The sequence below is a fragment of the Mangifera indica genome, chromosome 8, assembly GCF_011075055.1.
Source record: "Mangifera indica cultivar Alphonso chromosome 8, CATAS_Mindica_2.1, whole genome shotgun sequence".
Taxonomy (NCBI): Eukaryota; Viridiplantae; Streptophyta; class Magnoliopsida; order Sapindales; family Anacardiaceae; genus Mangifera; species Mangifera indica.
In genome coordinates this window covers 16,850,748-16,922,836 of record NC_058144.1, presented here as the reverse complement: position 1 = coordinate 16,922,836, position 72,089 = coordinate 16,850,748, and the positions used below count along the sequence as shown (strand labels likewise).

The 72,089-nt window shown below is 32.0% G+C and overlaps 3 protein-coding genes and 1 long non-coding RNA gene across 6 annotated transcripts; 1 reads left to right on the top strand and 3 right to left on the bottom strand.

The window, feature by feature from the left end:
- The first annotated feature begins 13,595 nt into the window (after positions 1–13,595).
- LOC123223128 (cytochrome b561 and DOMON domain-containing protein At3g07570) lies at positions 13,596–24,923 on the top strand. 3 transcript variants are annotated; one of them, XM_044646218.1, is made up of 5 exons: positions 13,597–13,943; positions 14,206–14,608; positions 16,050–16,333; positions 24,612–24,670; positions 24,742–24,923. In XM_044646218.1, exons 1-5 carry the CDS (start codon positions 13,764–13,766, stop codon positions 24,743–24,745), a joined length of 930 nt encoding a protein of 309 aa, XP_044502153.1. In that variant the 5' UTR covers positions 13,597–13,763; the 3' UTR covers positions 24,746–24,923. The 3 variants fall into 3 exon arrangements, with proteins under 3 accessions (XP_044502152.1, XP_044502153.1, XP_044502154.1); XM_044646217.1 differs by having other exon boundaries at positions 13,596–13,943; positions 24,612–24,923; XM_044646219.1 differs by lacking the exons at positions 24,612–24,670; positions 24,742–24,923 and adding an exon at positions 16,803–16,953.
- Positions 24,924–45,365: 20,442 nt separating this feature from the next.
- On the bottom strand, positions 45,366–49,377 carry LOC123223238. Its single transcript, XM_044646369.1, has 2 exons — positions 48,188–49,377; positions 45,366–45,622 (listed from the first exon to the last, which is right to left on the bottom strand). The coding sequence occupies exons 1-2, from the start codon at positions 49,299–49,301 to the stop codon at positions 45,618–45,620; spliced, it is 1,119 nt and encodes a 372-aa protein (XP_044502304.1). The 5' UTR covers positions 49,302–49,377; the 3' UTR covers positions 45,366–45,617.
- Positions 49,378–51,979: 2,602 nt separating this feature from the next.
- Positions 51,980–53,052, bottom strand: LOC123223239 (protein PAF1 homolog). Its single transcript, XM_044646370.1, has 5 exons — positions 52,941–53,052; positions 52,543–52,629; positions 52,393–52,440; positions 52,206–52,277; positions 51,980–52,117 (listed from the first exon to the last, which is right to left on the bottom strand). The coding sequence occupies exons 2-5, from the start codon at positions 52,621–52,623 to the stop codon at positions 52,019–52,021; spliced, it is 300 nt and encodes a 99-aa protein (XP_044502305.1). The 5' UTR covers positions 52,624–52,629; positions 52,941–53,052; the 3' UTR covers positions 51,980–52,018.
- A 150-nt stretch (positions 53,053–53,202) lies between these two features.
- LOC123223240 lies at positions 53,203–53,486 on the bottom strand. Its single transcript, XR_006503775.1, has 2 exons — positions 53,328–53,486; positions 53,203–53,240 (listed from the first exon to the last, which is right to left on the bottom strand). It is a non-coding gene; the product is annotated as an uncharacterized LOC123223240 (long non-coding RNA).
- Positions 53,487–72,089: the final 18,603 nt, after the last annotated feature.

The window sequence follows — 72,089 nt, the reverse complement described above, 5'->3', positions numbered from 1 at the left end:
GAAATTGGTTCTACACTAAAACAACAAAAACAAAATACGATTCTTCTCCAAAATAAACAAACCAATTTCAAAATCATCACAAGCCATAAACGAAATCCACAATAGCAAGCCTACAACACAAAATAAAACCCCCAATTCAGAAACCCTAATTCCAAAGTTAGGGCTCAACAAATTTAAGCTAAAAATTAACAAAATCAAAGTTCAAAAATGGAAAACACGAAGCGTTCCACCGAGGAATCCTTGTCGACGGAGAACTGAGGCTAGAACATAAGATTCAAGGCTGTAGTTTGGAGCTTTTTTTAAGTTGTAATGAAGGACTAGGAGACAGACGCGAATCAAAGTGAAGAAAGCCACCAATTTTCATTTCTTTTAATCCAACCAAAATCGACGCGGTTTGTGTGAAGAATACATGGCTCGCGAGCCAAGTCGAGCTGCTCGGCTTAAAGCTCGAGCTCGGGCTCGGGCTCGAATTTGCTGTCATATGAAGCTCGGGCTCGGGCTCGGCTCGTGAATCCTTAGCTCGATTCGGGCTCGAACGAGCCGAGCTCGATATCGAGCTCGAACAAGTTCGGTTCGAATCCACCCCTAATATTACGGCCTTGATTGATGTTTATCTCTTTATGGATATTAATATATATTAGAAACTTAAGTTCCAACTTTTGCATTAGCGTTTTAGAGTTAAGCCAACCAATTGTACACAATTACGTCTCCTATTTTTGTGTACCTTTTTAGTTATTTTCGTAAATAAGTGACCGTTTTTTTATTTTCTCCTCTTGATGTAATTTTAAGAGGGGAAATTAAATTAAATGCCTAAAACTAAGGGAGGCTAAGTGAAATTGTCCAAAACTATCAGGATTAAGTGAAAATGTCCTATTTTTGTGAAATAACCAAACTACCCCTATATATAAATTAAGAATTTTACATAATTCCCTCGACATTTTCCACGGATTCACTATTGAAATTAAAAGAAAAAATGTGTCTCCCATTAGTCTCCCATGGGTGTTCCACGGGTAGAAAAAATTTTGGTTTTTTCCGTTGACTTTTCGTGTTTTTCAACGACCAAAAATGGCAAAGAAGATTAGTATATCATCTCTACTCTTGTTTAAATCAATTTATTGTTAGGATTACTGAAATTTGAGGGACATTTTGATTCTTGGTTGTTTTGCTTGAAATTCTTGAGGGGTTTTATGTTATAAGATGTGTTGATTTGGTTTGTGTAGAAATTGGAGATTGAAATGATGGATTTTGGCCAGAAAATGGGTTAGATATATCGGCGCTCTAGTCCAAGGGACACGTGGATCCCCCAAATCAAATTAAATCTCCCATGGGCAGGAAAGATCATCTGTGGGGTGGTAGGAAAATTTAGCCTTTTCAAAATATTTAGGGCCAGAGGGAATAGGAGAAAATATTTAGGGCCAGAGGGAATAGAATTGGAATTTCAGTTTCATTTTTCAATTTTTTGTCATTTTAAGATATATCAACTCGTACTTTTCAAATTTTCGAACGATTTTTTTATTGTTGACATTCTTGGGTATTTCAATATATAGAATTGAAATTTTAGTTCCGTTTTTTTTTTAATTTTTGTCATTTTAGGATATATCGACTTATACTTTTTAGATTTTTAAGTGATTTTTTGGTTTTTGCCATTCTAAGGTATTTTAACGTATATATTTCAAATTTCAGTTTTGTTTTTTCATTTTTTCAGTTTTATCTTCTATGTTATTCCAATATGGAGTTTTCGTATTTTAGCTCTGTTTTTTATTTGTCATTTCCATATCTGTTTATATATCTATTTTTTATGAAATTCTTACAAACTTTCAAAATTTTTTGCAAGATACTTCTCATAAAAGAAAACGTATCAAAGGCGAGTTACGAATCCCTGATGAGTTTGGACACTTTCGAGCAAAGGTGATATGTCTTGTCCAATGCACTACCATGTCCAAGATTAGGTCAACATTTGTCCTACGACAGCTACATTAGCCCTCAATCAGAGATAAGTTATGGTTCATAGTTAATAGGGTTAACATGAGATTTAGCCCATTTGAGTTTTCCTTGATGATGGGCCTATCATTCAGCCAGCTCACTGCACTTTCATCGTACATTTTCTGTGCATCCAGACACAGGATTTGAGATACCTACTTTTAGTGTTGTTAGAAAGTGCAGTATCACGATATTAAGCGTGTTTTTTTAGCTAGACCATAGAGGGATGACGATATTGATGCCGTTAAAATGTTTTGTTTTCTTTTTAGGATAAGCTGTTGTGATTACTTACTGATATCCCCAACCCCAGCTAAAAGGTCATGGATATTAATTCACAGGGGGAGGACTTACAGGAAGATGTTTTTGATGAAAACCAAGATGAGGTATATCTATTATAATTAGTATATATTCATATATACTGATCACTAACAATATAAAATTAATTTTGTAGTCCATACAAGGGGTATGGACATTTGACTTGACTACGATAGAGGATCCCCCGCCTAACCTCCTCTGGCATACATTGATAAAGTAACATTAATTGATTAAATCGTAATTCTTACTTAAGATTACATATTGAATTAATAGTTATATGTTTTTTCAGATGATTCATACTGCGCATGGTCAGGTCATCCGAAAGGTTTGCTCATTTACACCTCGTATACAAATCTAATCAAACCGAGGGTAAAATGACAACTATGGACCATTCCATCCTCTGTTGCAGAGCATAAGGAATCTTTCCTCATGTGGTACACCGAAGCTATAGCATCCAATGAGCATGAAGTTTATTTCATCAGAGCCAAACCCAAAGACAGTTTCTGCAAGATTGTTATGGAGCTGCGCGAATGGCTAACAGATGATGTAAGTTGCACTTACTATATAATTTGATTAAAATTTGTACATATTCGTCAAGAACTAACATAATTCAAGTTTTTTATATCCATTTCAGCATGTCGATTCTTTTTTGGTCGTATTACATTGACCCTAGGATGACCAAAAGGCCATCGTTCCATAGAGTTGGACGATAGCCCACACCTTCTTCATGGGGCATATCAGGATGACATTCAATAACTGGCTTACCATACTGCCAGAGGAGTATCAGTTTCTCGAACTCTTCAGGAAAATGGTTGAAGCAGATTATACCCCCGGTTTGTTTTACAAACCATGGTGGAAGGTCGATATGGTATAGTATAATAGTATTTCCATTATAATTTACTTTGAATTAAATTATATACTACACATGTATCCATTCTAATTTTTCAATGTTTATAAGTTTTCATCCCTATAAACTTTGACTGTGTACATTGGGTAGCCAGAGTTACAGATTTTCATGATTGATCAATTACGGTCTACGACTCCAAGGTATCACACTGAGGGAGTTTAGATTGTCTCACGCAAGGATGCGATTGTACATGACATTCATACCAGCGTTATTAGAGGCAACTAATTTTTGGATAGTTTCTAGGCATACACCATGAGGTGATCAGCTAACGTTATGTCTAACGGAGGTTGTGCCCTAGTAGGACGAGGGTTCTGGTGACTGTGGCATTTATATGTTACACTTCATAAAGTGTTTGGAATTGTCACAGAGCGTGGATTTTCCCCAAGAGTCATCCAACTCTATACACTAGCGTTTAGCCTCACAATTGTATTTTCACTATATCGAATAGATCACGAATGTATACTTATTTTGATCATTGTTTTTTTTATTGATACGGGAGTTGTTATGTATATATTTATTGTACATGTTTTATGTATGTTATACATTATCTATCATTATATATGGATATGCATTTGATTTCACTTTTTAAATAATTTTGTTACGAAAAAAATTATATGAGACCAATGTGATGTTGTCAACTTTAAATTATAGTATTAGTGAAATACTAAAACATTTTCAGCATTAATATTATTATTACATATGAAAATTATTGATATAACATTATTCCATTTAAATTTTCAAGCGGATTGATAAATTATATAAAATAAAAAATCAACATATCATTTTGGAATGATACTTGTAATTAACTGTATGGACTTGATCGTATTATTAGTTTATAAATAATATTGAATCAATAAATTGCATCAATTTTATATGTTAATATATGATGCTACAAGTCATCATTCGAATATGGTATAGGTTCAATAACATAATTAATTGATTCTTATAAGTGAAGCTTCATACACAAATAAATCACAGTAAATTTATTACATCACATATGAACACAATTACTTAACTAAAATAATAATCAAATACATCAATTACACATCATTTGAAGAAAGACATAAATCATATAATTAAGAAAACTAACAAGAAGGTTGTCAAGATCTCAATTCTTTACCCTTTTTAGATAAACCCTATAGGACGGAGCTTGGAACCGGTGCTAGGCTTTTACATTAGGTTCGGACATGCCCTGGTTGCTTACAACGACTACATATCTTTGGTGTAACATTTTCCCCCTGTGAAGGATGTTGATTTATGTTGGAGGGATGACCTGGTTGATGACAATCAAGCACGGGGCGGGAGAAGGAGGGGCAGGATAACTTTTTCTTCTAGACCATGCAACCATTTTGATTGGTTTTTGAAAGGGTTGATAGGTTCCGTATACATTGCACGGTAAAACTCAATCCTGAAGAATGGATGTACCCATGCATTGACATTTGTAAGCCTCATGTGTTTTGCAATAGCAACGACATGCTTGTATGGAATACGTGAAAGTTGAAACTTTCTACACGTACAAGACATTTCATTAACGTCCACAATGTCATGTATCCACCAAAACCAATAACCTGAAACTAAAGAGTTGTAATTGGCCGAACTTCCAAGCTGGTAAACTTTAACATATGACGATTGATTTTCTCTTCCGTCCATAGGGTAACAAAGTTAGGGCATTCATCTACAATTTGAAAAAAGCAACAACACATCTATTAATAACAAACATAAGGGAAGAAAGACATGCTCAAATAGATAATAATAATTAGGTACGTACTTGCATGGTTTCTCCTCTCGTAAAACTATCGCTATAATATGCCTCGAATGAACTCGGCGAGCATCATGATAAACAGACCTCGTGCATGTCTGATAAGGGCATTAAATAACTGTAATATTAGTTGTCATTATATTATACCGATGCCATGAAAAATGTGCCCTGCTCCATCACTGAAATCTAACCTCACATAGGTAAAACCCAGTCTAAAGATTTATCGCATCATAGCCTCAAAATTTGCTTCTGTATATGATTTTGCCACTTTCCAATATGCAAATTGCAACCTGCAAGGTATTAAATAATATGAGAACTTCATTATCAAAATTTATATATTGTTAAATAGAATAAAAATGTTCTACATGTTTAAACACGTTACCTTTGAGTCGCATTTGCACTTTAATCGCATGTTACATAGAAGATGATGGCAACAACAACCATGGTGGACATTTGGAAAGACTTTAACTATTATAGAGTATATAGCATGATGTCGATCCCATATTATTGTCAACTCGGGGATTGCATCGATGCATTCTTTAACCTTCCTGAGAAACCAACATCATGTGTCATGATCTTTTTTTTTACCGATACCGAAAGCAATTAGGTATATCTAGTTATTACCATCGAGGCCCACTGCAAGGAATAAATGACTAAGATATTGACCTTTAAGAAAAGCAACGTCAATACAAATAATAGCTCGAAGATATAGTCTAAATGCATGGACAGAACATTCCAATGCCATAAAAAAAATACTTAAATCGATATTCATTGTCCGTTTCAATAGTAGTAACAATTGTAAGATTAGTACACTCTAAATTATAGCAATAATCTGGTAAGAGCATAAATGATTCTTCCAATGGCCCCTTCAGTAAATTTAAAGCCCAATTTCTTGCCTGTCAAACCTATAAATATGAAATGTCAATATTAAACCAATTGGCGATGTTGACAATTATCTCTTTAAGCCGATAAATTTGATCAATCAACACAAACTTTGACCCTATTAATTAAAACTCGGGCCCAACTTGTTGGTGATGTAGTATTATTTGATCAATTGAACATGTATAAGTTGGATCCGTTTTAATGATTTGGAAGATTTCACTGACTTTGGCTTTGGTTGTAGATAGAAACCAGTGGCATTTTTCATCATTACACTTAATCTTCTGTTGCCCTATGTCAAACTTATGTACCCTGTATTGAAATCTTTTCTCTAGGGCAAATTGATCCACAACATCGTTCAAGTGTTGTTTGTTATGAAAAATATCACAAAGCTTTACAACATTCCTTTCTCGAATTGATCCTATACCACTTGATGATATTGATGGTTGTGGATGAAAATCAGAAAGCCACTTAAATGGATCAGTTGAAACATTGTCAAAAAATGGCCTAAAATAATTTCCGTCACCCAAGATAGGATCTTCAAGTTGCAAACTATTTATACCCCCTATAACTAATGTTATATGCTCGGACTTTACCTTATCAAAAGGAATATCAGTCATATTGTTCCTTTCAAAGTCACCCTAGTTGGGAACCCTATCATTCTCTTTATGAGCCCATTCATTTGCAATATACAATACATCGTTACTGAAATTAATCAAGTTTTCCAAATCATATTTTTTTTTAACTTCACTAATTTGTTCTTCTTCTTTTTCTTCCTCTCCCTTGATCGGGGTATAGGTAACAAAAACAAGAATACATTCCTGAAAGTATTGAGACAATCAATAAGACCTTGGACATCTTCATCATTCTAGATTTGTACAAGGTAATCAAGCTTAATTTTTCTTGACTTCATAGATAGTTGAAAGTAGTTTCTAATTGAATCAAGACTGCAATACTCACTCAAAAGTTGAATAAATCCTTCAAATGTTGCTTCGAAGGAAATTTTAATCAATTGTTTGCATTCTCCAACATATTTCATTGCATTGTCATCATGTTGAATCCATTCTCCTTGGAAACGAATTGACTTATAACCACCCATTTAATTATCAATCCTGCAATAACAAATTTTTGGGAAAAATTAAACATTTATAAGAAAAATCCCTTATAATTTCTTTAACAATTCATTTAACCCCCTAAAATTATGTAATATTTTGTTTAACACCCTTAAATATTGTGTTCTTTCGAAATGCATCTATCTACTCCTGACTTGTCATTTAAAACCGTCTAAAAAAGTTTAATATCAAAATACCCTTACATTTCACTAAAATTTCAGTTAACCCCTAAAATTATCTAACATTTTTATAACACCTCCACATGTTGTCTTATATCAAAATGCATTTATCTATTCCTAACATTTAATTTAAAGCATTCTTACATTTTTATAACACCACCCATATTTCTTTAACATTTCATGTAACCCCTATAATAATGTAACATTTCATTTAACACCCTTAAATGTTGTATTTTTTGAAGATGCATCTACCTACTCCTGATATGTCATTTAAAACCGTCTAAACAAGTTAATATCAAAATACCCCCATATTTTTTAAAATTTTAATTAACCCTTTATAATTATATAACAGTTCATATAACGCCCTCACATGTTGTCTTCTATCAAAATGCATATGTGTATTCTTAACATATCATTTAAAATCGTCTTACAATGTTTACTATCAAAATACCTTCATATTTTTTTAACATTTCATTTAACCCCCTATAATGATCTAATATTTTATTCAACACCCTTGTATGTTGTCTTGTATCAAAATGCATATATCTATTCCTAACATTTCATTTAAAATGTTCTTACAATGTTGAATATCAAAATAACCTCCATATTTTTATAACATTTCATTTACCCCCCATAATTATCTAATATTTCATTTAATACTAGTGTATGTTGTCTTTTATCGGAATATATCAATCTATTCTTAATATGTTATTTAAATAAATCCTTCATATATTGTATAATATCAAAATACCCCTCATATTTTTCTAACAATTTTTAACCCCTAATTTATTATCAAATATCCAAATGCCCCCTTTCTATAACGTATGACTAGATTTAACAAATAAAATTAAATTTTGAGTTAAAATTCATATAAATAATTTTTTTCTCATGAATTGACTTTTTTTTACTTAAATTCAAAAATACGAACTTCTTCTCTCCGAACGAAATCACAGTAATTGATATTGAATAAAAATAAGAGAGAGAGTGAGTGTTTGAGTGATATGAGAAGTGTATATAATGAAAGTGAGAGTGAAAGTTTATAAAAATGTGGTAAAGGATAATTTTAGTATTTTAAAAAATATTTAGGATATTTTTGCTTAAAAATAAGAAAAATAAAAATTTTTGTTTAATAAAAAGGTAAAATGGGTACGCAATTTAATTTCTCTTTTAAGAATATATTTTCTTATGAATAAAAAACGATATGATTCTTTTGTAATGCCACAGATAAAACAATATATATATGATTTAACGGTTCTTTTTTATCCATCAATGCGCTTCCTAATATTATTCATAGTTCACAATATAGTGTAATTCTAATATACTAATTAATCATATTTATATGAATGTCAGAATAAACGAAGTCCATTTTATTTCTCCCTGAATGAAAGGAAAGTTTACTGAATAATAACAGATCGACAATAATTTATATATAAATAGTAGGTTACTAACACATATACACACCAAAGTATTATTATATTAATAAGTAATTTTAAATTAATAATAATAAAAATAATAAAATTATCATATTTATAATAAGTACTAATTTAGATATTAATGATAATATATGGTAATTAAATAGTTTTAAATAAACAATAAAATAATAAATAATTTCATATACTATCATTGATATGTAAATTGATATTTATTATAAATATCATAGTTTTATTGTTTAAAAAAACAGTTATAGAATTTAAATAATTGATGTCATTAAAGAATAACTATTATAATTTATACCGATATTTGCAATAGTTGTTAAAGAGTAACTATCATAATTTATAATAGACCTGACAGGTTGTGTCATCAGATCGTGTTCATATTGCGTCAATTTAGATTTCATATCAAAGACCGTAAACCCTAACTCAATTCGAAATAAAATCGTGTCAAAATTTTTAACCCTAAATCGAACCAAAATTTTTTGAGTTAATCTGATCCGATCTAAATTAACTCAAACTATGTAATAGATAAAGTTATGTTAAAACACAATATATAACAATATGATTTGTTACATGACTCCTAAAATAAGTTATGTATATTCTATAAATATTTTTGAAATAATAAACTATGATACTTATAATAAATAAAAAATATTTATTAATGGAGTAGTGTTTTATATATAAATAATATATGTAACTTTATGCACAAATAATGACATATCATTATATGATTAAATAGTTTTATATCAGAAATAAAATAAAACTCAACCATATGGGGATATAACATTATTCATATACGAAATTATGTAAACTGTTTTCACATAGTTTTATTGTTATTTATGAGAGCTTCCATCATAAGTTTTTCTTAGCTTATTTGAAAATTTGAAACAGACAACTTTTTTCATAAAATAAAAAACAATACTTATATAAGCTCTGTTTCAATAAGTGTCTTTTTTTTCCCCTCTTTTTAACAAAATTTACTCAAATAAGTTGCATCAAATGGAACCTTATGTTTATTTATAAAGGTTCCAATATTAAGCAACTCGATATGCAGGAATAAATAAGAATATGATTAACATGTATATTAACTATACTTATTTTAATCCGGCCCTTTGATTCTAAAATGTTAATGGAATTATCAACATTCATATAAATTCCAGTAGGATTTGGTCAAATTTTGCACAACTTGCAACATGCAATTTTAAGGTCAACATTTTGATTATTGGATAATTAAAAAATGGGTCTGTTAATTCTTATTGGATCCGATTTTACCATTCTATTGGGATTTAGGGGCTGTTCACAAGTTACTCGTAATTCAGCTCAATTATTGTCGAGCCAATTCAAGTAAACTGTTAATTGATTTGGTGAAGACGATTGTTCTTCCATATTCTGGCAAGGTCAAGAAGATAAGCATCCGAGTCTCAAATGGATGTTTTCAGCTACAGATTTCTCTCCAGAGGCAATTACTCTCCGACTTTAGCAACCCCAGCTCGCTGATTTACAAAACGCTCTAGTCGGATCAAATCTGTATTTACTCTCCAAGAGCTAGAAGTGATGAACAATAATTTTTCCAGAGAAAAGTGTATAAAGGGTTCATTGATGACAGACTTAAGCCTGTCTTGAAGGCTCAACCTGCATGTGGCTGTTAAGGTGTCGGATTTCGATGGCTGGTAAGTTCATACATAAACATATGCATCCTCTATAAAAATTGTCTGATCAGGTGCACAATACTCAGTTAAATTTGGCTTTAATTTATATTTTTACAGGCTGAAGTGATCTTCCTGGGACGATTGAAACTTCCCCATCTTGTGAAGTTGACAGGATGTTACTGTGCAGATGAGCACAGCCTTCTGGTTTATGAATACATGCCTCTTGAAAACTCAATGGTCATTCACAAGCCTGCAATCAGTGGCGGAATCAGGATTTCAGTTAAGGGGGGCATTAGGGGGGCATTTGCAGTTTCATCATTATTTACAAAACACTTAACAAAAGTTTAGTTACAGTACATGTAAATCTTACTTTTTATTGAACTTATATTTAATTTTACAATAAAATTATATATATCCAAATAGGTACCTATTTGATATGTGTTATTATGGGATTTAAAGATTTTAAATTAAATGATAACCCATATTGGTATGTGTATTGCTTATGATCAAAATATCAACTAAAAGAATTGAACATAATCCCAAAGAACAACTTGAATGATAAATGTGATAAGTGTCCAATAGAGCATGAATTTAAAATCTACCAACAACTTATAAAGATCCAATGCTTAACATATTAAGATATTTTAATCATATAACTCACTAAATAACCTATACCAAGAAAATAAAATTCACAATAAAATTCTAGAGTTAAGGATTTCACCTTACTGTAGATCATCATCCACAGGTAAAAAAATTGAATTGAATGAACAGGTTTACCAAATAGCTAAAGAAATGGAATTGAAATAAGGCGAGCCTGACCAATTTTTATTAAAAAATGCTAGTTTGGCTGGCTGCTAGTAAGCCACACATCAGAATTTTAGAAGTAGTGCACAACTATGCGGTGCATCTTTGACACATAGTTCTATAGGGCATAGAGTGTTTTGGGTTTTGGTCCAGTTTACAGTATTTCTAAGAAATTTGGAAAGAAACGGGCTAATGAAAAAAGTTCAAAGAAAGAGATTTAACTAAGGGCGGGTCTGACCCAATTTTATTAAATTTATTTTAGCTTTATGGGTAGGCCTGGGCCTACCTTTTAATGGGCTGGTTCCGCCCCTGCCTGTAACTCCCCAACTTGTTTGAATCTGATCTCGAACCTATCAATATTAGGCTCTATTGCGTCCCTGTTTGGACTATCTGATAATAGTCATATGGCTTCATTTGTCACCAAATTATAATAATTTTTTTCTTTATAATTTCATATAAATAGCTGGGCTAGCCTGGAACTTTCCTAATATTTTATATACCAATTAGTTTGACAAGAAATCGTTATTGCCCAAGGATTTACATGTTCATTCAAACTATTTCTTTCTAAAATATTATATCAATCATTTTCTCTCTTTTGTTAGGGTAATACAAGTGTTTTATACCCTATATTGAAGTGACTGGTTCAATTAAGAATAAATGACAAGTGTGGCCCAAATCAATTTTTAATTATTAAAGCAAATTAATGGGAGATTAAATTGAATAAATCAAATTAGATTATAGTTCAATCATTAAATTAGACTTATTCAATCGTTATGTTAATTTCAATTTGGATAAAATTTATTTAAAAGTTTTAATTATATTATATTAATATATATTTATTTAGTCAAATTATCTTTTAATAGGATTAATATCTGGTTCAAATCTAAAAACATTGGTAAATATATCATCAATTAACTACCTTTTAAAGTTTTCAAATTTATTGATATAAAATTTATTTCACATTTTTATCAAATAAATTCTGAAATTTTAAAAATATATTATGTTTACCCATTTATGTTAAGTTGTTTGGGTTATTATTTGGAGTGCATAGATAAAACGGTAGCTTTATAATATTATAACAAAATTTAAGAACAGATGATAAGGTTCATATTTAAAATGTCTTGTAAAATAATCTGTTGATAAAAATACGTATTATTTATATTTAATTTGTGTATTAAAAACATTGAAAATAATTTTTGAACCTAAAATATAGTAAACTCATATTTTACATTCTTCTTGTATTAAACACAAATTATTCAACTGTATTTTCGAATTTTTAGCTAAACTTAAAATATAAAATTGTGCTTTCTATTTTCAATTATTTACGATAATCTCATAGTCATTTAAAAAAAAAAACCTTATTTTATTTCTTTTTAATCCCTAATTTCCCATTCTCCATCCCCTATACGAATATTCATGTTCCATGAAAACGCTCAAACACCTAAACCATCTTCTTAACCCCTAATTTCTCATTTTCCCTCTTCTGTACGAAGGTCCTGCAATTAATAATCAGACTAATATGCCAACTTTGTTATACATATATATACTACTCATAATTTTCCTTTGGGTCTATATATAATTTTTAAAAAAGGGAGTTGGTATTGCTTCCTATTATTTAGTATTTCTTTTGTTGTTATCTTTCTTTGTTTCATTCTGAATGTTGTACATGTGGAGGATTTTGATTTTAGCATAATGTTATCTTTTAGTATAGTGAATAAGAGTCATCACTAATTTCACTATATGATCATATTTATTTCTCAAAACTAATAAATTTGTTTGTCTTTGTGAAAGTTGTGAATTTTTTTATTAATTATTATTTTTTTGTTCTATTTCTAACATGAGAAAGTATTTTTTATGTCAAAATAGATTTTGCTTAAGTATCTTCAATTAAATGTGTGCACTAACAACTTGTGCTTGGATTTTTACTAATCTCAATGTTATTCTTGATTGTTTATGTGTTTAGTTAAGAACTCCAATCTATATACTTTGATGATAAACCTTTTAAAATGTATAACACTGTACTTTTTAGACTATTTAATCTATCATATATGTTTGTTTGACATAAATTTAAAATTCCTTTATATTAGTTTTGTATTAATTTTAATATTATGGGCATATATCTTGTGTGTGAGTTTCAACGGAGTCTTTATAAAGACTCTTGAGACAATAATTTAAATTTTGATTATTTATTATATTATATTATATTAGATTTAATAGTTAATTAAATATTTTACATTTGAATTATTATATTAATTTTTATTAGAAGATTCTTGAAAAATATTAAAATTTTTAATGATATTATCATATTTTTAGAAATATACTATTAACGATATGATATATTAAACCCATATATACAAATTTTATAAGCTTTTTTTTTTTAAATATATGTTTTTCTATTTATTATATCATATTTATATAATTCCCATATTTTTTTTTTTTTTTGTATTTACTATCTAGGTAAAATAGACCGACAGCCTAGAAGAGTTAGACATCTATGATGGAGTTTTTAGACTTAAAATCTATTAATAAGGGAACCAATAATATATAATCACAGGAAATGAGAAAGTTGTCAAGGGATACATTTGAAGTTTTGGCGTGGTCTAAGCATTCTCCATTTGATTATATTTAATAACTTGCCCTCAAAGTAAAATGTCTTTCAGCTTCACCGCTTCTATCATTCAACTAATCTGAGGGAGACAATTCAGAAGAGCTTAGCTTGCTTCAGAGATTCTTCTTCATCATCATCATGAAGCCTTCTAAATCAATATCTTTTATCTGCTTCTTCTTCTTCTTCTTCATCGCTCTTGGGACCTCACAAACTCAAGATTCATGCTCCTCTAACCTCAACCTCAACGGTCAGGTCCCCTTTGACACAACAACTCTCCACTGCGCTCCAGTCTGGCCTTCCCATAACTTCATCCTCAGAGTAAGCTTCTCATTTCTTAATTATACGTTTTTCTTTCTAAATTGAGAATTTAAAAATCCTTGGCACTTATTTTGCAAGTTCAGCTTCGAAGATAGTGCCCTAGTCAAACGTTGCAATCTATTGTACCATCTTCGAAAAAGGGGAAACAATGACCGGGAGCAAATCACAAACCCAACCATCCGACTAAGCCCAAACGAGTCATATATTAATTATACTGCACCGCAGACGAGATTTATTGATTGTATTTGCTTTTCTTGTACAGTATGCGCGGACATCTCCAAATTTATGGAGTTTCGTCGTATCAGCCCCAGATAGAAACGCGTACATAGCTATGGGATTTTCACCCAACGGTCTAATGGTGGGGTCGAGTGCCATCGTGGGGTGGATGTCAACCACCGGAACAGGGACGATAAAACAGTATCAACTGAGTGGACGAAGTTCAGATCAAGTGTTTCCTGACCAAGGAAACCTTCAACTCAATTCATCAATCATCATTTCTCAATCTCAATTCCAACGTCTCTACTTAATTTTCCAGCTCAACACCCAGCAGCCGTTGACAAGGGTGATATACGCCGTTGGCCCCTCCTCTGTCTTCCCGACTTCACCTAACTTTGCCTTGTCAGAGCACAGTGACAAGGCCTCCACCGCCTTGAATTATGTTACAGGTAAGAATTGGTGTTTTTTTCAATTATATTGTTTAATTTATTTTTTTATTCATAATGCCTCATTACAATCTGCTCACCACTACCAAACCATGTACATACTCAACGCGGTGTTATTGTATAATAGGATGCGCTGTGCTTTCAATTGTTTATTATTTAGGGTGTAGAATATAACTGATGCGTTGACAATACACGTGATTTGCCTTTATTGCACTCTTAATCTGTAATAAGTTAATAATGATTCTAGTCAACCATCGTTTAATTACTATACATATCGTAGCAAATATTAAATACATTATTATTATTTCTTTCGTCTTTAGTCTTACCTAAATCGATTAAATTATTTCGTTTCTAAAACTTCTTTTTTGGAGTTCTTTTTTTTTTTTCCCATGTAATTAAGTTTATTCTATTTTGGGAAATTATATTTAATGAGTCAATTGAAACATAATTGATTTTTGAAAGGGTTTGAAATATCTTTATTACAAGGCTTGATTCAATTCAAGTTTAGTCGAGTTTGGAGTCAACTTAAACTCCAATTAAAGTTACAATATTTATTTTGAGTTTGAGCTTAAATTCATTTGAATTAATATATAATATCATCAAAAAATTATTGATAAGATAAATATTATTATTGACAAAATAAATAATATTACCGAATATATAAATAAGCGAATCTTAAGTTGAACTAAACCTTAAACTTGAGATTGACTTGTTCGACTCAAGCCATGCATTCAATCCAAGTTAACTCAAATCAAATCCTCAAAAAATTTGGTATTTTGGTCTAATGGTTATTGAAAATTTGGAACACAAATCTTTTTTTTATAGAAAAAAAAATTTTAGACAAAGAAAAGAAGAACACTCATAAAGTTTTACTTTTTGGGGGCATTTGGTTGGGACAATGTTTTATTACCAAAATAGAAATATTACTTTAAAGATAGATTACTTAGAAGATTACTTAGAAGATTACTATGTATAAATGATTACTATGTTTGATAAAATTTGGTAGGTATAAATAATTATTGTGTTTAATTAAAAGTAATAAAAGAATACTAGTAAATTATTTTACTTAAATACCCTTGAATATAATTATTTTTAAATATTTTTTATATTATTTGTTATATTAATTAAAAATAAATTTATTTTTGTCTTAAAAAATTAATAAATAATAATATAACTATAATAAAATTAAGATTACCTTAGTAATATTTTAATACTTAAGGTAAATGTGGTAATCAGATTATCACTTGTATTACCTGTTATGTCAGCATTTGTAATAGAAGATTACTGTAATTTTTTATTATTAATAAACCAAACATAGTAATAAAAGATAGATTATCAAGGTAATCTTTAAATACTGAAATCAAACGGTTTCTTTTAGTTTCTTATATATAATAATAAAAAATAATGGGTTCTCAAATTGTTGGATATTTACATGTGAAAACAGGTCAAACCAAATCAGAAAGCCCGCATGCAAAGCTGAGAAAGAGCCACGGAATATTAAACATGTTAGGTTGGGGAATTCTAATGATAATTGGAGCAATAGTTGGTCGCTACTCCAAGCAATGGGATCCACTTTGGTTCTATGCCCATACTTTGATTCAATCATTCGGATTTATACTTGGATTGGCCGGTGTCATTTGTGGAGTTGTCTTAAATAATAAGCTCGACACCAATGTTTCTTCGCACAAAGCTCTCGGAATCATCATCCTTGTCCTTGGCTGCCTCCAGGTAATTTCTAATACTAATACCTTCAAAATTCTTAGATGCGGACCCACCAATAGGCCAAAATAGCCTAGCCTAGCCTAACCTAACCTATGGGAACAGTTTGCAAAAAAATTAAAAATTATTAAAAAATTAAAAAGACGTAAAAAAATAATTTTTGGAAAAACATGCCTTCCATCCTTTAAAAGAAAGAAACTAATAGGAGGTTTTGTTGAAAGAGACTAAATATTATAATTTATTTTTTATTATTTATATTATTTTGTTTAGTTTATAAGTAATAAAATATTTTAATATATTGGATCCGGGTCCACCCATGACGGGCCGACCCGACCCGATTTGATTAACTGCCAAAGGGCAGTTATTAGCGGTTATTGGCGGTTATTATTGGCAGTTGGACTTTTATATAAAGTCCTAACTGCCTCCTAAAGCAAAGTGATGAGAAGATGAGAAATGAGAGAGAACACCTTTTTTACAGAGAACTCTTCTCTCTTGTCGAAACCAATACGCATAGTAAATTAGTCTCCCAAATGGAAATCAGTACGTTGGCAAATGACGTCGTGGAAACAGACTAACGTCAACACCTCGCGTAGAATTCGAAAATGCTTCATCGAACACATAAACGGGTACGTAAATTCTATTTACAGATTTCACAGAATTCGGATCCTGGCATGTTTAATTGTTTCTAACATTGGTATCAAAGCCTAGGATACATATTTGTTATGTTTTCTGTGAATGGTATTGCGTATACTATGCCAATTAGAATCTGTATATGGAAGTTTGTTTAAAATTTCGTTTTTGGGGACGAATTTAATTCGGGCAAAATTGCATGAAATTGGTGTTGGGAAACATGTTGGATGTATGCTAGGAATAATATTACATGTTTTAAATTAAAAATCGACTCGAATTAACATCGGAATCAATCAAAATAGACCCAAATCCAAGACCCAAGGCGTGTCTTTCTTGCTCGCCTTTTCGATGGATTCCGACGCCAACTTAGAACGATTGGACTCTACGTTGACTGGGCTACAAAAGCCCCATATCTTGTCGCCGAAAAATTGTCAGAAAATGGCCAATTAGACGGACAGCAAGATTAGGGTTCATCGTGCGATTCGAGTCAAAATCGGGTTGGGATAACCCGATTATCCGAATCGGAGGTCAACGGGTTGGTCAAGACCCGAACCGATCAACGGGTTAACCCGTTTAGTCAACCGGGTCTCACAACCCTGATCCAAACCCATGGATAATTCGGTCAATGGTTAAATAGTTGACCAGTCAACGGTCAACATTTGACCGCCCGTGGTGACAATTTCCGGTGCATGGAGGCACGTGACGGCACGTGACAGCGTGTCTAAGTCATCTCTGGCGCGTGAAGACACTTATACGGCTCGTGGAGGCGTGTGCGGTGTCTACGTGGCGTGTGAAGGAGCTTATGAGCTTATTTTCGTGCATAAACACCCACTTTCAGCGTGTATTGGCACATGAAACTTGTTTTCTAGTCCTTGGAAGTTGTGTAGTACTTGGATCAGTATATGAAATGTGTTCCATGGGTCTTACGATGTATAATAACATGTAATATCTTATTCCGACTCCCAAAAACACATAATGGTGTTTTGGGATACATGTTTCTATTTCATGTAAGTTTGTTGATTAGGGACCATCACGTTGCATGTAGAAACTATCAATATCCTATTGAATTCTCTTAATTGAGAAAGAGAAAATATTCATGCGTGAATTTGATCCCCATAATCAATGATCTTATTCGGGACATAAATTTGAAACTTTTTTGGGACTGAATGGATTCATTACAGCTTACTATAAAGCGATGCTTAGTAAGGTACGATAGAATATTCATTATTTTATCGCTATTCCCAAAACTAACGTAATGCGAGGTATTTGACCTAACGCAAATGTAATAGAGACTTTATCATGGATAAAGTGACTCAAAGATCGATACGGGTTGATGAAATGGTCATAGTCAAAATAAATGATGCATTCGTTGTATCATATATATTTGTTAAGTGTGGGAATTCTGAGATTGGTAGAATTTAATGAAATTCTCATCCAGAATTAATATTGGCGCAATTAGATTAAAGTTTAAAATGTCAAGCATTTATGTCATGGGCGATGATTGGGAACATAGTGAACTTTCGATTCTGTGCCTTATGTGAGATATTTTAAAATTTTAATGCGTAATTACGACAATTGATGTGTATTTGATTGCATTGATAACGTTGTGTCTGATAGATGTCTCTGTGATCTAGTTAACCATAACATCTTAGAAAATGATGGCTGATTTGAATGAGAATGATACTGAATAGAGAGAATTAAACCATGTAGCATTTGAAATGCATAATATCCTAGATGAGCAAAAGGCTTTAGAGGCTGTGAATCAGGTTAAGATTTAGTTGTGGCTGACTAAGAGATAGAAACCTAATTAGTGCCTTACACAAACGTGATGTGGACGCACATCACGCATGTAAGAAGCAAGATCCACTTCGTGTGATATCTTGATTAGTTTCATGATTATCAGTCTGGTATATAAGTACCATGAAAGTTCAACTGCATATGCCATAAGTCTGGTTTTAGTTGAAAAGTTTGAAGGAACTACAGTCCTCAACTGATGACAGTTGATTTTTGAATTTGATTGAATGTCAAATCTAATTATGAAACTAAAGTCAGCTACAAGTAGCCTGATACATGAACAGGAGGTTCATTTAGAAAAATGATTTCTTCTTGAAAGTGGGAGTGTATCAAGGTACATATGACCCACAATGAGAAAAGAAGGACTTTTGTCAATTATTCTAGCCACATAAAATTGGAGGATAAGCGCCCATGAGGTAGCTGAATTTAATGCTCATGCATACGTTACAGAATCAATTTTCAAAAGTGAGTGGCTCAAGTCCTAATATAAGAAAGAGATCGTTTAATGCTCAAAGAATAAGAACAAGGAATTGAAATGAGAAGAGTGGCAAAAGTACTAGAAGAAGAGATGAAAACAAGATGAGTAGTTGCAATAGAAGCAATAAGAATTATATCGCATGTGAATGAACAGAGATGAAAATGATAGTCTTGTTTAAAATCAAGTGATGAAACTTTGATTTTCTGGTACTATGATATAACTGAGTATTATCCTACGTGGATTATGGACTCTGAAGCCACCGACCAAGTAGTTCATGATAGATGATCTTTAGTAGATTTCTATCGAATTCTGAATAAAATGAATTGGATATATGTAGGCAAAGTATGCTCCAAATATTTAGTAAATCTTGGTCAAAGTACTTGTTCTTCTTAAACTAGGATATAATTTGAATTTCTCTGGGTGTTTTATTGAAATGTGATAAAATTGATTTCTACATATTTGGTTTGTTGGTTGAATGGTTATATGGTGTTTGTCACCTTACATTTTTGATAATGTTAAGTTTTTCATTATTTGCTTCTCTTATATGTATGGAAATGAATGCAAATAAATGGCATGTTACATTAGGGCATGTAAGCCCAGATGGATTGAATAAATTGACTTATGAAAGTTTATTAGGAACTTTCACATAAATAGAATTGTCCATATGTAAGGATTGCCTAGTTAGAAAAACTTCTAAAAACCATTTGACAAAACTATATGAGTTTGACTTTCTTTACAATCTATATACTTAGGTATATATATTTTCCTATGAATGTAAAATTTGAAAATGTATCTCATTTTTCATTACTAATGATGATAACAATGCGCGATTTGGTCTTGTCTACTTGATCTCCCATAAGTCAGAAGCAGTAGACTGCTTTAGACACTATATATAATTGAGGTTGAGAATCAATTAGACAAAATAGATAAGAGTTTTATGAACTCACCGAGATCTTGAGCATTTGTTCCAACAGTTCAAGAAACTGAGTAATGAAATAAATAGTATGGTAAATAGTAATTCCAAAACTTTGCAACAACCGGTGTAGCAAAGAAGAGTAATTGAACTCTATTGGAAATGGTTAAGTTAGTGAAAGCGCAAGCAAAACGTCAAGTCACTTTGTGATGATATGATATTTATTATTGTTTGAGAACTTAACCGATTGCCTACTAATCCAGTTGCTTCCACTCCCTATGAGTTATGGTCAGATAGAAAATCTAAGATAATTGATTACAACCTTAGTGGTTAGTAATATCAATCCATAACTTTTCCCATAAATTTGAATAATTGGGACTGAGAAGAAATGAATGTATCTTTATCAGATACATTGAACACTTTAAAGGGTATATGTTCATTAGGGAGGATTTTGTTGGAAGATTAATTGAACTTGTATTAGAGATATTACATTCATAGAGGATATTTTTCTTAATAGGGATGATATTGATAAAAGGTTTCATCTAAATGAGATGAGAAAAGAATGAAAATGGGTATATCTTAACGACCATTGGTTGAGTCCTAAGATATAAGACCTATACTTATTCTAGTTAGTGGGAGCAAATACAATTGAGTTCCAGCCTATTTCGGATAGTGGGAGTAATGATCTTTAATTGTTTGCTTCATTCATCTCACTCTAGTGGGAGCATTGAGATTAAGCTTTAATCTATTTCGGATAGTGAGAGCATTAATTCTCAATTGCATTGGAGTGGACGTCCAAAAGTATTCAAGTGACGTTTTTAAAGTGAAAACAAGGTTTTCATAACCACTCCCTAAGATGATAAAGAACCTGAAATAAATGTCTCATCCTTTGATAAGAAAAATTTGAAATGCATTGGAAGAAGAGATAGAATACTAAGAAAACAAACCAATTCTAAGTTTTGAGTGACTTATCGCCAGATCAAAAATTCATTGGGAATAAATGAGTTTCCTGAATTACTCATAAGGTGAATGACTCAATAAATATATATAATTTCGCTTAATAGAGAAAAACTATACCCAATGAGAAGGTATAGATTATGTAGAAAGATATTTTCGTTATTTATAATATTTACTTCAATGTATTTGGTTTTAGCTATAATAACACATTTGAATGTAGAATTACACCAGATGAATGTCAAGACAATTTTTCTTAATGAAAAACTTGACAAAGAAATCTGCATGAAATGAGATATAGATCTTATTGTTATAGGTCTGAAGCGCAGAGTGTGCGAGCTTCAAAGACATTGAATGACCTAAAACTGTCATCTAGATACTAGTACTTAAACTTTGAAATGATTAATCAAGACCATCATGTCTATGTGACAAAGTCTGATGACAAATTTGTAATTCTATCAATGTGTGTGATGATGTATAGATAGCTAGAAATGATTTGAAGTAAGTGATAATCATCAAAGGATGGTTGTCCATATCTTTGACTTGCAGGATATGGGAAAACAAAATATATATTGTGAATTTACATTTAGAGGAATTGTTCAAAGAAACTTTTGACTCTGTCATAAAAGCGTAATATTCAAAAGATTCTAGAACAATCCAATATGGTATATTGTGAACCCGTTGATATTTCTGTGACAAATGACGAATTATTGAGCCAAAAGAGATATATCCCAAAACTTAAGATAGAAGCAGAGAAATGTCAAAGGTTACCTATTCAAATGTCATCAGATGTATTATGTATGTTATGATGCATACATGCCCATATATTTATTTTGTTATTGGGCTGGTTAGTCGATATAAGTAAATGTTGAAAAGAGCACTGAAAGGCTGTATGTAGAATTGTTGATATTTTTAAGGCTCTGTGGATGATTGATTATGTGATTAAGGATCGAACTTGCGTTTGATTGGCTATTGAGATGCCAATTGGGGAAGTGTTTTTAAACCAACGCAAATTAGATAACGGCTAAGTTTTTTTTACTCCAAAAGGACTCATATCTTAGAGCAATAAGAAACAGAGATGCGTAGCCGTATCCACATCGGAAGCCTAGTATATAGCCTATTCAATAAATGTACAAGAAACTGTTTGGTTAAGAAGATTCTTTGTGAATCTGAGTAAACAGGACAATATTGTCAGAGTAATGATTGTTTGTTGAAATGAAAGATCTTATATTTTTATAAGATAACCAAACATATCGACACTAGACACAACGTAATAAGAGACTCAATTTTCAAGAGGGAAATGAACGTACAATACAATTCTACGCATTGTATAGTCACTGATCCTTTGACTGAGATTCTTCCAAGAAAAGTATATCTTGCACATGTTAAATTTCTTGGATTGCATAGATAATGATTGATGAGTGTTGAGCTTATATATTGTACTGATGACACAACATCGAAAACCATGAATTTAAGTTCATTTTATGTTTTTGAACTTATGTCCCGAAATTCTTGGGTTTTCACTACATACACATCGTTTTTAGCTCAACAAGAATGTAATGTCACACAAGTTAGAGATTGACTCACTTATACGAGCAATCGCCTTTGGCGCTAAGAGAGCGAGCAAAGATGAGACATTATTCTTGAGAATTGTGATGCTGAGAGAGCATACCAATGGGAGACAAATTTCTCAAGAAAAGATTTATTAAAATAAAAATGTCGCCTTGATGATTGATCAAGATGAGATCATGAATAGATATATTTGAAAATGACCGATTTGGATTCCCCACGTCCAAATAACTTGTGAATGCCAGATGTGAGTTCTTAATATAAATAAATACCTGCAAGTGTGAAGATGATTAAGAACTCAAGTTAGGCGCTCAGGGTAGCGACTGAACTAAGATCTATACAGTGTTGTGAATGACATTTGAGAAAAATGCACACTGTAGCACATGATTCATACCATGTGTGCATAAGTAAGACGACCAGTTAAAGTAGTGAAAGGATGAATCCCTGCTCCACTGTGTGAGACTTTATGAGGATTAACTCATGTTGGTACCCTTTGACTCTTTATTGTTGTTTGATATTTACTCTTAGTGTTGCTATCTTAGCTTGGAACCTATGGTCACGCATGATTCGGTCTATGGAACATGACTAGAAAAACAGCTAAGTTTAAATTGAGAATTTCGAGTAGAAGAGGAAGACTTATATATATTACGTGTGTCCATTGGCTAGCCGATCATGTTACTCATATGAAGATTGGACTTGATTACGGATACATAGGAAAATAACACAATGAAAAATGAGGGATTAAAGGGAGCTGGTGTTATCGAGTAAGTCTAGGGTGCTACAAGCCTAACGCTTTATTTTTGTTTTATTCGGGTAGAAGCGGCTATGTTATTCCTAACAGATGCATAGTGTTAAGCTCCCAAGTGCAGGTTGCTCGCGAGGTCGCACGACATATTTGCAAGTATGAAACGTACTGTTATATGAGATTTTTGTGGCTAAGCATTTGGTTCGGGTCTTCCATCATATGTGAGTGGGAGATATTGGATCCGGGTCCACCCATGACGGGCCGACCTGACCCGATTTGATTAACTGCCAAAGGGCAGTTATTAGCGGTTATTGGCGGTTATTATTGGCAGTTGGACTTTTATATAAAGTCCTAACTGCCTCCCAAAGCAAAGTGATGAGAAGATGAGAAATGAGAGAGAACACCTTTTTTACATAGAACTCTTCTCTCCTGCCAAAACCAATACGCATAGTAAATTAGTCTCCCAAATGGAAATTAGTACGTTGGCAAATGACGTAGTGGAAACAGACTAACGTCAACATCTCGCATAGAATTCGAAAACGCTTCATCGAACACATAAACAATTACGTAAATTCTATTTACAGATTTCACAGAATTCGAATCCTGACATGTTTAATTGTTTCTAACATAATAATATTTTATTATTAATGATGATGTAATAGATAATAAAAAAGATAATTTAATTATTATCTCTACCTTAAATATTAAAAAATTATCAAAGTAATATTGATTTTATTATAATTATATTTTTATTCGTTAATTTTTTAAGATAAAAATAATCTTTTTTTTAATTAACATAATAAATAACATAAAAAATATTTTAGAATAATTAAATTTAAAAGTATTTAAGTTAAATAATATACTAATATTTTTTTATTATTTCTAATTAAATACAATTATTATTTATACCTATCAATTTTTATCAAATGTAATAATAAGTTATACCTCATAATCCTCAAGGTAATACATCTTTAAGGGAATTTTTCAATTTTAATAATAAAACATTTTTCAAATAAAAAATTCCCATACCATATCCCGGGCTTTGGTTTTATAGTAGACTAACATTATGGTAAGCCCGTCTTTTGATAGATCTTGATGCACACTCCATGGAACAATGGACTGCAGCATGACCTGGCTGGTCAACAGGTTAAGATTTGGAGGTCTTAAATTTTAATGTATATTTATTGTATTAATTATGTTGCAGGTAATGGCATTTTTGGTCCGACCTGACAAGACTTCAAAGGGGAGAAAATATTGGAATTGGTACCATCACAATGTTGGGAGGATTATGATAATATTTGCAATAGCAAATATATTCTATGGGATACATTTAGGTGAAGAAGAGAATTCATGGAAGGCTGGTTATGGGGTCGTTCTCGCAATCTTATTATTTATTGCTGTTGTTTTAGAGATAAGGATGAGGAAGAGAAATTAGGTTAAATCTTTGTTTTATCTATCATGTAACTTCAAATTTGTTTCATTAATTAAATATTTGCAGCTACTTGATTGATTACTTTTATGCATATTCTTTGATTTATAATTCACCTGCTTAGCATGTGTAGGATTTTGGCAAGAAAATTAAAATTTATAGATCATGTTCATATCATATGTAACAATGGTAATATAAAATTTACATGTTGTTTCAAAAAATAAAACATAGAAACATGTAAACTATCTGTACCTTGTAATTTGACTTGAAGTTTGGAAGCTTAAATCACTAAAATAAGTGATCTCTTGACTTGCACCCTTCAAGGAAGAAAAATGGATGCTTTCCCGGCAAAAGAAGAAGAAGAAGAGAAAATGTAATATGTTTCTACATTTGTCTCTCTTTTATTAAACTAAAACTTGATATTTATCAAGTTAAAGCATGTGTTCAATTCTTATTAGTTGATAATTAAGAGTAAATTATAATTTGACACATGTTGAATAATTTGTGCCCAAAATTATTCATTCTAACTTTCTAAACAATTTAAAAGTGCAAAATGACAATTTGCCCCTTTTTCGAATTTTACTCGAAAAACACTATTTTTATCCACAGAAAGTGCTAGCCAACCATGAATAAATATTTTCGGCTTCATAACAACATTTTCTTCCTTGAAATATGGGTGTGACCTTCAAGGTTCATAGTAACGTAGCCGTAGGTCCTATATCAGATGATACGTTTCATTATATCACTGTATAACTCAAAACTGTCGTTAACTGATATATTTTGTTTTCCGCTACAAAACGAAGCTCTCACTGATCATGTGGTGTCATCTAGCAATGTCCCATAACCCCTACGTCACAATGAAGTACAAGCTTCACATAATGTCAAATGAATATTTTTTACTCACACTTACCATGTAGTCCAATCCCTCCGTCATTACATCCCGATTAAACTTCGATTCATGGAATGTCAAAATCCAATATTTAATCTTTTCGAATATCAAGTCATACCTCAGAATGTGCCACATCGAAACTCTTTTCATGTGGACTTTTATCTACACTGGTCAATATCTTAGATTTTCAATTTCTCGATATTCGAATGAGAACTCAGGAGCAATCAAGCTGACAGATCCCAGTATGATCATCACTTGTCCCCTCGCTTAAGCAATATATGATCAAAGTGGTTTTTGAACGAGACATGATTAGCCTTGTGGTATACACCATATGAACCATACGTTTCAGAACGAAACACAACTGTAATATTTCAAGTTAAATGATCTATACACTAGTATGATTTACGATGTATCATTGACTACATATTAACGCCCATGTGACTATCGTTCATCAGTTATGTTCGATAAACAATATAATATAATAACCTTTGATCAGTTCTCTAACCATCAAATGGTTCCATTGTTTACCCATGTGTATATTCACCATGTCTAATATCATCCATTGATATACTGTGGTAATATAGCACACACCCACTATGCAATACTATTGCCCAAACAGATTGCCTAAGCAAGGAACGATTTGATGACGTTTATTAAAACTCATCGGGACCTTTTCCATATCGCATGCATGTAGCTAATATGGATATAATATACAACTACAACATAGATATAAAAATGATATAGAAAACATGTGAAGTATTATTAATAATGTATATACAAGATATACAACCCTTGAAACTAACAAAACGATTAGTTTTTAGGGCATATTCTAACAAGAACTCCCACTTGCACTAAAGCCAATCGCTGTAGTACCTAATACCCATCCTCTCTAGATGTTGGTCCAATAGTCTTTGCGTTAGTACTTTAGTTAGTGGGTCTGTAAGATTGTCCGCCGAAGCAATCTTTTAAATGACAATATTTCTAGCTCCAACGAATTCTCTCAAGATGTGATATTTTCGCTGAACATGCTTTGACCTTTGATGCACTCTTAGTTTCTTTGCTTGTGCAATGGCACCAGTATTGTCACATAATATAATTATTGGTTGACTCATCTGAGGAACCACACCCAACTCAATGGCAAATTTACATATCCAAATGGCCTCTTTCGTAGCTTCTGAAGTGGTAATATACTCAGCGTTTGTAATAGAGTCTGTAGTAGTCGACTGTTTGACATATTTCCAACTAACTGCGCCTCCATTATAGACAAAAACAAATGCAAACTTAGACTTTCTATTGTCTACATTTGACTAAAAATCAGAATCTCAGTATCTTTTGAGCGTTAATTCTGAACCTCTATAACCTAGTATCAACTCTTTAGTCCTCCTTAAATATTTCAGGATAGCTTTTACTACTGTCTAGTGTCTTTCTCCAGGATTTGACTGATATTTGCTTACCGCACTAACTGTAAAAGCAATTTCTGGTCGTTTACATAACATGGCGTACACATATCTTTTGATAGATGCGTTCCATGAGGAAATGGTAGAAGACCTCTCTTAGAGTCTTACATGTGAAATCATTTTAACACTTTCTCTATGTACAAGTTTTGAGATAAACCTATTAATCCTTTCGCTCTATCTCTATAGATGCGAATACCTAGAATATAAGTTGCTTCTCTTAGATCCTTCATGAAGAAAGATTTCGCTACCCATAGCTTAACCTCAGTTATAGTGCCAATGTCATTTCCAATTAATAATATGTCATCTATATACAAGACTAGGAAAACGATAATTTTATCCTTATCCAATTTCTAGACACACAACTCATTCGAATTTTTAATGAAACTGAATACTTGAATTGTTTCATCAAACCGGATATTCCAGCTTCTTGAAGCTTGTTTCAATCCATATATAGATCAATGTAGTTTACACACTTTATGCCTCTCAATAGCAGATACAAAACCAATTGACTACTCCATATAGATATTTTCCTCAATATACCCATTGAGAAAAGTAGTTTTAACATTCATCTACCATATCTCATAATAATAGTGTGTTGCGATGGCTAGTAGGATTCTGATGGATTTAAGCATCGCGACTGGTGAAAAGGTCTTCTCATAATCCAACCCTTGTTTTTTAGTATAACCTTTAGCTACCAATCGAGTTTTATAAGTTTCAACTTTTCCATCCTTGACAATTTTCCTCTTCAAGATCCATTTACATCCGATCAGAACTATTCCATTAGGTAGATTAACAAGTGTCCATACTTGATTGACATTCATAGATTCAATTTCTGAATTCATTGTCTCTAACCATCTGTCGGAGTCAAATCCAATATTGCCTCTTGGTAAGTTTTTGGATCTTTTAGATACTCAGTTTCTCCTATTAGAAGTAATTCAAAATCTCCTTCTATCAGAAATCCATATCTTTCGGGAGGTCGAGACACTCGAGTAGACTTTCTTATTTGAGCCGTTGTAGTTGGTATAGGTGATTGTATACTTGGAGGATTTACCTAAATAGGCTCGGTTACTGGCTCTCTAGACTTTTCTTTGAGCACAATTTTCCTTCTTGCACCACTTTCCTCTAAGAACTCTTTCTCAAGAAAATGTGCATTTCTACTGACCATAATTTTTTTATCAGAGTAAAAGTAGAAATAATATCCTAAACTTTCTTTTGGATACCCGATGAACTGACCCTTTTCTTCTCGGGACTCTAATTTATCAATTCTAACCACTTTGACAAATGTTGGACATCCCCAGATTTTCAGGTAGTTTACACTTGAAAGTCTGCCATACCATAATTCGTATGGTGTCTTTCGAATGGACTTTGATGGTCTTTATTCAGCACATGTAATGCTGTCTGAAGAGCATATCCCCATAAATAAACTAGCAAGTCAGTAAAACTTATCATAGATCGTACCATATCTAATAAAGTATGATTTTTCCGTTTAGACACACCATTATGTTGTGGTGTGAATGGCAGAGTCAATTGAGATAGTATTCCTTTGTCTCTTAAGAAATTCTGAAATTCTATACTCAAGTATTCACCTTCATGATCTGAAAGCAAAGCTTTAATATTCTTTCTAGTCTGATTTTCTACTTCATTTTGGAACTCTCTGAACTTTTCAAAAGCTTCAGATTTGTATTTCATTAAGTACAAATACCCATATCGAGAATAATCATCGATAAAGGTAATGAAGTATGAAAAACCTCCTCGGGCCATTTCATTAACGGGGCCACACACATCAATGTGTATTAATTCTAATATATTTTTGGCTCGCTCCCATTTATTTTTAAACGGAAGCTTGATCATTTTTCCTTGAACACAAGATTCACAAGTAGGATAGAGTTCTGAACCCAATGAACCTAAAAGCCTATTTTCTCTTAATTATCGAATCCAATCCTCTCCAATATGACCAAATATGTGATGTCATAGAACTATTAGATTTCTGTGTTATCTAGTTCTTTTAGATGATTTGGAATACATGGCACTATGTAAGTCAAGTTCTACCACATACAAACCATTTGTATTGATAACATTTCCTACTAATCTATTCCCAAAATAAATTAGACATTCATTTCCATTAAATGTAAACAGATAACCATTTTTACACAAAACTGGAATAGAGATGATATTCCTGGTGACATTAGCAAAATATAAAGTTATTACATGCCTAATAGGTAACTGTACACTACATACACCTACAGCCTCTGCGGAAACTCGTGTCTTATCGACCAGTCTCAATGTGATCTCACCACGTCTCAAGGCAGAACTATTCTGTAGATACTGTAAACAAGCACAAACATGTGAAGTTGCAGCAGAATCCAATATCCAGGAATCAATGTTTGAATTAACATTTAATTTAAATTCAATGACATAACATTGATATGTACCTGCTTTGCTTTTTCTCAGATCATCAAGGTATAGAGGGTAGTTCCTCTTTTAATGCCCCTCTTCATTGCAATAAAAGCAATTGCTCTTCTCCTGCTTCTTTTCTTTCTGTGGAACAGATGGTCGTGGAGGCTGAGAACATGATACCCCGATGCCAGAACCCTTCATCCTAGAAGGCCTGGTAGTGGTTTTCTTAAAACCCTTTCTTTGTACTTTTGCTCCACCAGATCCTATTTATGAACCTCTCCTCCAAGGCTTTTGAGCTTGCCTCTCGTGGCAAAGGTAGCTAGCAACTCAGCTGGTGTTTTCCCTTTCTTCTTATTATTATAAAATTCTTGAATATCATTGAGAAGCTCAGAGAGAGTGCGTTCAATCCTATTGAGATTATAATTTGTAATAAACGACTTAAAAGTTAGAGGGAGTGAATGGAGAATCAAATTCACCTGAACATTATGCGACAAATCTGTGCCCATAATTTGTAACTCCCCAGTCTTGTTAATCATTTTAATAACATGATCATCTGGGGAAACGCCATTCTTAAGCCACATGCTGAATAGTGAAGTCATCAAATTATATTCCTTCACTTGAGCATTTTCACTATATAACTATCTCAAAGTAGTGATAATTTCATACATACTCTACATGTTCTCAAACCGAGTTTGAAGTTCAGAGTTCATTGATGCCAGCATATAACTGCGAACTCATAAGTCGACATCTACCCATTCAGTATAAACCCTTTGCTCCTCCTCAATGGAGTCAGGGTCTACTGTTGCTAGTAAAAGTGCCTCAAAGACATAAGCTGACTTTTCAAGATTAAGAACGATTGTCAGATTTCGCAGCCAATCTTTAAAATTAGGACCAACAAGCACATGAAAGTCCATCAATTTCAGGAGTATATTGTTTGCCATTGACATTTTGAGATTCTATATCACAAGAGAGAATGTTGTAAGAAATAACAAATTCATTAGTAATTACCAATAAACCTAATCTTATTAGCTCCCACTATTTTATTCAAATCTTATATTTCCCCAGCTAAAGATTCGGAAAGTTCATTGGACCACTTTCTAGTGGGAAATCAAGTTCTTATCAAACTTGAAAAACCGCACATAATAGATCTAAGTCCGTCAAGCTCAATAAGTAGTTATCGATTTCCTTTTGCATTCCAAATGCAAGCTATGATTCATGTGAGCCTCTAGCTTTGAGCACCACACATAATAGATCTAAGAACTCTAAAATAGTCAAATTCAACCCATCGTGTTTTCCAGATATAATACCCCATCACTCCCGCACATAATAAAATTTAGGGAATGACAGAAATAGTACTCTAGACACCAATTGACTAATTTTATGCCATATGACATAATATCCGTCACATAATAGAAATCTAGGATTTCTAGCCTTATGACGTAACCCTATTCGACCTACAATGGAAGGCTCGAATTTGATATTGAAAATTTGGGGAAGATTTTATTATTATTAATTAGGTTTAGTTTATATCTCGAGTAGTCTAGTATGTATCTTTGGATACGTATTTGTCACCCAAGACATGTTACTAAACCATATTCTTACAATTTATGCCATTGAAAACTTTTCTAATATTCTAAATGGTATTTGTAAGAATACTTCATGCCTAAAAGTTTTAGTTCTCTAAAACACAAAACTATGTATTATATGTCATAAATAAATTACATGATAATTTAAAACATAAAACTTAGGCATGCTATTGAACACATATCAACTATATTATTCAATAATCAAAAGAAGTCATATTTTCATACAACTTAGCATATCATATATCTACAATATACTTTAGGTTAATCTTGCATATAAGAGATCCAATATCTTATAACTTAATCCTAGACTAGCAAACTTGAGTTCTTATGTATGTATCTAAGACAACAGACATATCCAATATGTTAGATCCATTTCAATCTAGCATACATAATGTCTCATATATAGCATACACATGTCATACATTAATGCTATCACAAATACCTATTATAACATAACATTGTGGGCACCATACTAATATTTGTAACACCATAGTCAAACATTCAAACTTAGAAATTCAATTTGTAATTTGGTAAACTTAACAAATAACTTACCATACTTTATGCTCTTTATTCAAGTTTGCTAAAACACAAACACATCCAATGTTTGGTGTCTACAAGATCAAACCATAACAAGTATACAAAGTAATTAAACCAAAATTTTATATTACATTTTTCTTGAAACCAACCATGAAACCCTAACTCTTGATGTTTCCAAAACACATACCAAGTACTAAACATGTTTCAATTCATACTTAAACATGAATAGATTTTAAAATGACAAGTTGTAAAATAAATACATAACACATGCCTAATGTGAGCCAAATTCACAAGTGTCATGCATTCCACCAAATCATGACATATATGAATCATTCATCACTCAAACATAATCTATCTCACCATGTAATAATTATTCGAGCATGAATATGGTTACTCATAAAGTAATTTATCCAATCTAAGCTATCAAAAATTCAATTCTCAATCAAACCAAGTCAAACACTAGTTTAATGAATTAATAACAATTCAATCAACATTGAATGTTATTTCCATCAACCAAACACATGGAATTCATGTCAACTTGTTCATGCCCTTCACCAAGTCACACAAACAAAGTTTCTTAAAAACACATTCCCATGTAAAGTCAAGATTAAATTTCATGTGTATATCATGACAATCATGTATAAATCATGATTAAACCATTAATTTCAAAAACACCCAAATTTCTAAAATTAGGGTTTTTTTTTTATTTTAATTATGTCAAAAGTTATCCAACACAATTTCAATAATTTAAAGCTTCTCAAATGCTATTAAGACATTCCTAATAACATATGTACACTTGGTTTGAACCAATCACACATAACAAAACTTATATCTTAGGTTTTGATCACTAACACTTCCAAACACCTAAAATTATGACATATTCTTGTCATTCAAGGATCAAACTCTTGCTCTGATACCATTTGTAGGATTTTGGCAAGAAAATTAAAATTTTTAGATCATGTTCACATCATATGTAACAATGGTAATATAAAATTTACATGTTGTTTTAAGAAATAAAACATAAAAACATGTAAACTACCTTGTACCTTGTAATTTGACTTGAAGTTTGGAAGCTTGAATCATTAAAATAAGTGATCTCTTGACTTGCACCCTTCAAGGAAGAAAAATGGATGCTTTCTCGGCAAAAGAAGAAGAAGAAGAGAAAATGTAATATTTTTCTATATTTTTCTCTCTTTTATTAAACTAAAACTTGATATTTATCAAGTTAAAGCATGTGTTCAATTCTCATTGGTTGATAATTAAGAGTAAATTATAATTTGACACATGTTGAATAATTTGTGCCCAAAATTATTCATTCTAACTTTCTAAACAATTTAAAAGTGCAAAATGATAGTTTTACCCCTTCTTTGAATCTTATTCAGAAAATACTATTTTTATTCGCTGAAAGTGCTATCCAACCATGATATAAATATTTTCGGCTTCATAACACCATTTTCTTTCTTGAAATATGGGTGTGACCTTCAAGGTTCATAGTGACATAGCTGTGGGTCCCATATCAGAGGATACATTTCATTGTATCACTGTATAACTCAAAACTGTCGTTAACTGATATACATCGTTTTTTGCTACAAAACGAAGATCCCACTGATCATGTGGTGTCATCTTGCAATGTCCCATGACCCTTACATCACAATGAAGTACAAGCTTCACATAATATCAAATGAACCTTTCTTACTCACACTTACTATGTAGTCCAATCCCTCCGTCATTACATCCCGATTAAACTTGGATTCATGGAATATCAAAATCCAATATTTAATCTTTTCGAATATCAAGTCATACCTCAAAATGTGCCACATCGAAACTCTTTTCAGGTAGACTTTTATCTACACTGGCCAGTGTCTTAGATTTTCATATTTTTCGATATTCGTATGAGAACTCAGGAGCAATCGAGCTGACGGATCCCTATATGATCATCACTTGTCCTCTCGCTCAAGCAACATATGATCAAAGTGGCTTCTGAACGAGACATGATTAGCCTCGTGGTATACACCATATGAACCATACGTTCCAGAATGAAGCACAACTATGATATCTCAAGTCAAAGGATCTATACACTAGTATGATTTATGATGTATCATTGACTACATATTAATGCCCATGTGATCATCGTTCAGCGGTCACGTTCGATAAACAATATAATATAATAACCTTTGATCAGTTCTCTAACCATCAAATGGTTCCATTGTTTACCCATATGTATATCTACCATGTCTAATATCATCTATTGATATACTGTGGTGATATAGCACACATCCATTATGCAATACTATTGCCCAAATAGATTGCCTATGCATATAGCTAATATGGATGGAATATACAACTATAACATAATTACATGTTGTATGCATGTAGCTAATGTGGATGTAATATACAACTACAACATAATTATAAAAATGATGCAGGAAAGATGTGAAGTATTATTAATAATGTATATGCAAGATATACAACCCTTGAAAACAACAAAGCGATTGCTTTTTAGGGCATATTTTAACAGCATGTACAAAATGTATTTATCATTTCTGCTTTATCTCAATAACATGTAATACTATACCTAATCTGTAGGTAAGGTGACTATTTCTCACCCAGGTTTGATAAAAATGACAAATTTATAACTTTTAAATTTAAAAAAGTAAATTTTATATTTATTTGTTAAAGATAACAGTTGGTTTTAATAATATATCATTTTGTTCAAATATCATTACCTAGAATATAAGTAGCAGTATAAATATATTTTTTTAAAACTTACTGGGGTCAATGAACATGTTTAAAACATTATCATATTTATTTTATATATTTTAAAACATATATATAGTTATAGTAATTTTAATATGACATTTATTCTTTTAATTTGTTGTAATTTATTTTTTTTATTGTTACTCCTAATAAATATTTTTTAATTGAAATTAATATAAGTTAAAGGTGTAAACATTATTTAATAAACTTTTGGGAGGGCATTGTTATTCAACTAAATTTTCTTTTTTTGTCTTTTCAATATTTTATAAAAAAATTAAAAGATTTTTTAAATAAATATAATAGATGGGTGTAGACACAACAAGAGGGCCCTTTTTATATGACCCGTTGAGTAAAAGATTAGTTTGATGTTGCTTGCTATTGTAATGGATCATGAAAAAATTTAAAAAAAGGAAAAAATAACAAAATAAAAAAATAAAAAAAATTATAAAAGCAAGTGTAGAACGACAAGGCATCATTTTGCACCAGCTAGGCCAAGTTAGCCAGTAGCCGTTGGCCTTTTTAAATTTTTTTCTCTATAGAAACCCCCTCTCCAAAAAACAAAAAAACCATAATTTCTCATTCTCAATCTTTCTATGATTTCATTTATCAATTTGACATTCTCAAACTCTCTCAAGTGTTAATCAGTTTTTAATTTCGTATAACAATTTAATTTCCCCTTGCTTTATAGTTTTGTTGATCTCTATTTTCATTCTACAGAAAATTGCAAACGGATCCATACGAAAATGAGTTTAATTAGTTTTAATCTTTTATAAGTGACGAAACTCAATATATTATTAATGACACATTTGGAGCATCAACACATGAAAGTGTGGCACCTTCAATGGAAAAAAAGAAAACAGAAATTAATGGTATGGGAGCACTTCGATCAAATTGAAGGAACCTTCAAAGGTAAATTAACTTGATGGTTTGTGTGTAAACACTACGGTTCCTATTTGACATATGCTAGTTAGGGCGAGCATTAGCCATCTTCGTTGTCATATTTTTGAATATTGTAAATAGATTTCACACCACCTGAAAAGGTAACAACAAATTGCCTTTATCAGATTACGACTGGTTGGCAGCTCCAGTGTAGTAGGTATTCCGAGTGGTTTAGGGGGCATTGGAGAAATGAAAATTTTCACCTACAATCAACAAAAGATGTGTGACTATTTAGCTAGGTATGTTATTTCTATTGACCAACCTTTTACATATGTTGAAGATGAAATTTTAGAATGCATGATACAAAATAATGTTTAACTACCATTTAGATAAATTCCTAAGTCTACCCTTAGGTTTGACATCCTTAAAAATTATGAACTCATGCAATTAAAAATTATGGGAGAACCATCCAATTTTAATGAAGTTATTTCAATTACTTCTAATTTATAGATTACATCTAATAAGAACATAAGATACTTTTGTGCAATTGTCCATTACATTAATGTTGATTGACAGTTATGCAAAAATATTATTTTATTTAGGTCACTATAATATTTTCATTTTGGTGTTACTATTCATCAAGCATTAGCATATATTTTTAATAATTATAAAATTAATAACTCTGTTTTTGTAGTTGTTGGGAATTTTTAGGTTATTAGAATTTAGCAAAACAACAAAATACAAAGTAAAAAACAAACAAAAACTAGAAAACCCCATAGAAGATCACACTTTAAGAAGTGTTATCATGAAACATGTTAAAACATACATATGGTGTTCTAAGAACACAATATCTGTGTTTGGAGGCTCCTTCAATCTTAACGTGATTGTGAGAATGTTATTCTATCCACATGAAGCACAAACAAAATGGAGGCTAAAACCAGTTACATGAGGTTGCTAAGGCTCTAAAAACAAATTGGATATTAAGACAAATCATCATTCGTCAATGAAATAGGGCAAAAATTCTGAAAATATGAAAATAATTTTTATTTATAGAATAAGATGAATGTCCGTTCATGGGATATGAATTGTAATACCCTCAAGTACCTCATAAGGGTATTATTATCTTTTTAATAAATTGTATTTTTCGATTGGGCCATGTTTGGGCCTAATGGTTGGCCCATATATATATATATATATATATATATATATATAAAGACTAATTAATGAAATTTTAATTATTTGAATTCATTAAAGACTCCAACCAAATTAGGAGTCCAAGTTAAACTAGAATTAGAGGATAAGACACCTTCCACCTAAGAATTAAGACTTTTCCTCCACATTGATTAAGGAATAGAAAAGAGAGAATTTATGGAGAGAAAACAGTTGTTAGATGGAAGAGAAATCTAGCGGCCTTGATAGAAAATCCTACAACCAAGAAAGTTGGAAAGAAGAAAGGAGGAGAAACATTATGCTTGGATTTCAGTGCATGTCCATGAGAAATTTTTGTGCTATTTCAATTTCATATTTGGATAATTCTGATTTTTGGACTATTAGTAGAAGACACATTGTTTTTTATTCTAAACAGTGGAGATTGTGTTTTATTTCTCAAGTAACTTATTATCTGTGTTGAAACGTGGCTAAGAATTTCAGGTAAGTAGGCTAAACTCCTTCTCTTAAATCTTTGATCTTTGGTTGGAATTATTAGATGCTTGGAATCTTGTAATTGTTAGCTTAATATTCTTGGAATTATTAGACGTTTGGAATCTTTGATCTTTGGTTGGAATTATTAGACGCTTGGTTGGAATTATTTCCCAACTTTATGGTTGTCAGATCTTCTACCAAGGCTACCAAATTTCTCTTTCTTTCTATAGTTGTACATATGAATGTAGGGGCATAAGTGATAAAACACTCAATAAGTAGGAGACTTAACTATTAACTTTTACATAATGCCCAAAATACCCTTGTCTTGATCCATACTATCTCTATCATTTAAAGTTTATCACTAAATTCCCATTAGGATGATGATGAGTTTTATATCTCATATCTATACTCATACTAATCTTGGGAACATCTAGGTTATATATCATAACTCTTAGGTCGAACTATATCCAGCCAAGTAAAAATAATATATATCTTCACCAAAAAGAAATAGATATATATCTTCCTTGTATATATCCCTTATCTATCAAAATAATATTCTCCTTTTCCAGCTAATAATAACCCCTTTCTAGGAAACAAATTTTGCCTTTATTAGAATATCTTAGCTGATCTAAAAGTCAAAATTTAAGTTTCAGAATCTGTTATCGTCATTTCATGTGCCCATACCTAGTTAACATCGTATATTTCTCATTGACTAGTAAGTCTGTTCCAATTTTAGTCTTTTTGGCTCAACTTAGCTTTGAAAATGTTCAAAGCTTCCTAAGTGCAAAAAGATAAATAATTCTAATTCTATTAGATTGAATTAAATTTTCACAAAATATAAGGGAATTAGAAATCAAAATAACGACAATTAACAATGCTATCAAATTCCCCCACACTTATCTTTTGCTCGTTCTCGAGTAAACGACAATTATCATTTAAAATAAAACAAAAAGGCTTCATTAATCTCTTTTCTCATGATACCAAAAAGTTTGCATACCTTAAGATTCAAACCAGCCAAGACTTAAGCAATAACACACATCATAATAAACTTCACAAAGAGGTACGCACAAAGACAATTCAAGACAATCGCATTCTAAAGCATGCATGAAGTTTTTGGTGAATCTTCTCAAGGTTATCACTCATACCACTCATGTGTTTAATGGTTTGTTTTTGCTCAAGTTCTTCCAATGCAAACATTTTACTATAGGCTTACTTATGCACCAAATCTCCACCACTTAGATTACATACATGCATAAATCAAAAGGACTTTATTTTATATTGTAATAGGGTTTCGGGTGAAGGTGAGAATTAATGGATACGAAAGGTTAGAACCATAAGTATTAACAAAGCTTTTAAACACATAGAGGGAACAAAAATCTAAAACTGAAATCATTACATTCACTACATTTATCTTGTAATTCCTTGCTACTGTCATTTCATTTTTTTTTCTTTTTCATTTTTTTTCTATTTTTTTATTTTTTCTATTTTTTTTACTTGAATAATTAAGAAGATAAAGATAACAATATGAGGTAGTAGCAATAACAAATCTTCGTGTTGACTTCTTTTCGTAATTTCTTCCTAATGCATTTAAGTCCCCTGTTCCCCCACACTTAATTTATCAAGATAGCAGATTCACCAAGCAACAAAATTCAGTTTAAATGTCTTGTTAACATTCATGGTTGGGCGAGGATATTTACTTGAAGGCTTGGGTTTGTAATATGGTTTTAGCTCAAAGAATCAAGGACTTTGTAAGGCTCAAGGGGCTAACTAGGGAAATAAAAATAGGTTGACTTTTTAAGCTAAAGGATTTAAACAAGAATGCCTTTATCATTTTCACGCATGCATATATCGATGTGGTTTTGAAATGGTTCAAAGCAAGTTCTAGAGATATATTCACATAGGAGAACACCACTCATAAAAGAAAACGTAGGTTGATATGTATGTTTCAGTATTTTTTTTCGGCTTAAAACTCACGGGTTAAATCAATTCAGCTCAACTTCAAACAAAGCTCTATCATTTAATTATTAAAATTTGTTTAAGTGTATACTCCTAATTAATCTAACAAAGCAGTGTGCATTGCTCCCATACTTAGTCAGCTAAATCCCATGGCATGCACACAATTTAATTCATTCAAAATGAAATTAATTGAACTAAACACCAGCTACCATATCAATAAAGAACACAAACACAAACCACAATTTAACCAGCAAAGAACAACAACACAAACAAACAAGACGAAAAATAAGGCATAACCAGAAGAAGAACAACACAAAGAATAATAGAAACAAAAATAGAACAGAAGAATAGAACATAAGAATAGAACAGAAGACTGGTAAAGAAAAACATAAAAATGAAACACAACTAAACCTTCCCCCATACTAAAACCAAACATTGTCTGCAATGTTTAAAACATAACACACAATAAATAAAACTGAAATATAAAAGAAAAGGGGAAATAAAACTTCTTTGGATTTATGGAAAAAAAAATAGCAGCCAACATTATGGAGAGGGGGGATAAGGTGGCGTGAACCCTTAAGAATAAAAAAATGCCATCAGATTGTACTCCATGCGATCTAATTTCTGTTCAAATCTATGTAACAGTATATGGAGGTTTTTGAACGAAAGAGCATAAAATGATGATAAAATATCCACTGATGGGTAGGTGTTGGTTGTAGTTGCTTCTGCTATTGTTCTCTAACGCCTACTAGGCTGAGAAGAAGACATTGCTACTAGTCTAGGTTGCACGAAGCTGAAACTACAATCTACTTGTTTTGTCATAATTCCCATCTTATCTAAACAGGTTATATCCAATGGTTCTATTTCACAAACAATATGCATGTTATGGTTAAAACATCTAATAAACCCAAATTAATTGCTAACTAAGTGATATAATACCAAGAATCAAAGGTTTATTTTTCTTTTGGACCATCGATTGGAATTAAGTAAGTAACCAAAAACCTAAATTGACTTGAATATTATGCTCCATACACCACAAGAAATAAAACTCAACCTTAGCAAAAGTACCTGCACTATCTTGCCTCCCTAAAAAATTAAAAGGTAAAAAACACTGTAAGTATTTAAACACAGGACTTTTTAAGTAAGAACTCGTTAAGGAACTAGGGTTATATGAAGCAGAATCGACCGACCATTCATACCACAATTCAATGGGTTTAAACTCAAGATTGTAATCACACTGGGAACGTACATATCGCTCACTCTTAGCATCATCTTTTTTCAAAAACCCCATGGCAGTGTTAAGTTTAGAAATTGAAAATGAACATTCTCTCCCCATTATTCTAAATTCAACTATCCCCTTAGTAAATAAGTCAAACTCCTTATCATCATTCAATCAAAATGTTGTGTAGAATTCACGTGTTAACTCAATAAAGGGAGGGCAAATCACATTCACATAATTTTTCCAACCCATCCTGTTAACTAGTATATCAAATTCAATACGAATACCCAATTGATCAAGAGTCTAAGTATGAACATACTTACAAGGGTAGATTTGTCGTTCACATATAGACCTATACCTTTGTTGGTCTTATTGGTCAATGAATGTGTTGAATCTGCCCAATTTGAGCTTTAGGGTATTAGAGAGCTTGACTTGCTTCCCCTTTTGCATACGAGAACACAGACTAGACTAGGCTAAAGAAATGGCTCACTGTTATGGTTGAGGCGATGGTAAGGAAAACAATGAGTGATATGTTGAGTGGAAGGGTGATAAAGATTGTAAAATGCGATTGATGAAGGAGACTTCTAGTTCCAGTGATGGTTCTGGTGTAGGGGTTTTCTGGTATGTGGCTTTTGTTGGCTTTTTATGTTATGATTGGTTTTCGCCATAGCTATTTAGAATGAGGCAAAGTCTACTAAAGCTGGAATGGGAAAGAAGGAGACACATATAATTTAAAAGAAACACATAAACAAAATAAGCATATGGGCTCCTTATGTTAAAAAAAATATTAGTAAGAGCTGAACATTTTTAGAACACATAACCCAACCCTAGAGTACAAAAATTTGTAGATTGCTCCCCCGTGAACTCAATACCAACTGAAACTTGACAGAAGGAAGAAGATGACTGAATAGTTAAAAAAATAAATAAATTAATTAAAACGAACCTGATCTAAAATCATAAAAATAATTGCCAAGTAAACATCAAAGATCCTAAAACTGAAATTTAAAACCAAAATTTAAACACTTAAACTGAAATTTAAAAATAAATTCATATAAAAATTAAAATTCCCAGATTAAATAAAATAAGATTGATAGCTTGGATTGCCTCCCAAGTAGCGCCTTCATTTACTATTGTTGGCCTCTATTTATTGATTAATGTAGATGGGATCTCTCAACTCCACTTTTTTTATATTTTTAACTTGCAATCCATCATAAAAAGGTTTGACTCTATGACCATTAACTTTGAACATCTTAGAAGTTGCTGAGCTTTGAATTTCTATTGCACCATGAGAAAAAACGTTAGTAACAATAAAAGGTCTAATCCAACGAGATGACAGTTTACTTGGAAACAATCGTAACTTTGAATGATAAAGGAGAACTTTTTGGCCAATTAAAAATCCTTTTCTAGAAATCATTTTGTCATGAAATGCCTTTTTTTTTCTCTTTATAAATTCTCAAGCTTTCGTATGAGTCATTGCAAATCTCTTGTAATTCTTGCAGCTGTAATATCATATGGTCACTACTCTTATCCAAGTTCATATTCCACTGCTTAACAAACCAATATTTTCTCCTACCCTTATTTTTTCACAACTTTTGAGCCTTTGCTTCCTTTTTATTGTACACAACTCCTTTAAAAATTTAGCATAGCGAGACATTTGTTTGATTGCATCAAAAAGTGGAATATTGACTTCGCATTTTCGGATGGTTTTATATAAATCCGTATTGCATTCATACTTTTGATTATCTATTAAAGCTTCAGGAAAATGAGGAATATGTTTATATTCACTTGAGGAAAAAGATTTACCTATCACTGCATTCCTGTTTAGAAAGTTATTTTCTATTGCCATTTCATCTTTTTTTTCTTGTTGTTGTGTTGGTATAGGTGGTGTCTTAACTAATATCTCCAACACTTTTCCACTCATCAACATTATTACACTATCATTCTCTTTTGGGTTCACCATAGTTTGGGATAATAGTTTACCTGAATTTTGTGCCTCTGGTGGGCTAATTACTGTAGCCATTTACTCATTTGATTTTCCAGACTTTGAATGCTAGTTCTCATCTCTTGTTGAAATTTTACAGTGTTAATAGTCAAAGTTTTAACAACATTTTCAAGAGATATACCTGAATCAAAATTTTGAGTTGACTGTTACTGCCTAGGAATGTAAGGGTATTGGTACAGCTGAAAGTTGCTTGAAGGTTGATTTGCATGTATATTCCTATAACAAAGATTAGGATGGTCCCTCCAACCAGGGTTATAAGTATTCAAATAAGGATTATAATTTCACTGCAATTGTCCCTGAAATCCACCTACTGTATTTTCTTGTTCAAAGGAGTCCTTTTGAAGCATTGGGCATATATCAGTTAGATGCCTCACAACTGAACAAATTCCACAAACTTTTGTTGCCTCTAATTTTCCTACAGCCATTTGACTTACAAGAGAAGTTATATCATCCAGTCGTCTTTCAAGAGAAGAGTCATTTACCTCATTGACACACTAAGATGAATGGTCTAATCTAATCCTAAACTGTTGTGAATTTGACGCCATGTTTTCACTTAAATTTTGAGCTGCCTTAGGTGTTTTGTTAGCCAACGGTCCATTACTAGCTATGTCAGTCATATTCCTATTAGTTGATAGGAGTCTTTCATAGAAGTATTGAATAAAGAATTGGTCACTAATTTGGTGGTGTGGATAACTTGCACAAAGTTTTTTAAAACGCTCCTAGTACTTATATAAAGATTCTCCAGTATACTGCCTAATGTCATAATTTTCCTTCCTAATGCCGACGGCTCTTGAGGCTAGGAAAAATTTCTCTAGAAATAGCGTCTTCATCTCATACCAAGTGGTAATGCTTCCAATAGCCAGATAATAAAGCCAATCTTGCGCATCATCTTTTAAAGAGAAAGGGAAGACGTGCACCTGTATTTGTTCTTCAATAACTTCATTTGGTTTCATTCTTATGCACACTACATGGAATTCTTTGAGATGTTTATGAGGATCTTCACTTGCAGAGCCATAAAATGTTGGCAAAAGATGGATCAATCCAGATTTTAATTCAAATGTAGTATTAGCATCTAAATTAGGAAAAGTAAATCAATAAGGTTGTTGGTTCAAGTCTGGAGTGACAAGCTCTCGTAAAGTCCGATTCTCAACCATGTTTTCTTCAGTTTCTTGAGTAGATCTATGTACTTAGAATCTCCTTTTTGCTTCTTTTCTTAACCCTTTTATAGTCTTTTCAATCTCTAGATCAAATTGTAAATCAGCTTGCTTCAAAGATTGTGTAACGAACATACAAACTAAAAACTCCCCTGTAATAATGCCAAAATTTGGCAGTGCTGTCATCTACACCCAAATTAAAATCCTAAATTCCTGTAACAAAAATATAGTAAAGGAAAATAGGGATCATTCCCTTGAAGAGTTCCAATTAGTAAGTCGTTACTTATCTCTAGGGGTGGATTCGAGCCGAGCCGAGCTCGAACACAGAGAAACTCAGTTTCAGCTCGATTACTGTTCACTCGAGCCAAGCTCAACGAAATTACAGCTCGTATTCAAGTTCGCTAGCTCGCGAGCTGTTCGCGAGCCTTTAACGAGCCAGCTCGTAATGCTTAACGAGCTTAAATTCGTGAGCCTTTTTACGAGCTGAATTTGCGAGCCTTTAATGAGCTACAATTCGAGCCGATAATCGAGCCCAACTTTCGAACGAGCTTCCGAGCCTTTAACGAAAGGCGTGTACACAACTGATTTCCCCACCAATCCGCCATTCAAATTCAACCATTCCGACACACCGTCGAAAAATCTTCTGGTAAACAGCTACAGCTGCACAAAGATTGTGGTACTGCCTTGTAAAAGTAGTGTTGAGCTGGTGATGCAGGATACTAGCATCGTTGGCGCAGAGAGCCACTCTCTTCACCTTCATGGCTTTAACTTCTTTATGGTTCAAGGCATTGGAAACTTCAACCCCAACAAAGACCCCAAAAACTTCAACCTGGTTAGCCCTGCTGAGAGGAACACTGTGGGCGTCCCCTCTGGTGGGTGGGTCGCCATTCGTTTTCTTGCGAACGACAACCCAACCCAGGTAGGTTCTAAAGCTAATTACAGTGAAATTGGTTTATAGTCAAGATAACGGCAAAATTACTGTAATTAATAACTTGTCGGCGTAAATCTACAATAACTACTGATGAATAATGAACAGGTGTCTGGTTTATGCATTGCCATTTGGAAGTACACACCAGTTGGGGGTTGAAGATGGCGTGGATTGTGATGGATGGAAAAGAGCCAAAGCAAAAACTGCCACATCCGCCGTCTGATCTTCCGAAATATTGAACTTGAATTTGCCCTCCGATGATGCGGAGCTTCTATATCTATCAGTTATTCTTAATTTCTATTTTTTCCTTATACTTCAGACAGATTACCTATATATGAACAAAGTTTTGCACTTTCAGATTATGTTTCAATCGAATCAAACAAAAATTTCCATGTTAGTAATTATTCTTCTTCCTTGTTTTCGTAGGAAATGTAATATTATTACTTGCATCTTGACTGTTCTCCTGGGATCATACAGTGACATAAAGTCAAGCAACAATTTGCTTGATAGCAATTTGGAGGCATAGGTATTTGATTTTGAGCTTTCCAATTTTTAAGAAGATGAAGAATCACTCATTGTGACCATCGTTGCAAGAACATTTGGCTAAATTTGGCTGCATGGTCTCAGATAGGCATGGTGAATACAGTACCGTACACTGTATATTTACCATTTCAGAGACCTTTTGACTCTTTATTGCTTGAATTGTGGAAGAACATCCTTGTGACTTGGCCAATGAAGCCTAGTTATCACTATTCACAAGCCATACTTAATAAATTGTTGACATTTGTAGAGTGAATCACATTTCTATCTCTTGATTAAATAAATAATATTTTTTTATTCAATGTCCTGTAAATATATTCAACTTAGTATCTCTTGATGCCTCAAATGATGCTTCAATGTCCTTAGTCTGTCTGTCCCTGCAAATATATTCAACATTCTCAGTTAAAAAAAGGAAAGTTCCCTCATAATGTTTTGAAGGTCTTATACTTGTTCAAATAGACAAGTTTGGATAGAACAAACCTATCATTAAGGTTTTCTAAAATGTTACGGCCTCCCTTCTTCTCTTTCAGTTCTTTTGCTTGTTTTTCAGTCAAAGACTGCAAAAATCAATGTAACACCCCAGATTCTAACCTCACTTGAAAATGCAAAACTAATTTAATCCATGACTTCATTCTAAAAAAAATAATTCTATAGCATAATATAATCTTATTTTTGCCAAAATAATCCCCAAAAAGAAAATAATTAAACATAATCACACCTTATAAATAATCCACAATTACAATATTCATAAACAATAAAATCTAGATATCAAAACTCTTCAATCTCCCAACTCAGCTTGAGTTTATTTTATTCCACCCCTCCTAGCTAATCTAGAAAACTTATTCTGCAAAATAAAGGAGACGAGGAGTGAGCCGTCAACTCGGTAAATAAAAACAAACATAATACATAACTTTTTAATAAATAAACATCATAAAACTTCTTTATTTTCAAAATAATTAGTCAAAATAAAAACCCTTGATATTTCTTAACTATAACGGAACTAAAACATTTCCACAAATTAAAAAAAACAATATAAACAAGTTCATATTCATTATCCTAATGAGAAACAAACATAAATATTTTATATCAATCATAAGGGATAATCTTAAAATAGTTCATAAACATTACTCGTAAATAAATAAATAAAACATAAAATTTGTACTTAGCCTTTGTCACATAGTGTCACCTACATTCGTGGTGACTTGGTTCGATTCTTATTCATATTCATCATAAGTCCGCAGACTTTTCATAATTCATATTCTTATTCATATTGGTCCGCAGACCCTTCATCGTATTCATATTCGTAATAGGTCCGCAGACCTTTCATCGTTTTCATAATTGGTCCGCAGACCCTTCATTGAGTTCATATTCATAATTGGTCCGCAGACCTTTCATCATTCAACATATGTCCCTGGATGTTTTATGATCCAGTCATATTTATCGATCCATAAATCTTATGGACATTTGGCAAAATAATCTTACAAAACTTGTTTTTCTAAGAAATCTTTATCTCTGAAAAATAGCATAAACTTTATTCAAGAAATTCTTTCAAATATTTTTATCTTAATAATCGTATAATATAACATTAGTTTTCTTCTATAGAAAAATATCAAAACACTTTTCGAAAGTATTTTAGATAACAAGATCATATACTTCTAAAATAAAACCATAACATAATTTATCAATCATAGTAAAAGAATTTTATAACATAAATAACCATATAAACATTTTTCATACAGAACAAAAATCATTACGTATTATGTAAGCTTTTACTTACCTCAACAATTTCTAACTATGTCTTTAATCAACCAACGAGATACCAATATCTTCACGTTGTCCTAGCAATCATAATTCAAACTTAATACTATCAGATCTTAATCTTAGAAGTATCCATTAAATATCTATAAACCTTACAAATCATCACCCTAGTGTTAAATCATACTAAACTCCATTAAAACCAACTGTGCATATACAAACTTCTTACTGGACAGTTATGATTGCAAGATTTTTAATAAATTACTCACTCATGGTAAATTCACAAAATTCGGACAAATTAAAGTAGACATGTAGTAAAATATTCACAAAAAGTTTCAAATGAAACAAAGTTAAATTTCGTTTTCAAAACGTTCAATAAAGAGAGCACATCAACACTGTCAAAGAAACCCGATCTTTACTGGACAGCCCTTATTTCTTGATTTTTAAAAATTTCTATAGGCATTGAAACTTTATGAAATTTGGGCATGTATGAATAGGCATATAATACAATTTGCAGAAAATTTTTTAGATAAAATTGAGTTCAAATACTTTGTCAAAATGTTCAAGAAATTCAGATCATCAAATTGCCAGAATGCAGATTTTTTTTTTTTTCTATTGAACAGTATTGCTATAAGATTTTTAATAAATTCTGTAAATATCAAAAATTCACGAAAATTTGATATAATTGAAAACACATGTTATAAAATTTCCAGAAACTTTTTCGATTGCAAATAAAATAAATTTCTTCATCAAAACATTTAATAAAGATAGAAAAACAAACTGTCCAGAATTTTTAGTTTCTAATATGCACAAACACAATTATTGGCCTAACTATGATGCTAACATAATTTAAATCTAAATTTAACTAAACTAAATAAAATAAAATTGAAAGATTAAACTTACTCAAATCTCCAACCCTTTTTGTTGATCCAAATAACTTCACACCTCTCCCTTTTTCAATTGCCAAGTATAAAAATAAAAACTAATATTGTTGATTTACTTATGAGGTCTAAACTTTTTGAGAAATAATTTTATAGCCAATAAAAATCTATTCAAAGGGATAAAAACTATTTCAATTAAAATCAATCAATATCTTCTTATCTCTCAATCAATCCAATCATATCCTTTCTTTCTATTTTAAAAAAAATCCATTAAATCCTAAAATCCTTATTTATAATCCTCCAACACATAATTTCCTTAATTTTTGTTTTGCAACCATATCTATTTACTCTTAATATCTCTTCATATCTTCTTATCAACAAGCATACAAAAACTGTATATTACAATTCTCCCCTTCTTACAAAAATTTCGTCCTCGAAATTTGCACCTGCTTTCGTAAGATTATACTCTTCGTAAAATTTCACCTTAGCATGATACCTTGCGAAACAACCTTGTCCGTGTATAGCATCAAAGTCTCACATGTCTGAAAGTAAAAATCCATGCCAAATTCACGATCACCCAAAACTAACCATGCAAGATTTACAAGCCATATCAATTAGCAAGTCATCACGTAAAAATAGCAGCAACTAAAAAATAATTGTCCAATGGTTCAAGGGGCTTATTAATATAACCAGCAAAACAGGAGGGATAGCAGAGTGGGTGGCACCTGGATCAAACTGTACTGTAGCTTCTTTATTAAATAAAGATAAATTACCTGAAACCACTTTATTAGGAGCTTCATCATCTTGCTTGGTTAGGGCAAAAACACGTCCTTGGGTCCTTAGCTTCTTCCTTTCTGTTTCATCACTGGAAGCTCCCATAATAGCACCTCTTTTCTTTGGACAGTCTCTGATTCTATGTCCAACTTCACCACACCCAAAACAAGCACCTTTTCTCTTCAGACATTCTCCAATATGTGAATTACCGCAATACTGACAGAAGGGAACGTTTTTATGCGAAGACCCATTATTGGAATGTCTTACTAGCTCATCACCCTGCTGGTTTGATCCTCCAATTCGAGATTCATACTGTTTATTATTTTTGTTCCAAGTGTCTCTACCAGTTTGGGACTCCCTCAAATATCTTTCTGCTATCATAGCTCGATCAACAATATCCGAATATGTTGTCAACTTAAGAATTGATAATTGAGCCTTAATGGATGGACGCAATCCTTCAAAGAATCTTCGACACTTACTACCCTCTTCATCAATTAATTTAGGAACAAAACGCGACAAAGCTGTGAATTGCTCTTCATATTCAGCCACTGATTTATTCCCTTGTATTAAACTTAGAAAATCAGCCTCCATCTTGAAACGAACTCGATCAGGGAAATATTTCTCATTAAAGGCCTCCTGAAACATGCTCCAAGAGATGGGTCTATTTCCTAAATGAGCCCTCATAAGGCGAGAGGTCGCCTCCCACCAATGATCCGCCTCACCTTGAAGCATAAAGGAGGCAAGCACAACCCTTTGATCATCTGTGCACCCAATAACTGTGAAAATCTTTTCAATTTGCTTCAGCCATGACTCAGCCTTCAAAGGATCCGTTGTCCCTTGAAAAGATGGAGGTCCAAGCTTTTTAAATCTCTCCAACACAAAGATAGGTCCCTCATTGGTAGGACGTTCTTGCTCCTCAGTCCTTGGAGTACCTCCACGATGTGTCAATTCTGTGATCAACATATTTTGCTGTTCCACAATCCTAGCCATCATGCGTATCATAGGGTTACCTTCCTCGGCAATCTCACGTAAGGTTGGTTCTCTATCATCATTTCTTAGCCCAGAGGTTGATGCATTTGCCCTTGGGTTTCTATCTCTATCACTGCGTACCATATCTCTCTCCTATAAAGCATTATACCATGATAGTCTAGAGATTAGAAAAAAAAAGAACAGAGGAACTTCTACGAAACTAATTAAAATCTAATGTATCTTTTCTTAAAAGTCTACAGAATCCTATCCTTGAGCTCTGATACCACAATTGTAACACCCCAGATTCTAACCTCACTTGAAAATGCAAAACTAATTTAATCCATGACTTCATTCTAAAAAAAATAATTCTATAGCATAATATAATCTTATTTTTGCCAAAATAATCCCCAAAAAGAAAATAATTAAACATAATCACACCTTATAAATAATCCACAATTACAATATTCATAAACAATAAAATCTAGATATCAAAACTCTTCAATCTCCCAACTCAGCTTGAGTTTATTTTATTCCACCCCTCCTAGCTAATCTAGAAAACTTATTCTGCAAAATAAAGGAGACGAGGAGTGAGCCGTCAACTCGGTAAATAAAAACAAACATAATACATAACTTTTTAATAAATAAACATCATAAAACTTCTTTATTTTCAAAATAATTAGTCAAAATAAAAACCCTTGATATTTCTTAACTATAACGGAACTAAAACATTTCCACAAATTAAAAAAAACAATATAAACAAGTTCATATTCATTATCCTAATGAGAAACAAACATAAATATTTTATATCAATCATAAGGGATAATCTTAAAATAGTTCATAAACATTACTCGTAAATAAATAAATAAAACATAAAATTTGTACTTAGCCTTTGTCACATAGTGTCACCTACATTCGTGGTGACTTGGTTCGATTCTTATTCATATTCATCATAAGTCCGCAGACTTTTCATAATTCATATTCTTATTCATATTGGTCCGCAGACCCTTCATCGTATTCATATTCGTAATAGGTCCGCAGACCTTTCATCGTTTTCATAATTGGTCCGCAGACCCTTCATTGAGTTCATATTCATAATTGGTCCGCAGACCTTTCATCATTCAACATATGTCCCTGGATGTTTTATGATCCAGTCATATTTATCGATCCATAAATCTTATGGACATTTGGCAAAATAATCTTACAAAACTTGTTTTTCTAAGAAATCTTTATCTCTGAAAAATAGCATAAACTTTATTCAAGAAATTCTTTCAAATATTTTTATCTTAATAATCGTATAATATAACATTAGTTTTCTTCTATAGAAAAATATCAAAACACTTTTCGAAAGTATTTTAGATAACAAGATCATATACTTCTAAAATAAAACCATAACATAATTTATCAATCATAGTAAAAGAATTTTATAACATAAATAACCATATAAACATTTTTCATACAGAACAAAAATCATTACGTATTATGTAAGCTTTTACTTACCTCAACAATTTCTAACTATGTCTTTAATCAACCAACGAGATACCAATATCTTCACGTTGTCCTAGCAATCATAATTCAAACTTAATACTATCAGATCTTAATCTTAGAAGTATCCATTAAATATCTATAAACCTTACAAATCATCACCCTAGTGTTAAATCATACTAAACTCCATTAAAACCAACTGTGCATATACAAACTTCTTACTGGACAGTTATGATTGCAAGATTTTTAATAAATTACTCACTCATGGTAAATTCACAAAATTCGGACGAATTAAAGTAGACATGTAGTAAAATATTCACAAAAAGTTTCAAATGAAACAAAGTTAAATTTCGTTTTCAAAACGTTCAATAAAGAGAGCACATCAACACTGTCAAAGAAACCCGATCTTTACTGGACAGCCCTTATTTCTTGATTTTTAAAAATTTCTATAGGCATTGAAACTTTATGAAATTTGGGCATGTATGAATAGGCATATAATACAATTTGCAGAAAATTTTTTAGATAAAATTGAGTTCAAATACTTTGTCAAAATGTTCAAGAAATTCAGATCATCAAATTGCCAGAATGCAGATTTTTTTTTTTTTCTATTGAACAGTATTGCTATAAGATTTTTAATAAATTCTGTAAATATCAAAAATTCACGAAAATTTGATATAATTGAAAACACATGTTATAAAATTTCCAGAAACTTTTTCGATTGCAAATAAAATAAATTTCTTCATCAAAACATTTAATAAAGATAGAAAAACAAACTGTCCAGAATTTTTAGTTTCTAATATGCACAAACACAATTATTGGCCTAACTATGATGCTAACATAATTTAAATCTAAATTTAACTAAACTAAATAAAATAAAATTGAAAGATTAAACTTACTCAAATCTCCAACCCTTTTTGTTGATCCAAATAACTTCACACCTCTCCCTTTTTCAATTGCCAAGTATAAAAATAAAAACTAATATTGTTGATTTACTTATGAGGTCTAAACTTTTTGAGAAATAATTTTATAGCCAATAAAAATCTATTCAAAGGGATAAAAACTATTTCAATTAAAATCAATCAATATCTTCTTATCTCTCAATCAATCCAATCATATCCTTTCTTTCTATTTTAAAAAAAATCCATTAAATCCTAAAATCCTTATTTATAATCCTCCAACACATAATTTCCTTAATTTTTGTTTTGCAACCATATCTATTTACTCTTAATATCTCTTCATATCTTCTTATCAACAAGCATACAAAAACTGTATATTACAATCAATGTATTACAAGTGATATCAAAGGCCCTAGATGACCCAAAGTGAATTGTTCGTCAGGAAGCTGTAAGATGCCGGCAAGCATGGTGAGTACTTAAGTTTTAATCCACTGGTTCCAATGCAGGAAAATGCTCAACATCCTCATTAGATCTCCCCTCCCTGGCCCTCTTCTTTCTCAAATTAAGTTTTGTGGGGAGAGGCTGCATCATTTTGACAAGAGTAAGAACCACAGATCCTACCATCAGAAAACAAGTGCAATGGAAACATAAATCCTATTCAAGTGTATACCACATAGCGAGCTTCTTCATCATCAAAGGAAACAAGGTATGATGTTGGATAATCAGTATCTTCACCCCGCACCTGTTGGAAAGAAGATATTTCAAGCGCAAATATTCAATTCACAAACAAACAAAATGCAAATATGCTAGGCAGAATGTTTAAAATCAATGAATGTACATCCCAGTGAATCACGAACCCAAGAAAATAAGACATCTTCATTCTCGTCATACATGTCCTTCGACAGCTGCCATTAGAAAGACTAATAATTAAAAACGCCAGCAGGACGTATATTACTGTATGAACTGTTCCAAGACAATGTGTGGAAATTTACACAAGCAATATCTACCTCATCTAAGGATGGGACCATGTATGCCAGAAATTTATCAGGGTTAGCTGGATTAGAGCCTGTTGCCACATAACTTTTCATAATAGCCTGCAATATACCAAGTGGAATGAGACCGTCAATATAGTATCATAGCCATATAGAAGAGACTAGAAAAAGGTAAATATTGAAATGTTTTAAGTTAAAATCTTGACTTGAACTAGGACAAGCTATGAAAATCTTGAATTTAAAATAGATCATTCAGCCTTGTATTTAAAACAACACAAGCTATGAAAATCTTGAATTCACCAGTAGTTGGTTTCTATATCTTCCTTCCAATAAAAGGGGAAACTAATCACTATTTGAACATGATTGCTATAAAGAAAAAACCAAAAAAATTGAAGGCACAAAATTGTTCACACCTCTCAGAATCAGGTATCAGAGGCCAAATCTTAACAGGATGTAAATCTTTATTGGTTGAATGAATAGGACGCAGCTTTGATGCCTCAAATGATGCTTCAATGTCCTTAATCTATTTGTCCCTACAAATATATTCAACATTCTCAGTTAAAAAAAGGAAAGTTCCCTCATAATGTTTTTAAGGTCTTATACTTGTTCAAATAGACAAGTTTGGATAGAACAAACCTATCATTAAGGTTTTCTAAAATGTTGCGGCCTCCCTTCTTCTCTTTCAGTTCTTTTGCTTGTTTTTCAGTCAAAGACTGCAAAAATCAATGTATTTGTTACAGCAAAGCTTTCACCAGTATTTTTCAAGAAAATATGAAATAAATAGTTCTCTTATCAAGTACCTGTCTTGTTGATTCCATGCTAAGAGGAGAAATATACTGAGTCTTAACCAGCCAAGAAACACCTTTATCAGTCGGCCGTTCTTTTTTCCTTATACCATCTTTCTTATCTTTACGGGGGTAACCACATCATCATCACGCAACAACTCTTCATCTTTTGGAGCAAGAGGTATTTTGACACCCTTGGGAGGACTAATTAAACATGCAGAAAATACAACAATCAGGACTGTTGGCCTTGATTAAAAAAATTATGAGATTCTTAAACAAGTTTAAACTGGTAAGAAATAATACTTGTAAACATTAAGGTCAAGCAGGTCAAGAGGTATCCCAAGATCCAGCTCAACATACAGCTGGGGCTTGTAATTTTTCTCCAGAGATTTAATTGTGTATCTCGTAAATCTGCAACATGGAATAAGAAGATTAACATGGCATTATTACACAATATAATCAGAACATGAATTCTGGATGCATGCAGACAGCAAAACGTTTTCCCTCAATCTTTGCAACTTAAAGAGGACAAAGGCTGTTTCAAATGTTTCGTTAACATAGTCCATTTGATGCATGCTATCATTCAAATACCCCTTGGAAAATTGATCTGTTAGCATAAAAATATTTAAAGTAATTTTAATTGTGCAATTAAATTCCTCAACACCAAACATGTTCCAGTCAGATATACAATTTGTCAATTAGAGCACAAAATAATGTAACTGTTGTAACTTAAGTAGATATCGCCCAAAAGTTATAATTACACTCTCATACACACACATGAACAGGATCAACATGTCAAGATAATTAAGAAATGTTGCATACCGATCTTTGTCCTTCTTCAAAGCCATAAGCAATGACAAGCAATGACCAGGTTTTCCAAAAGCAGCCTGTCCAATGTCTGGGTAAGTTTGAAATCTATGAGAGCTTTCTAAACATTTCATCAATAAAATCCCAGTATGACAAGCAATGACAACATAGAGTTTATTTATTCTTTAGAATATGTTATCAAGTTGATTGTATACCTTTTGATGAATCAGTTTGGACATATGAGGACCAACAAAAACTGTCCTAAGTATCGAGCAGATCCAGATACACAGCTTGAAACTGCAGATTCTGAAAAAGCTTCTGCTAAATCCAACTCTCTGGATCCTTCAAGTCAGTCTCAACCAAAAAATCTTAAAAAGAAGCTCATATCCAAAAGTGCTACAAAAATTGCTGTTGTTAGTGCTTCTGAGGATGAGAAATCTAGTTCAAAGGCGAAAGTTGTCCCGGTGAAATTCAAATGTGGCTCCAATTATAAGCTTTCAGATAAACTTGCTTTTTTACCTGTGCCAAGTTCTGACCAACAACAGGTTAATTCTGATGTTGAAACTGCAAACAAGTCTGTTGCTAAGGTCAATAGAATAAAAATTTCGTGTCAAATGGGAAAAGCTGAAGAAATGCAGGCTGAGATTCATAAACCCTCTATTATAATACGGCTTCCAGCAGATACAGAAAGAGTTCAAGTTGATTTGTAACCTTACAAAAGCAATTGACTCTATGCATACAAATATCTACATGCATCCATTTAGATTATATTATGTAGATCAGATTTACATATGTCTTGCACCTCCATTGACTGAAATGTCAAGAAAACAATGAACTATGAAATTGCAGTAAAATTGAACTCTCTAAAATTTAGACTTTCTTGCATAAATGCAGCCATACAATACACATGTTTATGTAACTTTATCATGAAGAATTTAGATCTTTTACAAAGCTTGCTAAGGTGTGGATTTTAGGGGTTTACCATTAAGAACTGCTTGAATAAATGAGCACCCCTTCTGATGAGGCAAGTCACAGCCACTGATAGATAATTTTCTCCCTGATAATTTTGCTCATTAGGCAACCCAGTCATAATTTATCTGGCAAGATAATCTCAGCAATCTCGTTTTCAACTTCAATCTTCAAGAAATTAAAAATTAATGAAAGCTATTAATCATACCACCAACAGTTAAATGAAAAATCAATTTAAAGATCATATAGTTGTGATAAGTTATTGACTACCTCATCTTGTTTCTTCATATTATAACGTGTTCTCATCCAATCAGCTCCACACATAAGCATGTTGACTGTTTCTGGAGATAGAGTTGACCTGTACATATCTATCACTCTACTACCCGCACTAAATGCGCTCTCCGAAGCCACTGTTGTAATAGGAATTGCTAAGATATCGACTGCCATTTGTGAAAGCACTTTATACTTATATTGATTGTCTCTCCACCAGTGAAGCACATTAAAGTCCGCTGAGTTGACATCCTCAGGTATCTCAACACAATGTTCGTCCAAATACATTTCTAACTCAGACTTCTTAGTTTCTCTTGAGTATGTTTTCTCCTTATGATCCTTCAAACGCATCCAACTATATGCAGGACTATAATGTCTAGTCTCTGAATATCGAGAGCTTGATGATTTACCTACAAATTAAATGTTAGAACTTATGATATGTTATAAAGTTTCATTTAATGACAATGAATCAATGATCTAATGTATCTGATGTACTTGATGGTGCTTGTTGGGTCTTTGGCTGATGTTATGGATGTGCAAGTGCGGTTGATGAATTTCTTGATGACAACATGTCAACATATTCTCCGTATAATTTTTCTAACCCCTTTTTGACATTTTCTATCTCCACAGGGGCATTTTCTTCACCATATAAAGTGGGAAATGCCAAAGTAATCATAAAAAACTTTATCCTGAAATCATCACAAGCAAACTAATTAGTTAGAAACATGTTCTTTATATACATATATATTATAATAAACCCAATCAATTGTAAATTAATTACCTGGGATCCATGATGCTAGCAATCGCCATAAGGAAATTCACCTCACCCCAATATTTGTCAAATTTTTCTGACATTGCTCGTACCATCATTGATATAGAATAATCTTCATCAAATTCTCGCTCTCTCAAGACCTCTTTTATCCTAAACACTTCTTGAAAGTATCTATTTGCAGTGGTATACTGTGACCCAGAAATTAATTTTGTTATATCATCAAATATTTCCAAAAGGTCACAGACGACCTCCAGTCTCTCCCACTCTTCCCTTGTCGGGCAATATATATAGCTCGACTCAACAAACATAAACCGAAGAAAGACTTCTCTAAACTGCAGTGCTGTCATTAGCATTTTGTATGTGCTATTCCATCGTGTAGCACAATCCAAAACTAATTTCCTCTCTTTAATTCCACAATGCATAGCAATTTTGGCAAAACTTTTTTGCCTTGCCTCACTAGCTTTTACAAACTTCACACTTTCCCGAACATTGTCTATGATGGGTTTAATCACGGCCACCCCATCCTAAACCAACAAATTTACAATATGGGCAGTGCGCCTAACATGGAAAAGTTTTCCATCACACAACAGTGATCTCTGCATTTGAAAATCTTTTTTCAATCTTTTAACACAACTATCATTTGCAGAAGCATTGTCAACTGTGACAGTTTCCACCTACAAACAAAAATAATAAATATTAATGAAATGATATGCAATAAAATTATATGTGTTTTGATAAATAATTTACAAATTTGATTTTACCTTATGTTCAATCCCCCAACCCTTTAGACAGTCAAATATTGCTGCTGCAATGTCTATTCCTCTCCTAGGTAGAGGTAGGTGCACAAAATTTATAATTTGTTTATTTAAGGACCACGACTGGTCCACCCAATGCAATGTGAGTACCATGTACTCAATACTTTGATGATCTGACTTCCAAAGATCAGTAGTAATACTGATCCTTCTAGTCTCCTCAAAAACCTTCTTCAATCTCTCACGCTCTGCTTGATAAACCCTAAAGCAATCAGCTTTTACTTGCTTTCTTCCAACTTTTTCATAAAAAGGTTGCAGAACATGACAAAAATTAATGAAGTCAGGGTGCTCGACAAAATTAAACGGCAATTCTGATATCATAACCATGTGGGCTAATGCCTCTCGAACCTGAAACACCAACATCATAATCATTGCATTAGTTAATACAATTAATTTCATAACAATTTTATAGTAATAATATACGTTAATAATTAAACTCAAACTAACCTTGGGATGCTCATAACTAGTGTTTGTTTTCACCACAGTTGGAGTAGGCACCCCTAAGGTTGAACGCTCAAACCCCAAAATTGTTTGTCCCCCTACGACCAAGTCTTTCCCCATTGCTTTCTTCCTTTCAACACATTGACCCATATGTCGTGTCAAATGGGAAGTAGCCTTGGTCTTTTGCAATTTCAGCTTGTTTTGGCAATACTTGCAAACCGCATTTGTAGCATCGCCAATAGTAACAAACTTATCTTCGGGATAACACTCCCAAACAGCTGATGTTTTCCTCCTCTTAGTAGATGGAATAACAGGAGGTGGTGCTTCCATTTGGCTTTCAGGACGTTCAGTTGCTTCAGCTTCTTCACTTGAAGCTGAGACATCAAAATCTCCTATTGCAGCTAGATCAATATCCACATCATCAATAGGTGCTTCAATTTGCATCGATTTTCTCTTAACAGATGCACATACAGAAGGAGCCATTGTGCTTGCAGTCGATGCTTGAGATGAAGCTCGACTTGCTCCGGAGGGTTTTACTCTTCTTGATGTCATATTCTACATCACAATCACATGCCAACGGTTAGATACAATTTAAATAAAAATTTAAAAATACAACCCAGTTAGATACATGAACATAATTTCAATAACAGCACAAGCTAAAAAGAATAATCATAATTCCAGTTTAAGTAGTTAACACTTTAATTCTTCCTAGGATACAGAACATAGAAAACAAAGATATATTACTAGTTTAAATGAGACAAAGGATTAGAACAGTTTAGTATTAAATCAGGTCTCACAGAAATTAAATTGATCAATCCTATAGTTTCACGGATCATATGAGTACATAGTATTGAGACATAAGGTTAACCAAATTAAGAGAGATACAACATGCAAGTAGCCTTTTTTTTTTTTGAAGCAGTATCCAGGATCATACTTCATCAAATTAGTCAAATTTGGTACCCAACAACGAGTAATCAAACAGCAAAAAATAGTGGAAGTAGACACAATCGATTTAACATGCATAAAAGAAAACAAACAAAAGTGATACAACTTTAAAAAAAATTACAGCCTGCATTTAACCTCCACAGACAGTGGAATGATTAGATTTCTCTTCAAACACAAAAACTGTAGAATATAGACCTAAACAAAGTACACTAACTTATAGTGGATCTTTAATGATGCATGACACAACATAGCAACCACAACAAATTTGAACATATAGCAAACAAGATTGCAATGATATCATAAGACCTTTCAGTAACAGATTATAACAAATTGGATCTACTTCAGGAATCAAATTATACATGAACATCAAATTGAATGCAAGCAGTAACACCGACAAGTAGATCTGCACATTGAACGCAAATCCATATACTAAACATTGTGAACAAATTATCAAAGATCATGAAACATTGAACATCAGAACTGAAAAAAAACTTAGATCTACTCGAGTAAACCCTAAAATTAAAAACCCCAACAGCATAGTTTCAACAATAAAATTTTATATTAAAAAATGGACTACTGAAAGGTGTCTCTTTCATCTCACTTTGGCACTGAGAGAGGGAACATCAAGGGAGAGAACAAATGTAATCAGAGAAACTGCTTAAAAAAAGTAGGAAAGAAAAATAAATTTTAAGAGAAAAAATATAATTTCTTAAAATTTAGATTAAGAGAGATATTATAAGTTTTAAAAAGTAAGATGAAGTAATGAGATAATTTTTTTTTTAATTTTACTAATTAAATAATAATTATATTTTTAAATTTAATAATTATCATAAAGATATTTAAATTTTCAAAACTTACCACGGAAAAGTTTGATAACCAACTAAACCTTTCTTTAGAATGGGTCTTTTGGCCTTTAAACTAAAACTAATCAGAATTATTAAAGGTACTGAATGCCAGTGGAAGCTTACAAAATTTTTAAGATATCTCCTAACCTTGGGTGGGACATAACTATTTGGCCTTAAATTGATAAAAGATAGCTGAGTTGGTAGGGGCGACAACAGGCCACTGATTAATTCAACAGATATTCTAATTTTCCAATAGCGTCAATTAATTCTTTGACCATAGACAGCAGCACAACAACCATCTATACATCCAACCCCAACAGCGTAATTTCAACAATAAATTTTATATTAAAAATTAAAAAATTAAAAACCCCCAATTCAGAAACCCTAATTCCAAAGTTAGGGTTCAATCAATTTAAGGCAAAAATTATAAAATTGAAAGTGAAAAAATGGAAAAACACAAACCTGAAATATATTTGTGTCGTCTATGTCGCCGTCGTCGTCAAACTTCTCGTCGTAGAACTCTCGATCGCTGGAATCTGCTATTGGCACGTGACGTCAGAAGACTTGAACAGAATCGCTTGAGAAACCCCTGTCGACGGAACTGGAGAGCAGCTGCAGGCCGACACTTCAGATGGCAGAAGGCTGGACTCTGGTTTGGAACTGGAAGTCTGGAGCTTGGAGTTTGGTTGGAGGAGAGTTTTTACGCATGCGTAGGTCTGGAACTGGAAGTCTGGAAGCACGACTAGTAGTCTGGAAAAATAAACATGTTTAAAGGGAATGAGAATTATGTTCTTATTTTAACCAAAAATGGCACCGTTTGCCGTTTTTGGTTAAATAAGAATTGGCTCACGAGCCAAGTCAAGCAACTCGGCTCGCAAGCCATAACGAGCCACTGGCTCGTGACATGTAACGAGCCACTGGCTCGTGACATGTAACGAGCCACAACGAGCCAGTGGCTCGCGAGCCATAGCGAGCTGCTCGCTTCCAGCTCGTATTCGGGCTCGAGCTCGATTCCTTCGAAACTTAAAGCTCGAGCTCGGGTTCGAGCTCGTTAATATCTGGCTCGTTTCAGGCTCGTTTGAGCCGAACTCGATTTCGAACTCGAGCCAGCTCGGCTCGAATCCAGCCCTACTTATCTCGCAAAGCAATGAAATTAGGGGGTGTTTTTGAATTAAATACGAATGGTAATTAAAAGCAATAAAATTCATCAAAATAATCTAAAACAAATAATCAATTAAACAAACCTTGGTCTACAATCACATCCACCATTAAAACTATGATTAATCATCAACACCCAAAAGTATCAAATTGATTATTCAAATATTCGTAGTGATATTAATTAGCTATCTCTCCTTATGATTAGTTAAACAAAAACATGTATTCTAGTTAACCCTTATTGATTGACAACTTGGATATAATCTCGAATTTAATTAAATAATAGCATTGAGAATTAGAAAAACCAATGAAACAAGACAACACAAGTGTATGACGTTGCATCCAGTTGAATATTTTTCCCAAGAATTATAGTTCCTGATGCAGCAAACAATAAATCCCAACTGCCTCTTTGATTAGATGGATTGAACAATTATGGATTCAACATCTAAACTAGTAGTAGATTATATTAATTGATAAACTAATCGCGTGTCTTAGCCATTAACCAATACAATCATAATAGATAATACAAAAAAATAATTAATACTTGAATAATTACGAAGATGCATTAAAGAACAAAAGTCTCACAATCCTTATAGTTCATGGTTTCAGATTCCTTCAACCAAGATAAAAGAGTTTAGCCATTGTAAGCCATGCTCAGATCTCCAATTCTCTAGATAAGATAATGATAGTCCCTCCAAAATAAAATAAAAAAATAAAATATATATTCCCCCCATTTAGATCTCGAAAAAAATAAAAATCTATAATAATCCCTTAATCTAGCCAAGTAAAAATAATATATATCTTCCCTAAAAAGAAATAGATATATATCTTCCTTGTATATATCCCTTATTTAACAAAATAATATTCCCCTTTTCCAGCTAATAATGACACCTTTCTAGGAAACAAATTTTGCCTTTCCTAAAATATTTCAACTGATCTAAAAGTCAAAATTTAAGTTTCAAAATTTGTTCTCATCATTTTATGTGCCTACGCCTAGCTAACATCATAGATTTCTTGTTGACTGGTAAGTTTGCCCCAATTTTAGTCTTTTTGACCCAACTTAGCTCTAAACATGTTTAAAGCTTCCTAAATGCAAAAGGATAAATAATTCCATTAGATTGAATTAAATTTCACACAATATAAGGGAATTAGAAATCAAAATAACGACAATTAACAATGTTATCATTCCCTATGGAGTTGATATAAGTTAGACAATAATATCATCTAGTAGGCATACTGAATTCCTCCGTTGAATATCATAGGATGATATTAGTACAAATAACAATAATGGTCATGTCATTAAGGTATTAGTATGGTTTAATAGTTAGTGAATCTTTTTTAAACATGAACAATAATGATAAGTCATATAGTCATTAAATTATAGTCAATGATTTATCATATGATTGTATTAGTGTACGAAGTAATCTTTTGACTTGAGATATCATGGTTGGATCTGATATGGATGCTTATGGTTCATATGGTGTATAAATATGTCACCAATCATATTCTGTACGAAAGGCCATATTAGTAGTGCGTTGTTTGTATGTGGAGAAAAATGATGATCAAGATAGGATTCATTGACTTTAAGATATTAGATTTAGAGTATCCACTAATTCGATCCGGTTTTGAGTTCTTAAGTAAATGTCGATAAATATTGGAAACCAAAATCTGTGACTAGAGCATAATGTGAGTCATACAAAGGTTGTTCGTGATAATGCATTCTAAATATAAGGATCTATGATTCATAAAGTATTGAGACCAGGGTTTTGACATATCATGACCCTAAGCTCATTTAGGATTAGACAATGGAAAGATCTTACCTACACAGAATGTACAATTGAGAAATTAGGTTTGATAAAGTGTTTCTTTATCGTAGTTTAAGGGCTATGACACATTGCTAGATGTTTACCATAATCGTTAAGTTTTCGAATGTATTTTTGGATAATCTAAAGTATATGTTTGATATTCATAGTTTAAATTAAGAATTTACAAAGACCAAATAAAAAATACATATTTGCTAACTAACCCACCATTAAATAAATAAGATCATTTGTTCATTTTGAAGCATTCAACTTCATTTTAAACTAAACATTCTCTCATTAAAGCACATTTCCTCTCCCTTCTCTCTACCTCTCAACTAAAGAGGTTTATAGCTTGGTTGGTTTTATTGTTTAGAGGCCTGACTCTTGGAAGGCTTCTTTCCATCATCCTTCATCAAAGAAACAAGCTTGGAGTTGGTAATATTCTAACATTTTCCTTACTTGCTTCCATTGTGCTTGCCTCTTGCATCCTTCTTTGCGTGCATGTCATTTTGCAACATTTTCTTCTTCATTTTCTTTTAGATGGTGTTAGAGCCATTTTGGCTTCTTGCATGTTTATTTTTTAGCCAAATATATGTTATTTATGTAGATGAGTATATACATGTGACATATATGTACATGCATGTTACTGATTTGCTATGAAATCATGTTTTTCAAGCTTATTTTGACATTGAAGCTCTCAACCTTGGCTACTTGCTAGGTTTTTCTTTCTCTTTTATATGTTATAATGATTTAAGATGAAGAATATATGATTTAAGAGATGTATCTGATGAAGAGTTCATGGGATGCATGTATATATGCTTGAATGTAACATGCATGTGATTTTTGGCTTATGAATTGAAATTTTCAATTTTGGAATATGAATATGTGTTGACATAAGACAAGCATTGATGAGGTTATGATATTGTTTACAAAGACGTTTAGAGTTGATATCATTTAACAGATGCAAAAGGATAACAAAAATTTTTGTAAACTTTGCAAAGGAATTCTTAAGAAATCTCAAATATAAAGTTTTATTAATAACTTGAATTGAATGCATTGAATGACAAAACTCATGTCTTTATATAGGCTTATTTTTTTTACTTAGACTAGAAAAATCTAAAACATGTGAAAAACTATTTTAAAACTTTTCTAAATAATAACTTCTTAAAACTTATTATTTCCAAAATCAAAATAGGACACTTACCAAAAAATAAAAATAAGACTCTTAACTTATTTAGGAAAACTAATTTTAATAAAACTCTATTAATTAGGTAAGACTTAGGAATTCTAATTTCACATGCATAAGGCTTCCTTCATGGCTCCATGTCATCATGTACATCTATGTCATCACGCCACATCGGTAAATAGGTTGCCATATCATCCTTGGGTGCCATATCATCTATCTTCCTTTGGATAATTTCTTTAGTGTTTTGAATGCTTTCCACCCTACTACCCTCTTTCCTTAGTCCTCCATTATCATTCCACCATGTTTTATTTTGCATATGTGAGATGTATTCATGTCATATTGAAAATGAACTTAATTAATTTTAAATTAAACCTAAAATCTCTCTTAATAAATTTATTAAATCTATGTCTGCCATTATGGGATAACAAAATTCTATAATATGAATTTTAATATCCCAAGATTTCTATTATGTTAGTGATATGAAATTTATGTAATGAAATTAAGTTTTTCTTGTTCTTGGATGAATAGTTTCATTTTGACCATGATTTTGATTATGTGAGGACATGATGAAAGTGCCCTTTTAAGAAAGCGTGATGGTACAAATTTAAGTAGTTGAGGGTATCAAGATTTCTATTATGTGAGGTAGCCGAAAAGGAAGGAAAGGAATACGAATCGAGTTTTTATAAGGATATAAATGAAAATAGTTTCCTACTTGTTGAATTTGGATTGCCAAAATTTCCATTATATAAGATTGATTAAATTTAATAAAAATTCGATTCCCTACTAAAAATTTAATCTAACAAAAATTATCAAATCCTTTCTAAAGGAGTATAGGATTCGAATAAAATAGTTAGAGCTAATGAGATTATGCATTAAAAGGTTTAAATTTACACTAGACACTAATGAAACTATTTTTTCTTAGCAGTATTCTTTGATTAATTGTGATAAACTCAAAAAATGGCCAACAATGTATTATTACATAGTTTGGATAATAATGTATTAATTGGATCAAAGTTCAAAACTAACTTAGAAACTTGAGAATCATTCGCAATTTCAAAAAGGCTAGATATGTATTGGAAGCACCTATTTCAATTGATTCAGCTTCAAATGCAACAAATCAAGAAAAAGAAATTTTCAAAGCCTAGCAGTAAGATAATCTAAGAGTCTAAAGTTACATGCTAGCTTCGATGAATAAAGAACTTCAAGCAAAGCATGAAAACATGCAAAATGCATATGATATACATATGGCTTTACAAGAGTTGTATGGCAAGAATTTGCAAGTGGTCGAATACGATTTGTGTGCGACAATTTACAAAATGAGGCTAAAGAAAGATATGCGCCCAAATGATCATATTATAAAGATGATAAACATCCTAGAGTAGTTAAATGTCTATTGAGTTATCATTCTATAAAGAGTTAAGGTACATTTGATTCTCTAATCCCTTCTGAATAGTTATAAACCATTTACAATGAACTATAATTTGAGTAGAATCAAACACATTATTCTGGAGCTCTTAAATGAGATTCAAGAGTTCTACAAACAAAGAAAGAGGTATGGGGAAGTTAACGTTGTAACTACAAGTGGAACAAAGAAGAGGCAAAAGCAACCTCGAAAGGGTCCAAAAGTTGGACTAAAGAAAATGAATTTCAGAAATGTTGAGATCGATACAGATAAGGCTAAAGCCAAAGGGCATTGTTTCCACTACAAAAAGGATGGAAATTAGAAGAAGAATTGTCTTATTTACCTTCAGAGCTTGAAGGGAAAGAAAACAAGTATATTTCTTTCATTTGTGATTGAATTTGAGTTAATGTTAATTCAAATAATCAATCCTGGATATTAGATTCAATGACTACATCTCACATATGTGCGTCATTACAAGACTTGTAAAATATTTCTATGTTATACAAGAATGAACTTGTTTTGAAAATAGTGAATGTAGCAAAAGTTGCAGTTGAAGTTATAGGGAATTATTCTCTGACATTTCTATTTGGACATATTTTGAGATTGTAAAAAGTTGTTCATTTTTCCAAAGCTACTAGAAATATAATTTATGTATCTGTTTTATGTAAAAATAGTTACTATGTATAGTTTAATGGAAATGAATGTTTGATTCATTTTGGAAATTCTTTAGTTGGCAAATCAGTAAATACAAATGGTTTGTATGTATTAGAATTGAATGATTTGAATGTTGTTAATGTTATCACAAATAAAAGATCTCGAGCAAAAATCAACATAAGGTTATTTTGGCATCATCAATTAAGTCATATAGGAGACAATAGTACAATGAGATTGGAGACAACTGAGATTTTGAATCCATTAGGTTTTAAAACCTATCCAACTTGTGAATCCTGTCTTTAAGAAAAAAATAAACAAATCACCTTTAAAAATAGAGCACCATTTAAATTTGTTCAAAAAACACCATATGAAATGTGGTATGACAAGCCTCCCATAATCAATTATTTTAAAATTTGGGAATGTTCAACCTATGTTAAATTAATTAAAACTGATAAGCTAGACGTTAAGACTGAAAAAGGTCGGTTTATAAGATATCGTAAAGATTATTTAGGATATTATTTTTACTTCCAGTTGATCAAAGAATTTTAATTATCAAAAATATGCATTTCTTGATAATGTACTAGTGCTAGTTTGAAGATCTTCAAGAGTATTGAAACCTCTAGACAAATACAAATTTCTTCATGAGTAGGTTTTTGAATCCTTCTTGGTAGGAGAAATAGATCATGGTGATGATCTTAGAAGTTATGAGAAAGCTATACTGGATACTGATTTAGGTAGATAGCTGAAAGCCATAAATTCTGAAATAGAATCCAAGCATGTTAATCAAGTATGGACACTTGTTGATCCATTTGAAAGGAATTGTTCCTATAGGTTGAAAATAGATATTTAAGAGAAAGATTTACAATGATGAATAGGTAGAGACCTATAAAGTTTGACTGGTAGCAAACGTTTCTACTCAGAGATAAGGGTTGGATTATAAGGAAACATTTTCATCTATAACAATGATTAAATCTATTCGAATAATGTTTGTTATTACTACATACCATGATTATGAAATTTGGCAAATGGATGTCAAAATAACATTCCTCAAAAGATTACTTCATACATTAGTATGATCATTTTCTTCAATGAATCCATTGAGGAACATGATTTTGACATCCATTTGCCAAATCTTATAATAGTGATATGCAACAATAGCTAGCATTATCCAAATTGATTTAATCATAGCCACAAGTGAAAAAGATTTCCTTATAATCCAACCCTTGTTTCTGAGTATAAAATTTTACTATCAATCAAGCTTTTTAGGTCTCTACTGTCTATCCTAGCCAATCTTTTGCTTGAAGACCCATTTACAACCTATAGGAACAATTCATTCCGGTGGATTAACAAGTGTCCATATTGTTAGGGTAGTGCTTTTGAGCCAATTGTTACTATTAATATTTAATATAATCATTGATGTTCAATTAATAAAAATGACATTTATATTATCGATATATTATATTAAATAGATAATTATCCTAAAAGTAGTTGAACCATGACGAGGGTATCAATGTTTAACACCTGATCATGAAAACCCTATGTGTATATTAGGTGGCTATTTTAGAACCTTTGTAACTGTGATATTACCATGACCAAGGCACAAATATTTGTGATATAGTTATCATAGTGTTAGATGACCTTATCAAAAGATGTTGACAGTTCGTATATGTCAAAGTTATTTGTTGACGACTTGATGCAACACATGGGTACACGTTGTGGGCATGTCCACCAGATTAACCATCCAAGTGGAATCTATATGGATAGTTGCTCTAGTATAATTTATTTATAGTTATAGTATTTTTCATATAACAATTAATGGTGTATCAAATAATACAACATTGATAAATGTATTTCTAACATTCTATTCTACACATTAACACTTTTGAGTAGATCTTCGAAAACTTTTTCTAAACTATCTAAAGAAAGACTTGTTGGTGAAAATGTTTTGATAAAAAAATGAAAAAGATTAGCCTATCTTTTTTTATTAAACACTCACTAATGGCTTCTCTATTTAAATTGTAGGTAAATTGTTTGATGATCAAACTCATGATACCTTAGAATGTGAGTTAGTAAACACTCTCTCAAACTTCTTTCTAATCTATTTCATCTCTATTTGGATTTCTCTTTTGATCATATCTAATGATTCTCTTGGGTATCTATCCCAAATGTATCCTTTTTTATCGTATTTAATCTTTCCCTTGGGTGTCTACTCGTCTAGTATCTCTTGGTACCTCAACGGGCTTTAAATCTTAATAAAAATCCATAAATTTTTAATTTGAGTATGACATTACCAAACCAAGTGTCATTTGTACCTTTTCTTATATGTATAGGCATACGCTTGACAAGTCACAAGCATACATAGTTTGTTCTTGGACGTACAATCATTCATAGGTCAAGTCTAAAGTGTACCTCTTTTAAAACACTAAAGTATGAGCATACATGCTTTACACATACAGGCATACCTATTTAAAGAATCGCACATACAATTGCCCAACTTTACTGCATCGGTGTCATCCTCCCCCTAAGGCCTCTATTGGAAAATGTGACTCAGATCAGCATATGTAATTGACTTTAACCGATGGAAATATGTATGTTGGATCTGATTTGTGGCCTTTAATGGAATATACATATCAATATCCAACATTCAACTGAATTGAAGGGTTGCCATAATAGCGAACTCGTATGAGCTTAACCTGATGTCAACCTCATTAACTTGAAATCATAACTCATCACTTGAGTATGCCTTATTTACCACTCTTAGGATAAAAGGAGTGTATTAACACTCCACTAAATCAACTATCCTTAATGTCTAGGAAGTGTTCGAAATAGATATGCCGAAACATTTGTAATTGTCACTCAGCTAATATTTTCTTAATCACAGCTCTGATATCTTTATATCTATGTATAATAACTTGAGTCTTGAAGTGTTTTTCCATAGGGAATCTGATTTCATCTTTTCCCTCATCCTTTTGTCTCTTTTATCGAACTCCCTGTAAAAAAATTAAATTACAATTATATCAATTTTATATTAGAAATGATTCAATTTTGAATATGATGCATTATTTAGAAAAATAGACCTCAAACTTAAATTTTACACGTTAAAAAACCTTAAAAAGCAAAAATTTTAATTTACCCCTTATATGGAAAATATCAAAAAACAGTTATAATTTAAAAAAAATTTATTCTACCCCACCAAAACCTATCATGAGAATTCACGTAGAGGAAAACTTTGAAAAAATGCATTTTGCACCCTACCACATGAATTTGCGAGTTAAGGTTTGTGTCAATTATAGACACCAGGTCAAGGTTTTTATAACTTTGGTTTATGTCTGTTATAGACATTGGATCAAGGTTTTCTTAATTTAAAATATGGTTTAAAGCTTTTCTATATTTCTAGCTTCCTTACTTGCATGTAAAGTCTCATAGCTCATCTATGAGGCTCGCATCAGTTTGATATCAGAGCTTGACTCTAAATTAGCTTTGCCTATCCTTAAAATTTTTTTTATTTTTATTATAAAAAAAAATCATTTTGTTTTGTTTCTTTTTTCTTCTTGTATGCATAATTTCCATAACTATGTATGTATAAGCTTTTAAGTCTAATTATTTGCTTTTGTTATTTATGTTCTTGAATAGCATAAGAAGACAAAAAAGAGGAAAAAATATAAAAGAAAATTCAAAAATAAAAGAAAAATTAGAAAAAAAGGGAAAAATAGTGATAGAAAAAATATGAAAAGAAAAAGAAAGAAGCAAGTAAACTAAAATCAAAGGGAGCGACCTTATTTCCTTTTTCGTTCCTTTTTCGTTCCTCTTGTGTGCATATGGAGTCTAATTCTTCCATTTATTCTAATTTATTGAATTTGGCTTGATAGAAATGTCTTTCTGATTGAGTTTTATTAGTTCAATTAAGAACTGATAAGGAAAGTTTAATCTAGTAGGAAAAAAGCGAGAAGGCAAGAGTGTAAGCACATCAAAATGAAAAACCAATTTAGAGTGTGCAAACATGAGTGATTGAGTGATATTTTTTCGGCAAGGAGTGAAACACCTAAAAGAGTGTGTGAGGTCCTCTCTAACATATTTTGCAGGTTACAATCACGTCATCAAGTTAAAACAAAAGTTCTACTAAAAGAGATGATTTGAGGGCAAATTCTTTTGAAGAGAAGGGGAATGAAGTGATCCATAGAAGACCAAGAATATGTGATCTGGTAATGAAGGACTATGACAAGAGTGTCATAGGCTAGATAGCATTGAAAACTTTGAAGACATATGCTAAAGGTAAGAAGCATGATGTGGTAGTTAAGACTGACATGACAAATGATGTAGAAACCATCAAACACATGGGAAATGTTATAACAAAAGTTTGGTGACATTTTTTATTAGTCAAAATATGAAGTGAAAGTTTAATTAGGCAAAAATTCATGTGAAGAAAGTAAGAGAATTCAATTGGAGTTCAACTTCCTAGAATTTATAGTTTTCTAGTTGTTTAAGAGTTTTATTTGTTTTAAGAATCTTAGTTTTATTTTCTTTAGGAATTATAATTATATTAGGATTATTATTATCTTATTTAGATTGAAACTGATGTATACGTGGCTCTATTGTCATTTTTGGGTTCTAAGCCATCCTCAAGCCTCCATGCGACCTTTGAAGCCAAGAAGAAAGAAGTTCTAACAAATCCCAAGCCAAAGGAAGTATTACACTATCAATTTTGGCCCAAAACCACTTTTGGGCATAGTCTTATTACATCCACCTAAGGTCTAAATGAATAGCTTGCTCCAATTAATCTAATGGCCCAAACGTCCAAGCATCATTTTGAAAAGCTCAAAGAGCCCAAAATTGGGTTTTAGTTACATTGGAACTAAGTTAGAATTTAGTTGTTTTAGTTAGGAAACATAATTCCTAAAGTTAAGGAAAAAGCAAATCACTTTTTTCTTTAGTTAATTACTATGTATGGGTTTGGTTCAGAATGCATGGCTTAGCTTAATTCAAGGGATTTTTGTATAAAAAAATTAATAGATTTTGTATTGGAAAGTCCATTTTGCCACACTTCTTCCATATATAAAAGGTGGCCATACTTTGTAAAAGGGTTGGTTAGTATTTTGAATGAAAATTTGAAGAAAAATTTTGTTGACCTTTATCTCATTTCCTTTATCCAATCATTCTTGGTGGAAGATTGGTGGTGGAAGACCCCAAGGTTGGTGGAACTTTCCTTTATGCCTTGGTTACATTTATGTTTCCCTTGAAATCCAAAGTGTGAAGACTTGAATGTATGTTGTATGCCTCAGATTACTGTTCATAGTGTGTGTTTTTGCAATTTATAGTTTTTGCCAACAAATGTTGAAGCTAGTTTTGAATGCCTTATTGATTGAGTTGTGGTTGAAATTATATATCATCAGAAAGCTCTTTGAATGCTTTTTCCAATGATATATAATTTGCAAGATTTGGAGGTCATTTGATTGGTTAAAATTGAGAGACAAATTGTTGCTATGCCAAATGAATAGTAATATCCAGAATTGAGTTTGTGTATTGTTGTATTGTCTTGATGGAAATGCAACATTTGGTATTAGAGCCTAGGGTGTTTGTGTGATTTGTTGACTGATTTCTGCCTCTTAGAGCTACTGTTCACAGTCAAAATTCACTATTCACTGTAAAGTTACTGTTAACAGAACTTTAATTTGCCTAAAACACAAACCTTCCTTAACCTAAACACTTACCAATACTCCGTCCAACCTTTAAATACTTATAACCATTAGCTTTTACCCTCTAGCCATTACCAAAAATGTCCTATAAGAGAACTTCATCCTCATCCTTAGGAATTTACCCACACGACATTAAAAGAAAGGTCAAAGGAAAACTTAAGGCCATTAGGGACCAAATGAATCAAATGATGCAAATGATGAGAGACTTGACCCTCACTCAAAACCAGACACCCTTATCACAACCCAAACTTCAACACAAAGCTAAATACCCCCTCCTCCACCTCACCTAACCCAACTACATCACCCAAGAAGACATATTAGATCTTCCCCTTCTCCTCCTAGACATAATAGGGAGGAATTGATAATTCATGATGACTCAAGTGAGAAGGAACAAGAGAGGCCAACTAGGAGAGAAAATGATGATAATAGGGGTTTAAAGATTGAAATTCTAGAATTTGAAGGGAGTATGAGTCTGGATGATTTTGTTGATTGGTTACATGTTATAGAGAAAGTTTTTGAATATAAGGGTTATTCGAATGAGAAGAAATGTAAGCTTGCCATCTTGAAATTCAAGAATTATGCATCCTTGTGGTAGGAAAATCTCAAGAAGCAAAGGGAAAGGGACAACAAAGAGAGAGTGAGATCTTAGGAGGAATTAAAGAAGCTTATGAAAAGAAGATTCCTCCCAGACAACTAAAAACAAGATCTTTACCTCAAACTACACACTTTAAGCAAGGAAGTGATGAAGTAGAGCATTACATAAGTGAGTTTGAGAAGCTATTAATGAGGAGTGAGCTACCGGAAATAAAGAAGCAAACCATTGTAAGATTTATTAGAGGATTGAATCAAGACATTGCTCATATGGTGGAGTTACAACCATATTGCACTTTTGAAGATGTGTGTAACTTGGCTATTAAAGTGGAAAAGCAAAAGAAGGTCATGAAACCCATGGTTTCCAACTCATTCTCCAAAAAGACATCATTTAACAAAAGCACATCTTTTACCAAGAGAACTACCTTCCATA

Coding starts and splice junctions, on each gene's coding strand:
- LOC123223128 (XM_044646217.1), top strand. CDS start 13,764: ATGAAGCCTTCTAAATCAATATCTTTTATCTGCTTCTTCTTCTTCTTC. Junction 13,944..14,205: donor CCCATAACTTCATCCTCAGA/GTAAGCTTCTCA, acceptor TTTCTTGTACAG/TATGCGCGGACATCTCCAAA. Junction 14,609..16,049: donor CGCCTTGAATTATGTTACAG/GTAAGAATTGGT, acceptor ATGTGAAAACAG/GTCAAACCAAATCAGAAAGC.
- LOC123223238 (XM_044646369.1), bottom strand. CDS start 49,301: ATGGTACGCAGTGATAGAGATAGAAACCCAAGGGCAAATGCATCAACC.
- LOC123223239 (XM_044646370.1), bottom strand. CDS start 52,623: ATGAAAAGTTATGTGGCAACAGGCTCTAATCCAGCTAACCCTGATAAA. Junction 52,441..52,542: donor TGGTCCCATCCTTAGATGAG/GTAGATATTGCT, acceptor TTCTAATGGCAG/CTGTCGAAGGACATGTATGA. Junction 52,278..52,392: donor AAGATGTCTTATTTTCTTGG/GTTCGTGATTCA, acceptor TCTTTCCAACAG/GTGCGGGGTGAAGATACTGA.